This window comes from Hevea brasiliensis, chromosome 14 (assembly GCF_030052815.1).
Source record: "Hevea brasiliensis isolate MT/VB/25A 57/8 chromosome 14, ASM3005281v1, whole genome shotgun sequence".
Lineage (NCBI taxonomy): Eukaryota > Viridiplantae > Streptophyta > Magnoliopsida > Malpighiales > Euphorbiaceae > Hevea > Hevea brasiliensis.
Genome location: NC_079506.1, coordinates 26,352,105 through 26,424,193, shown reverse-complemented (window position 1 = coordinate 26,424,193; position 72,089 = coordinate 26,352,105). Strand labels below are relative to the sequence as shown.

At 33.6% G+C, this 72,089-nt stretch overlaps 3 protein-coding genes across 3 annotated transcripts in view; 2 read left to right on the top strand and 1 right to left on the bottom strand.

Annotated features, from left to right (window-relative positions):
* Nucleotides 1-2,590, bottom strand: part of LOC110642765 (uncharacterized) — a 3,682-nt gene extending 1,092 nt beyond the window's left edge. Inside the window, exon 1 of the mRNA XM_021794899.2 lies at nt 2,107-2,590. Within this exon, the coding sequence (XP_021650591.2) occupies nt 2,107-2,361 (255 nt within the window). The 5' untranslated portion in view covers nt 2,362-2,590. The remainder of the gene's footprint in view (nt 1-2,106) is intronic.
* Nucleotides 2,591-40,047: 37,457 nt separating this feature from the next.
* LOC110642751 (transcription factor MYB44) lies at nt 40,048-42,450 on the top strand. Its single transcript, XM_058135431.1, has one exon. The coding sequence runs from the start codon at nt 40,158-40,160 to the stop codon at nt 40,914-40,916; it is 759 nt and encodes a 252-aa protein (XP_057991414.1). The 5' UTR covers nt 40,048-40,157; the 3' UTR covers nt 40,917-42,450.
* A 7,785-nt stretch (nt 42,451-50,235) lies between these two features.
* Nucleotides 50,236-63,668, top strand: LOC110642749 (uncharacterized). Its single transcript, XM_058134786.1, has 10 exons — nt 50,236-50,471; nt 51,182-51,249; nt 56,841-57,046; nt 57,955-58,045; nt 60,721-60,816; nt 61,587-61,655; nt 61,905-61,963; nt 62,055-62,177; nt 63,109-63,180; nt 63,268-63,668. The coding sequence occupies exons 5-10, from the start codon at nt 60,764-60,766 to the stop codon at nt 63,330-63,332; spliced, it is 441 nt and encodes a 146-aa protein (XP_057990769.1). The 5' UTR covers nt 50,236-50,471; nt 51,182-51,249; nt 56,841-57,046; nt 57,955-58,045; nt 60,721-60,763; the 3' UTR covers nt 63,333-63,668.
* The last annotated feature ends 8,421 nt before the right edge of the window (nt 63,669-72,089 follow it).

Genomic DNA, 72,089 nt, shown 5'->3' with positions numbered 1-72,089 from the left:
TTCTTTCATACACAGTTGCGAAAACTTAGTAGCTGGTCCTCTTTTTTGGGCTTTGTAACAGCCTAGCCAGCTGCCTTTTTATTTTTCAAATGAATAAATCACTAACAATACAAAATGATAGGTGACAAATAGCTAAAATTTCAGATAACATGTCTGTCACTTGAATGTCTCTGCATTCCACAGACACATGCCCACTCAAACACCCAAATAGACCAGCTCAAAGGAGCAGAAGCACCACAAACCTCTGGCAGACAAATGGCACCCTTTTAAATGAAAAGTATTACCATTTTCCCAAGCAATTATATGAACAAGATGAATATCAGAGTCAACATCACATCAATGGGTCGATGCATTTACCATAAATAAAGTCCATTGTCCACAACTGCTCCCAATTCAAAACAAAGGATAAGGGCAGAATAAACAGAATGTGTTCAGGATAAGGTTCCCAAAGGTTTGCTCATGATACAAGCTCTGAAAATCCCAAATAGCTACATAACATAGCCATTGAGCCTCAATATTAGCTCTTTTCATACGTATAGCACATCGACCTATATGGACAAATCTAAGAATACTAAAAGGAAATTCCTAACTAACATCACTCCTTTTCATACGTATAGCACATCGACCTATATGGACAAATCTAAGAATACCAAAAGGAAATTCCTAACTAACATCACTCCCTCCCTGCCCCCCACACAACACCTCCACCACCCACCCCCGGGGGAAAATAATGTGGGCAAAATATGCCTCCAAAGATTACTATGCTAATCCTTACCTCAAAATCCTCTATGTTCCCTCTGGTTCTAAGAAGAGAGCATATCCTTGTAATGTATTCTCCCATCATATAAGGCATTATTATTCATCATGAGAACCTGGAATCTCCCCAACTATGAATGACACAACTGCAATGCTAGAACTTAGAGTATTCAACTTTATTAATAAAATTCAAAATGACATGAAATTTGCAAGTGTAATGTATTCTCCCATCATATAAGGCATTATTATTCATCATGAGAACCTGGAATCTCCCCAACTATGAATGACACAACTGCAATGCTAGAACTTAGAGTATTCAACTTTATTAATAAAATTCAAAATGACATGAAATTTGCAAGTTTTGCTTTATCCTTGGCTTAAATACACAAGATACAAGTTTACAACACAATAAGCAGGGCAAATTCTTCAACAAGGAGACTTCTACATGGGCATATCAACATGTAATTCATAAATGAAGTTGTGCATTCTCTTCCCCTAACTAACTGCTCTGAGTCTGTTAAAAGGTACAGGCCTCTCTTTCAACTTTTGTGAAACACTTATTATGTATTCATTTCCGGCTGAAATTTTCATTCAAGATAGCTGATGAAGAACCATAAATGTGACGTAATCAAAAGTACTATTCTGCAGTTGTAATACAATTGTAGCATATAATAGTCAAAATTGGGTTACACTACAAAAATTGTAGCTTCTGGTTGACAGTAAACAATAGAAATTTCCATTGAATGTTACTGACACACAGATGTCATATTCCTGTACATGACTAAAGAACTGGATGAGATTCCACGTTCAAGGTGAGTCCAGCCTTCTGATCATTCACTTAGCATGCTAAATGAGATTCCATATGGACCATATCATAGTTGGCCCTAGTTCTCTAATTGTTTCCACTGTCAAATTCATTCTCACATTCAAAAATATAGTTCTTAAACAACAACAACCAAATCCAAAGAAACAATTTCTATCCACCCAGTCTAGCTTCGTTCCAGCTTAATGCAGAGCCAATTTACAATAAATTCTACTCTTTTCCCCTGACTAAATAAATTTTAACACTAGACCAGTAAAGTTATTTCTCCAAATTCCAAAATCCTACCATTAAAAACAAACAAAGGAATACAAAAACATTAATCAATCCAGTTGCCAAACCAAGGAATGCAACGTACTCCCAATTGCATGCATGTTTGGTGAACGGAATGTATCAGTAAAACATCTATTACGTAGATCTAAAGAACTAAACCAATAATACACTTGAAGTTGCAAATTAGGCCGAAAAGAAAAATTAAAGCCTACACTTTTCAGTCTATGATTTTCGGAATATAAAAACCGATAAAATACCTGATGGAAGTCGCCGGAGCCAGAACCAGCAGAACTTCCAGAAGTGTTACTGACTCGAACAGGCACGTTTTCGATGATTCGTCGAAGCTTGACTTCCAAGTCCTCCTCCTCTTCCTTAAACACAGGCCCTGAGTACTCCACAAGCGCCGTTGATCCCGCAGCCGCAGACGGTGGACGTGGAGGGAGAGCGAGTTTCGACTTCTCCTCCGGCACCACCACCTGTAACTCATTGTCCTTGAGCCTGCCCGTGGACATATTGTACGAAAACCCTAATTTTCTGATCTGAGATTTCTATCTTTCCAGAAATTTTATTGTTGAATACTGGTTTCTGGAAGTTCCTCTTTAAAGATTGGATTTTTTTTTTTTCTCCGTATAGAGCTCACTTCGATGCTCACTTCGATCTCCCCTCTGAGCTCCCAGAAAGAAAGGAAGCGATGATTAATTGGCACAAGGATGAGTGGTTTTTAGGGGGTTGTTTGGTTCTGGTAGAGCCGATAATCATCGGGACATTTATATAGGTGGATTAGGATGTTTAGTAAATTTAAAAAAATAAAATTAATAGGCAATAAATAACTAATTTATATTAAATTTATTTTTAAAATTATATTTTATTAGTTAATAGTTTATTTAATTTTATTTTTTATTTTAATAATATTATTTTTTATTTAATTTAAAAATTAATATTATTAATATTTTTATATTTTTTATTTATAATTTTAATATTTTAATTAATACATTTTAATTTTATTAAAATATTTTTTATTAATAACATAAAATATAAAATATTTATTTATATCTAAAAACTTAAAATTAATTATAAATTTTTTTTTTATTAAAAATAATAATTCTTTTATTATTTTATTTATATTTTTAAAATTATTTAATAATTTAAAAAATAATTATTTTTTTATTTTAATAATAAAATAAATAATATAATATAATAGGTTAATAATTTTATATTTATTTTAATAATATAATAAATGATATAATATATTAATTTAATAATTTTATATTTAATTTAATAATAAAATAAATAATATAATATAATAAATTTTTAATTTTATATTTATTTTAATAATAAAATAAATTATATAATATAAACTCTTATTAATCATTTCACATATAATAATAATATTTAAATATAATTTTATTAAATATTTAATATAAATAAATTATCATCGATTATCAGCTATCAATTATCATCAATAATTATAATTATCAGCTAACGATTGTCGATTATACTAAACAGATAAATAAAGCAGGCCTTTAACCTTTTTATGTTGGTCGAATCGCAATTGATACCAAATACCATTTTCTTCCCCTGCCTGAATTCTTTTGAGCCTTGGGCTTTTAGGGCCTTTCTGTCTTTTCAGTGCGGCACCCCCTTTGTCGTTTCTTTTTTTTTTTTCCCTTCATGGTTCTTTACGTTGTTGCGTCGTACTTGTTAAAAACGACGTCGTGTTGATTTGCCTTCTTCCTATAAAAATTCATTCGATTATCAACCAAACTTTTTATTTATAGTTTTGTACTCTTTTTTAATAATTAAATAATAAATATAAAAATATAAATAAAAAGTGAATTAATTAAATTATTTTTATAATTTTTTATTTAAAAAATAATAATTAACATATGAAAATTTTAATCATATTATGAATTTTACTTTATAAAATATTTATTTAGATAAAAATCTTAAATTATAAATAATTTTATTAATAATAAATAGCAACGTGTAATTTAAAGACTTAAATTTAAAAAAAAAATCAAACTTCTACAATTACCGCTTTTTTTATATAATTTTAGTACTATTTTAAAAATTTTTTAACTTATAGTCAAAATTGATTTAAATTAATTAATGTAATATAATTTTAATTGTTAGTATCTTTTCTAATCAATTAATATATCATAATTTTAATCATTATTTATTTTAATTTTTATCATTTTATAAAAATAATAAATATCTAAATCAGGCTTTAATTTTCAAAAATTAAAGAATTAATTACAACAACTAAAAGTTTAAAAATTTTTAAATTTTATTTAAAGATTAATTTAAATTTTTAAAAATTTATGAATAATAAAAAATTTGGGAGCATAAAGTATTGTATCCAATAAGATGGACAATTCAAATCTTAGGCAAAATAAAAGATATTATTAATAATTAAGAATATCTTGTTTACTTAAATGTATATAACTATAATATAATAAAAGTGTTTTTATTTTTTTGGATGTTTGCATAGTTTTAATTTGGTCTTTACTTTAATTTTCTTAGTTTTACTATATTATCACACTTACTCTAAAAGAAAATTTCTGTAACACCCCTAATTTTTAAATTAATTATTTTATGGGTAGATATTAATATTTTATTTTATTTTATTTAAATTTTGAAAAATTATTTGAAATTTTTTGAATTTTTTAAATTGGGTTCGATTTTTCGAAAATATAAAACTTTGATGATTTTTAAAAATTTATTTAAAGACCACGTAGTAAAATTAAAAATATATTTAGACTCTAAAAATTTTTTTGAGCTTTCTGAAATTTTTTCAAAATTTTTTAGCCTCATTTTCGATCCCAAGACAGAGTAAAAATTCAATTTCGGGTACCCGAAATCGAATCAGTCAAATCGAACCAGACCGGGTCGGACCGATCGAATCGGACCGACCCTCTTTCCCTTCTTCTTTTCTCCCCCATACGCTTCGACACCCCTACTTCCCTTCCCTTTTTCTCTCTCCTCCCTCCCCCTCCTTTCGACCTGCCCCTCCCTCCCGGCTGTAGCGCACCTCCGGCACCCAAAACTCCCCCTATGCGCTAAGTGACGTTTCACCTTCTTGCCCAAAATCCGGCCAATTCGGTCACCAATCGGACCAGGTCTTATCCCAAAACACATCTACACCTCGAGAGCTTTCCATAGATACCAATAACATAAAATTCATCGAGCGGTTTGTCCAATTTTTACCCGAGAAGTTTTAGCCTATTTTGACTTTTAGGCTAAATTTCTCGAAAACCATAAACCCTACCAAAATTTCGAAAGTTCCGGAGTGCTCAACTCGTGGAGAGCTTCGCAGTAATACTCATTTCAAATTTTTCTGACACTATTTTTCGGTGGGTCCCACGAAATTTCACATTATTTTTTCGAGCATTAAATGAGTTTAGAAAATTTTGTAAAAATTATATACTAACCCCCGCATTGTGGACTTCGCGTAGGTATATTCAATTCGCAGAAATTCGACTGTTGTTCAGATTTGTAATTTCGGGCCCGGCAAACAGACTACCGGGAAAGCTTTAGAATCGGGCTGAGAGTATTGGCAACTCCACCATTTTCAGACGTTCTGGATGCATCTCTAGGGTCGGAATTGGTATAGGTAAACCCGAACCCTAATTTTTCTTAATTATCTAGTGCTTGATTTCGATTTAAAATCTATAAAATATTCGTGGTAAGTTAGAAAAATATAATTCCTTTTGCATTAGCTTAATAATATTACTAAAGACCGCGAGGCAAAATTTTAGAATTTTTAGAACTCATTTGTGTAGTTTTTGCAAAAGGGGTAATTATAGGGACTAAATTATAATTTGTTAAATTGTGGTTGTTGACTGTTTGGGTGGGCCCAGGAGGGGCTATGTGATGTGATTGAGTTGTGGATGTGTGGATATAGAAGTGCATTTTGAATCCTTTTGCAGGTTGGGTAGGTCTTAAGTATAGGGGAGACTTTGCCGGATTTTCGGCATGACTTAGGGGGCCTTTGGTATTTTCCAAGCTTGTATTGAGTCAAATATATTAAAAATTATAATGAAATTTGTCAGGTGAGCCAAGACAGCCTTCCTCCTCCGTCCAGCCGCCGCAGTGACCTCGGTTAAGTCTGTGAGTAAAATATTAATTTTAATTATAATTTCAATATTATTATATGTTCAAGCATGCCCATGCATCACTTATAAATATGTATCTATGTAGTTAAATACTAGGCACATTTTATAATGCATTCTTAATTGATGAAGTGTTATGGTTGTTGTTTATGGTAATTTAGAGCAGTGTGCGTGCGTTGGCGTGCTTTTGGTGTGTGGTATCGGATATGCATAAGACGGGTAAACGCGGCTTGAGAGACACTCACTGAGACCCGATCCTTTATGGATAAATCGGGGTAGGAACGGCTTGAGAAACACTCGCTGGCCCTCGCATTTGGTTTATTAAGCAAAAATCCGGCTTGAGAGACACTCGCTGGCAAAGGTTGGATTAAGAGAGCTGTATAAAGGATCAGCTCCCATATATGTACTGTTTGAACAGTATTGAGTGTGTGAGTGCTCCAAATTGCCTTTTTACTGTAATGATGTAATTTGTATGGAAATTTTAATGATGTTGCATTCCACTCCTTAGGATGCATTAGCTTTAGATAGCTATAGAAATTGTGATTTAAATTGGTATTTTATACTCTGAGTCGAACGTTCACTCCTATTCATCTTATTTTTCTAAGCTACAGGAAGATTACTTGTTGTGACTAACCTGCTATTTTTCTTCGCAAGTCAATTAGTAATATCTAATATATTTTGTACAATTTAGTCAAATTTTAGACTTCGCATATGTTAGAAGTGTTTTAATTAGATTAGGACTGTAATAAATTGTTACATTAAATCTGTAAACCTATTAAATGCATGCATAACTGGATTGGATGAGGGAGCTGAGCTCCCATTGGATTTTATGATATTATGAGTATGTGGAGGGTGAGCTGAGCTCCCCAAATTATTATATATTATGTTTACAGGTCGAGCAAGTAAAAAACTCCTTGTTGTATGGTCCATTTTATGGCCGGACTCTGTCCAGTTGAATTCTTGAAATTGGGCCCAAATGGGCCTTAGGATTGAGTTGAGGAATAGTTAGGCTTACTACGGGCCTTGGGAGCTTTAGGCTGACCTAGGTCCTAGTGTCAGTCTGGCTCATTGGTTGGGTCGTGACAAATATGATATCAGAGCTTAGGCTCTAGATTCATAGGGAGTATATGTCTAAAATTTTGGGGAAGAGTCTAATATGAGTCACATGCGGAGACTAAGGTTCCCATTCGTCCTTGCATTGTCATCTCTGCTTCTAGTTTCTGTTTTATATAATTGTGTTTAAATATGAGTCTATAGAGCTGTGTAATATGCCATTTTGAATTTTTGTGGGCTAATGCTGTTAAATTTCAGGAAAATGTGTAGAAGTAGAAGAGCTGCCACTACACCAGAATGGGATGTGCCAGATGAGGTGTCGGTACAGGATGAGGCGTCTGCCCCGAGGAGGCGGGGCAGGAGACCTAGAGCTGCTCAAGTAGAAGAGCAGCCGCTAGTAGTTCAGGAACAGTCTTTTGTGGCCCAGGGTCCCATGGACCCAATGGCAGCTACCCTAGCCGGATTGCAGAGAATCATCAATATGATGGCACAATATATAGTCCACCATCGACAACAGTAGTAGCCTACCGCACTAAGAGGGGAACCTTACAAACAAATAATTAATTTCAAGAAGTTGGTGCCTAATACTTATGATGTGTCAGATGATGCCTATCGGCTTTTGCACTCCTGCAAACAAGCAGGGATGGAGTTGCAGTTGACTGATGGAAGGCTTATAGAGTGTGTGCAGCATGTATTGGGGCCAATGCCAAGGTAGTGGATGACAGACTACTTACTACCTTGTATTGAGGGATTATCTTGGACCCAATTTGTGGAACTATTCATCAACAGGTTTGTGCCAGAAAGCTTTAGAGATCAAAAGCAGTGGGCCTTTGAGGCCTTAAGGCAGAATGACAGATCCATAGATGAATATGCTACAGAATTTTTGGAACTGAGTAGGTATGCCCCCATAGCAATGGCTACAGAAAATATAAAGGTAAAGAGATTCCTAAAGGGGCTGGATAAGAGGTATGTAAACCTGGCCATGATGTTTGATCAGTCTTTTGATGTGGTAGTTGATCGAGGCCAACAGATTGAAATTAGTTATGCAGGAGATGACAGTGGAAGGGCAAAGACGAATAGAGCTGAGGGTTCTTCAAGTATTCCCTACATGGATACCACGGATAGTGGAGGCCAAAGTTACTACAGAGGAAGGAGTAGAAACAACAAGAAGGGTGGTTTTAAACACAGATCTCGAGGATTCAGACCAGGGTACGGATCCAGCAGTGGTCACAGTTTGGGTTACAGCAGTTTTGGGTCTGGTTCAGGATCCTCCTTGGCACCTTGCATGCAGTGTGGAAAAGGACATTCAGGACCTTGTATGATGGGTTCAGGAGTATGTTTCTGGTGTGGCCAACATGGTCACTTTGCTAGAGAATGTCCCGTGTTTAGCGAACCACAGATGGGGTCACAGAGTTCTGTTGCAAATGTTCCTCGTCAATTATATCCTGGTGCTTCTAGCATGGCAGGCAGTCAGTTCAGTGGCCAACAAGGCCGAGGACAAGGATGATGTGGATTTGGAGACAGTTCAAGAGGTAGAAGTCAATTTCAGGGTTCTGCAATGCAAGGTAGGGGTCAAGTTCAAGTTTTCACCTTGGCCCACCAGGATGCTCAAGCTTCCAATGCAGTTGTGGCAGATATTCTTCTAGTCTGTTCCTATGAGGCTTGTGTTTTGACAGATCCGGGTGCTACGCACTCATTTGTCTCTCATGTTTTTGTCATGAGATTGGGTAGGAACCCTACAACTTTAGAATGCCCCTTGTCTGTAGCTACCCCTCTTAGTGACAATATAAATCTGGATATGGTTTTTTCAGGTAGCCCAGTAGTAGTGGATGGAAGGGTCCTCCCAACAGACTTGGTTCCTCTACCAGTAATGGATTTCGATATAATTTTGGGAATGGATTGGCTGGCAACTCATTATGCCACTTTAGACTGTAGGAACAAAAGAGTGTACTTTCATATACCTGGTGTACAAGAGTTTAGCTTTGATGGCGATAGGAGCGTGGCTCCATATAACTTGGTGTCAATAATTAGTACTAGAAAAATGTTTAGGCGTGGGTGTCAAGGGTACTTGGCATTGGTGAGAGATACATCTGTAGAAGGTGTTAACATTAAGAATGTTCCTATTGTCAGAGAATTTATGGATGTCTTCCCTAAGGAGCTTCCAGGTTTACCACTAGGAAGGGAAATAGAGTTCTGCATTGACATTGTGCCAGGTACAAACCCGATATCAATGTCGCCTTACAGGATGGCCCCAATAGAATTGAAGGAACTGAAGGAGCAACTACAAGAGCTTCTGGATAAGGGTTTTATTCGTCTAAGTACCTCCCCCTAGGGCGCCCCTATTCCATTTGTGAGAAAGAAAGATGGGTCCTTGAAGTTGTGTATTGATTATAGACAGCTAAATAAAGTGACTGTGAAGAACAAGTATCCACTTCCTTGGATCGATGGTTTGTTTGATCAGCTTCAAGGGGCTAGATTCTTTTCCAAAATAGACCTACGATCAGGCTACCATCAGTTGAGAATCAGGAATGAGGATGTGCCCAAGATAGCATTCAGGACAAGATATGGTCATTATGAGTTCTTGGTGATGTCTTTTGGATTCACTAATGCACCAGCGGCCTTCTTGGACTTGATGAATAGGGTGTTCAGGCCATTCCTGGACCGTTTTGTCATCGTATTCATAGATGACATTTTGGTATACTCTAGGACCGAGGAAGAACATGTGTGGCATTTGAGGATGGTGTTGTAGACTTTAAGGGAGCACCAGCTATATGCTAAATTTTCAAAATATGAATTTTAGCTAGAAAGCATCTCATTCTTAGGACACGTGGTTTCTAGTGAAGGCATTCAAGTGGATCCTAAGAAAATTGAGGCTATAACTGATTGGCTTAGGCCTACAACAGTCACTGAGGTATGAAGTTTTCTGAGCTTAGCTGGCTACTATAGGCGTTTTATGCAGAATTTCTCTAGGATAGCAACTCCCCTAACTAAGTTAACTTGGAAGAATGTTCCATTCATTTGGACAGATGATTGTGAGGAGAGCTTCCAGAAGCTTAAGGAATGTCTAACTACAGCCCCTGTGTTGACATTACCAATGAGTGGTGAAGGATATAATGTGTACTGTGATGCCTCAAGACAACTAAAGAGGCATGTGTTTTGATGCAGTATAGAAAAGTACTGGCTTATTCTTCAAGACAACTAAAGAGGCATGAGCAAAACTACCCTACTTATAATTTGAAAATGGCGGCTGTAGTCTTTGCACTAAAGATCTGGAGACACTACCTGTATAGTGAAGTGTGCGAGATATACACCGACAACAAGAGTTTGAAGTATATCTTCCAACAGAGGGATTTAAATTTGAGACAAAGGAGATGGATGGAGCTTCTGAAGGACTATGATTGTCCCATCTAGTATCATCCTGGGAAGGCCAATGTAGTAGCAGATGCTCTGAGTAGAAAATCTTCTGGTAGCTTAGCGCACATATCAGTGGAGAAGAGACCGTTAATTCAGGAAGTACATGAGTTGATGGATCAAGGTCTGATCTTAGATATTTCAGATAAAGGGGTATTATTAGCCCATTTTTCAGTGAGACCAGACCTGCGAGACAGAATTAGAGTTTCCCAGCACAGAGACCCACAATTGATGAAGATTATAGAAAAAGTACAGCAGGGTGAAGGTGGTGAGTTTGGATTTGCCAATGATGGCGCTCTTATGCAAGGTTCCAGGATATGTGTGCCCAACGTGGACAATCTCAGGAATGAAATCATGCGAGAGGCACACTATACACTGTACAATGTCCATCTAGGCTCCATCAAGATGTACCATGATGTGAAAGATAGCTACTGGTGGAATGGCATGAAGAGAAACATAGCAGACTTTTGTGTCCAAGTGCTTGACTTGTCAGAAAGTGAAGTTTGAACACCAGAGGTCGTCAGGGAAGCTGCAAGAGCTCCCTATCCCAGAATGGAAGTGGGAAATGATCACTATGGATTTTATAACTGGGTTGCCTCGTACCACGCGAGGATATGAGTAGATATGGGTAATTGTAAATCGTCTAACTAAATTAGCTCATTTCTTGCCTGTGAGAATCACCTATTCTGTTGCACAATACACCAAGCTCTATGTTCAAGAAATAGTCAGATTGCATGGAGTTCTTGCTTCCATAATATCTGACAGAGGGCCCCAGTTTACTTCTAGATTTTGGAGAAAACTGCAAGAGGCACTTGGCATGCAGTTAAACTTTAGCACTCCCTTCCACCCTCAGACAAGCGGAAAGTCTAAAAGGACAATTCAAACACTGGAAGACATGCTTCGTATGTGTGTTTTGGATTTTGAAGGTCAATGAGATAATTAGCTACCCTTAGTGGAGTTTGCCTACAACAACAGTTATCATTCCAGCATCGGGATGGCACCCTATGAGGCACTATATGGCAGAAAGTGTAGGTCTCCTCTATGTTGGATAGAAATGGGAGAAGCAAAGGTGCATGATATAGACCTAGTGTAGTACACTTCAGAGATGGTTCCTTTAATCAGGGAACGATTGAAAACAACTTTCAGTAGGCAGAAGAGTTATGCAGATCCTAGACGGAGGGATGTAGAGTTTGCAGTAGGCGATTATGTATTTCTGAAGGTTTCTCCGATGAAGGGAGTCATGAGATTTGAAAAGAAAGGTAAGTTGACACCTCGGTATATTGGACCTTATGAGGTTACTAATAGAGTTGGAGCAGTTGCCTATCGGTTGGAGTTACCACCCAACCTTTTTCATGTTCATTCTGTATTTCATATCTCCATGCTCAGGAAATACATACCAGATCCCTCTCATGTGCTACAACTGGATACAGTAGAGCTGAAAGAAGACTTGACGTTTAAGAAGCAGCTAGTAGCCATAGTGGATTACCAAGTGAGGCAACTAAGGTGGAAACAGATCCCTATGGTTAAGGTGTTGTGGAGGAGCCAGTCAATAGAAGAATGCACCTGGGAGTTAGAGCGAGACATGCGTAGCAAGTACCCTTATTTGTTTAATGTGTAATTCTATTCTTTTATTATGCCTTGTGTAAAAATTCGAGGATGAGTTTTCTGTAAGGGGAGAAGAATGTAACACCCCTAATTTTTAAATTAATTATTTTATGGGTAGATATTAATATTTTATTTTATTTAAATTTTGGAAAATTATTTGAAATTTTTTGAATTTTTAAAATCGGGTTCTATTTTTCAAAAATATAAAACTTTGATAATTTTTAAAATTTTATTTAAATACCACATGGCAAAACTAAAAATATATTTAGACTCTATGAATTTTTCTGAGTTTTCTGGAATTTTTTTGAAATTTTTGGGCCTCGTTTTCGGTCTCAGAGCAGAGTAAAAATTCAATTTCTGGTACCCTGAATCGAACAGGCCGAATCGAATCGGACCGGGTCAGACCGATCAAATAAAACCGGCCCTTTTTCCCTTCTTCTTTTCTCCCCCACGTGCCTCGACACCCCCACTTCCCTTCCCTTGTTCTCTCTCCTCCCTCCCCCCTTCGTCGGTTAGCCACCGCTCCTCCCTCCCCAGCTTGCCAGCGCACCTCCAGCACCCCTCCCTGCAGCCAGCCGACGCTCCAGGCAGCCGAAAAATGGCCCAAAAACTCCCCCAATGCGCCGCACGATGTTTCACCTTCTCGGCCAAAATCGGGCCGATCCAGCCATCAATTGGATCGAGTCTTGTTCCAAAACACATATACACCTCGAGAGCTTTTCATAGACACCAAGAACACAAAAATCTATCAAGCGGTTTATCGAATTTTTGCCTAGAAAATTTTAGCCCATTTTGACTTTCGGACTAGATTTCACGAAAACCATAAACCCCACCAAAAATTCGAGAGTACTGGAGTGCTCCACTTGTCGAGAGCTTCATGGCAATACCCATTTCAGATTTTTCCGACACCGTTTTCCGATGGGTCCCACGAAGCTTTATAGTATTTTTTCGAGCATTAAATAAATTTAGAAAATTTTGTAAAAATTATATACTAACCCCCGTGTTGTGGGCTTCGCGTAGGTATATTCAATTCGAAGAAATTTGACGATTGCTCGGGTTTGCAATTTCGGGCCAGACAGACAGACTACCGGGAAAGCTTTAGAACCGGGCTGAGAGTATAGGCTACCCCACCATTTTCAGATGTCCTGGACGTGTCTCTAGGGTCAGAATTGGCATAGGTAAACCCAAACCCTCATTTTTCTTAATTATCTAGTGCCTGATTTCGATTAAAAATCTATAAAATATTTGTGGTAGGTTAGAAAAATATAATTCCTTTTGCATCAACTTAATAATATTGCTAAGGATCACGGAGCAAAGTTTTAGAATTTTGAGAGTTCATTTGGGTAGTTTTGCAAAAGGGCTAATTATAGGGATTAAATTGTAATTTTTCAAATTATGGTTGTTGACTGTTTGGGTGGGCCCAGGAGGGGTCACGTGATGTGATTGAGTTGTGGATGTGTGGCTTGTGGATATAGAAGTGCATTTTGAACCCTTTTACAGGTTGAGTAGGTCCTAGGTATAGGGGAGAGTTTGCCGAATTTTCGGCATGACTTAGGGTGTCTTTGGTCTTTTCCAAGCTTGTATTGAGTCAAATATATTAAAAATTATAATGAAATTTATCAGGTGAGCTGGGACAACCTTCCTCCTCCGCCCAGCTGTCGCTGTGACCTCGGTTAAGTCTGTGAGTAAAATATTAATTTTAATTATAATTTCAATATTATTATATGTTCAAGCATGCCCATACATCACTTATAAATATGTATCTATGTAGTTAAATGTCACACCTTACCCCTCCGTAAGGCATAACATGATCCCGTAGAATACTTAATGAACTACCGAACTTCACCTACCGATAACTCATTAAGTACCCTACAAGGGATTTTAAAACAATTTTCTTACATTTTGGAAGTGGTGAGCATTTTGGTAGGAATTAAAAACCATTTATTCAAAGCTTAAGGACTAGTAAAAATTTTTGTGCATTTAAATTTTTCATAAATTTTATAAAAATTTTGTGAGTTCCCTCTGTATTTTGAGAAACCAGTTCTTCAAATACCTGTAAAAAGCACTTCCAAACATATTTCACAACCCCCAACCACCAATAATTCTCAAATCAACTCAATCAAGGCACTTCAAATAATTTCACAATACAAATCAAGATTTCTCATCTCAAAGTATTTAATATCTTCATTTACAAAACATAAAGTAGAAAATTCATGTTTACAAATATTAAATTTACAGAAACAAACCCAAAATAATATTATTACAATTTATTTACAACTGCTCAATTTACATTGATACTTATGACATTCTGATATTTACATCAAAATAACCATAAGGGTATAAAACAATACCGTACAAAAGCTTGATGTGATCTTCAACTCGATGACTCACTCTGCTGCTTTTTCCTTGCTCTTATCTGCGATAAATTAAACTATCACGAGTATAAACATACTCGATGGTGCACAATAAAACTTTAAAATGCGATACATAAAAAATTTATAGATGAAACATAATTTGAATACTTCACAATCACATTTCACAAATATCAAAGCTCATAACAACTCATTTTGTCAAATAATATATTAAACAACGATTTAGTCAAACAATTGCGTAAACACAGTGTTGCCAAAGTCGTACACAACTTAAGCCATGACACAAAATTTTCGATCAATGCCGTGTTGTACACCACGACAAAGCAATCTCAACCCCATTAATCGAAACCAATGAGGGAGGTGGCTAGCTAGCTAATGAGTACTCATCCGATCTACAACCTCAACTGGCAAGCCAGAGAGGGAGGAAAATAAACGATCTCAACCCCATAAATGGAGGAGGAAATGTGATACTGTCATGCTAAGTGTGAACATAAAATCCATTTCAAACATTTCATTCAAATATTGCATACAAAAATCAAATCAATTTCCAAAGTTATAATTTGATCACAAGGTGGCAACACAAAAGTTCATATGTTCATAATGCATGCTAAATCAATTTTTCAAGAGTAAAATGCTTAAATAGGGTTTATTGTGCACAAACCTCAAGCGAGTCGTCCCTTAGCCTCGACTCGTTTCCTCGGGTTCCTTCCCGATATTCTTTTCAACTGAAACACAAAATTTGACAATGTTTCAGTACTAGAACTTAACATAAATCCCAAAATGAATTTTAACTTCGCATTTACCTATTTCTAACGTGTTAAATTCGACGTTCTCGAAATTTTGTTTTTCGGGTTACTATTCACTGCACTATTCAAGTCAAATAATTGACTTTCTAAGGATTAATAGGTATGGGAACTTCAACTTCACCCACATACCACATTTTGTTCATTAAACTTGTTGGTTTTGGTCACTTTTTCAAAGCATAGGTCATTTTGGCAAAATTGCCAATTTTCGGTTTTGTGCTCCGAAGTTGCACTATTCCATTGGTCGATCTACTATTGGAATTTGACAAAACTTCCTTCATAGAAAATGTTCCTTATTGTCTAAAGTGTATTCTCATTTTTGGATCACCTCAATCGGAGTTTTGTAGCTCAAGTTATGGCCAAAATAAGTTTCTTGTTCACGTGCAATCGCTCATACCGCAATTTAGGTCTGGCAGATTTTTGGTCCAACTTTGGTCAGTGATTTGATCAAGTTAAGTTCATAATTTGGTCTAACTTTCTTCAGATGAAATGTTCTACTATGTCTTAGGTTTCCATCGATTCAAGAATCGCCTAAATCCGAGTTTTCTAGAGAGAGTTATAGCCATCCAAACATTGCTGCTCCACTGAAAATTCTGCAGAGTTTCAGTACAGTAATTTTAACTTTGCTCAATGATTTGAATGAGTTAATGGCCTAATTTGGGTTGGTGTTCTTCATAAAAGTTTTAGGTCTATATCATATCTAATTTCTGGTAAAATTTCAGGTCAATTTGACCTACCTAGCTCGAGTTATGACCAAATGAACAGTTACTGTTCATTTGGTCAGTTTAATCTTGAGGCAGCCTGCTATCAACTCACTTTGGTCAATTGTTTCACCAAGTTTTAGTCAGTTTTTGGTCATGGTTCCTTAATGAAAGTTGTGCTCTTTTATGTCTATTTTCATCTCCAATTGGTGGCATATCCATTAGGCTTGTAAAATTTGAGTTTTGGTCCTTCAAAGTGGGTTTGGTCATGCTGCCAGCAGCATGACCATTGACCTACGAATTTAGCTAAATTTTCCACCATTCCCACATAACTTATTTGGTCATAATTGACCATTAATTCATGTCACAATAGGTTAAACATGCCATTTATGCATTTCTTCAAATTTTAGTTCACTAACCCTAACATTCAAACCCTAATCTCACTAATTCATTGTGTTTAACTACTTTCAAAGCCTTAAACCATAATAACTCAACTACTTAAGGTTCATATACTCATACACACCTTTAAGTCCATCAAATTCATACACACACATCAAAAACCTAGCTGGATGAATTTGTCTTTAATCCTCCCACCATTAATTTCTTTTCATTTTAAGTATATTCCTAGGTTAATTAAGCTATAAACATAACTAAATCAACTAACAATTCAAGTTTAGTTTACTAACCTTGTGTGCAGAATTTCTTCTCCCTTTTCTTCAAATTTTTCTTCTTTCTTTTCTTTGAATCCTCTTTCCTAGTTGTCCAAACAACATCTAGTTATGGTAGGACAATTGGCCATGGTTGGATTTTGGTTCTTCAAGCTCAAAAATGAGCTTTCATGGTGGTTTTGGTGTGGGAGAGAGAGAGTGACGTTTTTTTGAAGAAGAAGATTTGTGTTTTAATTTTTTTTTTCTTTTCTTTTCTTTATCTTATGGAAGACCACAATTCCCAATTTAATAATTCACTAAATTAATTTGTTTATGACATCATTCATGATGTCATCAACTTTGACTTTTCCATCTTCTTCCTCTTTTTTTTTTTTTTTTTCTATTAGTTCTTTAATTTAATTCTCTATTCCGAAATTTTCTTTTCTTCGATTTTATTTGACAGTTAGATCAGGAGTCAGCTCTCGGGGTCAATTGACCAAATCGCCCCTCACCGGTTCATCCCGGTTTGCAAATAATCTAATATTTCTTCCGGCTCCCTGACCTAATTATTTGACTGGCTTAACAGTTCTTTTTCGTAATTTTCTCTTTTCCACCGTGTTCATAAGGGTCCTAAGGACCGCAGCGTCACTTTTTACGGTTCGAAATTTGAGTTTAAAATGACTTCGCAGTCGTTCCCGAGGAGGTCACTCATCGCTGTGACTCTCGGCTCGTTTAACCTCTTATGTTCTGTTTTTCTTATTTATAGTTAACTAATTAAACATTACTAATTATTTGTGTTTATGGCTTCTCAAGTTGTCTTAAGTGTGGCCCTAATCCCATTAATTGTCCGGACCGACACCGGTCACCGGAACAGTGAAATATACCAGGCTATGCAAACGGGGGTGTTACATTAAATACTAGGCACATTTTATAATACATTCTTAATTGATGAAGTGCTATGGTTGTTGTTTATGATAATTTGGAGCAGTGTGCTTGCGTTGGCATGTATGTGGTGTGTGGTATCGGATATGCATAGGATGGGTAGACGCAGCTTGAGAGACACTAGCTGGGACTCTATCCTTTATGGATAAGTCAGGGTAAGCACAGCTTGAGAGACACTCGCTGGCCCTCGCGTTTGGTTTATTAAGCGAAAGTCCAGCTTGAGAGACACTCGCTGGCAGAGGTTGGATTAAGAGAGCTCTATAGGGGATCAACTCCCATATATGTATTGTTTAAACGGTATTGGGTGTGTGAGTATTCTAAATTGCCTTTTTACTGTTATGATATGATTTGTATGAAAATTTTGAAGATGTTGCATTCTATTCCTTAGCATGCATTAGCTTTAGATAGCTATAGAATTTGTGGATAAAATTGGTATTTTACTATCTGAGTACAACGCTCACTCCTATTCATCTTATTTTTCAGGCTACAGGAGGATTACTTGTTGTGACTAACCTGCTCTTTTTCTTCGCAGGTCAATTAGTAATATATAATATATTTTGTACAATTTAGTCAAATTTTAGACTCCGTATGTGTTAGAAGTGTTTTAATTAGATTGGGACTGTAATATATTATTACATTAAATCTGTAAACCTATTAAATGCATGCATAACTGAATTAGATAAGGGAGCTGAGCTCCCATTGAATTTTATGATATTATGAGTATGTGGAGGATGAGCTGAACTCCCCAAATTATTATATATTGTGTTTACAGGTCAAGCGAGTCAAAAACTCCCCGTTGTATGGTCTATTTTATGTCCGATTGAATTCTTGAAATTTGGCTCAAATAGGCCTTAGGATTGGGTTGAAAAATAGTTATGATTACTACGGGCCTCGGGGGCTTTAGGCTGGCCCAGATTCTAGTGTTAGTCTGGTCCATAGGTTGGGTCGTGACAATTTCCATTAATTTTAAAGTTTATTAAATAATTATCATGAAATTTTTTTTAAAATTATATATAAGGAAAATTAAATTATGAGTATGTACAACAAATATAGACCACTTATTTAAAAATACTAGTAACATATAAAAGTGAAAAGGAAAAAATTAGAATAGACAAAAATACCCTTATTATTTATACTATTTTTATAAATACCATTAAAATTATCTTTACCATTGCTAGTAAGTTTTTTTTTAAGCGATAATCAATGTCACTAATACATATTAATACGTCGCTAATAACTTTAACAACAATTTTATTTAGCGACAAATAATTCATCCCTGCAGTAAATACATTGCTAATAGTTGTAACAAGAATAGGTTCATCTATGCTAATTCGTAGCTAATAACTTTTAGTTTACTAAATTCATAAATAATTTTAATTTCTAATATTACTATAATTAATGTAAACTAAAATTTTATTATTATTCTTAATATAATAACTTTATAATCATAATTATAAAGTATTATTAATTAATTAAAATTATTTAATTTATTATAATGAATATCTGATCTCACTTCTTTAATATATATATATATATATATATATATATATATATATATATATATATATATATATTGATTTTTATTTTATATATGCATATGTTATTGTTCACTATTTTTTTTCCTTTATTTTATTTTATTTTTAAATACAGTAAAAAAATTAAAGAGAAAATGATGAGAAATAATAAAATAAACAAAAATATTCTTAACATAAAGATAAAATTATTGTTAAATAACTATTTAATTAATAAAATTATTATTAAAAATTAATATTTAATTAAATAAAATTTTTTATTTTAATATATATGAAATTCTCTATTCAGTGATAGTCATTTTATTTTTTATATTCCTAGCCTTCTTTTTCAAAAAAAAAAAACTTATAAAATTAACTAAATGTTAAAATCAAGAATTTAAATTTTTAATCAATTTAAACATAAAAATCACTTTATTATCGATAAATTTATAGTTTTTTCTTCTAAAAAATATTATTGATACTAATAAAAATATAAAGTTTAGAATTTAATTTTATAGATAAATAAATTTTCATTTATTTTTTTAAATTAAAAATAAAATATTTTTATATTCTCAAATTTTCTTCAAATATAATAAATTAGAAATAATTTTTATTTAAACATTTACGAATTGTATTTGAATTTCTCAGTAATTTAGGTAAATATAATAAAATTGAAATCAAATTTGAAATCTTGATTAAATTAACCAAATGAAAATTTTAAACAACATTGAAAAAGTGTTTAGATATTTTTTTATTAATTAGTCCTTATTTCAAACAAATTTTATTTTTTAATAAAATATTATAATTTATAAATTTAGTAAAAATTAAAAAATACTATTCATAAAAATCATTAACTTTATTTGAATAATTAACCATTTAAAATAAAAAAAATAAATTTTAATTTTGTATTTGAACATAATAAATCATAATAATGTCACATTTAAATGTCCATTCATTTCAAATTTTTATCTTTTCAAATAAATTTTATATTTTTCAAATAAATATATTAACAAAACGAGCAAACCACGTGATACTAAAATGTATTTTTTCTCTAAAAGATATTATTGATAAATAAGAATACGTTTTGTTTACTTTTTTGTCTCTGAAGCAACATCTTTACTTAAAAATTCTTATAAGTAGAAGGTGATAAAGGTATTATTTTAGATGTTTACTTAAGCTTTCTCAATTTTGTTGTATTACTGTATATGCTCTAAAAGAAATTCTCTCAATTTTAAGGTTTATTAATTAATTAGTTTAAAATTTTTTCTAAATTCACATATAAAGAAAATTAAATTATGAGTAAGTACAAATATAAACAATGTACAATGCTCGTTAAAAAATTAGTACATTAAAAAGTACCTACAATTTAATTTTGTTTATTAAAAAGGACATTCTCTAGTTTCAATTGCTTCTATCATTAGTCAATGTTTTCCAAATTGAGAGAAATTTTTTTATGTCAAATTTACCCTTTTATTCATCTATATTATATATAAATGTAGGAAGAGGAACATTAGTTTTATCAAAATTGTCATTTATTTTTCAAATTAATTAGAATTATATTTTTATTGTTTAAATTAATTTATAAATTTAAAATTCTTAATTTTAGACTTCATATAAATTTAAAATTTTTAATCTTACTTATACTTCACTTCAATAAAATATAAAATTTTATAAAAAGTAATTAATTAAAATAAGAAATTAATAAGTGAAAAATAAAAAATACAATAAATCTATATATGTGTGTGAAAAAGGAACATAGGCTTTGCCAAAAATATCTTTCATTATTTATATTATTTACAATTTTATAATTTTTAATTATTTAAATTAAGTTTTAATTGGTTAGATTTGATTTCTATTTAAATCCAAATTCTATTAATATAATTATAATAATAATTTTAGAAAAAACATATTTACAACCAACGTTATTAAAATAAATGGTACAAAACCTTATCTAAATTAATTAGATAATAAATTCTTATATAAGTGGAATTCTATTTAATAATAAATTTGTAATATATATAATATTAGGATCGTCGAAGGAATAACAAACAGATATTAAATTTTCTTTTTATATATTTATGGTTCCTTTAATAATTTTATTTCTATTTATGTATGTATATAGTTTGAGTAAAAGAGAGGCCATGTTGCTTTCAACATTGAGTGCTACATTAAATAACAGGGTGTTATAGAAGAAGAAGCTCTCCAAGAATTTCATAAACAAGTTGTGAGTGCATGGAAGGATGTTAACGAAGAGTGTTTATACTTGACTTCCATACTAAGCCTATCCTAACAAGAATTCTCAATCTTGCCTGAGTAATAGATGTTATGTAACACCCCCGTTGTATAGCCTGGTATATTTCACTGTTCCGGTGACCGGTGTCGGTCCGGAAAATTAATGGGATTAGGGTCACACTTAAGACAATTTGAGAAGCCATAAACACAAATAATTAGTAATGTTTAATTAGTTAACTATAAATAAGAAAAACAGAACATAAGAGGTTAAACGAGCCGAGAGTCACAGCGATGAGTGACCTCCTCGGGAACGACTGCGAAGTCATTTTAAACTCAAATTTCGAACCGTAAAAAGTGACGCTGCGGTCCTTAGGACCCTTATGAACACAGTGGAAAAGAGGAAATCACGAAAAAGAACTGTTAAGTCAGTCAAATAATTAGGTCAGGGAGCCGGAAGAAATATTGGATTATTTGCAAACCGGGATGAACCGGCGAGGGGCAATTTGGTCAATTGACCCCGAGAGCTGACTCCTGACCTAACTGTCAAATAAAATCGGAGAAAAGAAAATTTCGGAATCGAGAATTAAATTAAAGAACTAATAGAAAAAAATAAATAGAAAAAAAAAGATGGAAAAGTCAAAGTGATGACATCATGAATGATGTCATAAAGGCTTAATTAATTAATTAATTTATTTGGAATTTTTGTGGTCTTCTTTAAGCCAAAATTAGACAAAAAAAAAAAAGAAAAAGACTTCATCAAAAACGTGAACCATTCTCTCTCTCTTCCTCTCCTCACCAAAAAACTCCCATGAAAGCTTGATACAAGCTTGATTCCACCCACTTAACCTTATTTTGTCACTAAATTAATTCATAAAAACTTGTAAACTTCACTTGGGGAAGCATTTGAAGAAGAAAAGAAAAGGAAAAAGGGAGTGAAATTGAAGAATTAGAGCTAAAAATTCTGCTCACTTAAGGTTGGTACTCTTCCTTCATTCTCTCTTTGAATTTATATTTAAGTAGCTAAGTTACATTTGTAAGCAACAAATAAGTGAATAAAATCAAGCATGGTGGACCAAATAGAAGTATGGGCAGCTAGGGTTTAGGTTTGAGGATGGATTATTTTGATACAAATTATGAATTTGTTTAGTGTGAATGAGTGTATAACTTCTAAGTATGCAATTAGAATTCAACAAGTGAGTTAAATGCATGAGATGAAGTAGTTAGGGTTTGAATGTTAGGGTTAGTGAACCAAAATTTGGAGAAATGCATAAATGGCATGTTTGACCTATTATGAAGTGAAATAATGTTCAATTCTGATCAAATGGATTTTGTGGTAATGGTAGGAAATTAAACCAAATTCTTAGGTTAATTGTCATCTTTGGCAGCATGACCAAACCTACTTTGAAGGACCAAAACTCAAATTTTACAAGCCTAATGGATATGCCACCAATTGGAGATGAAAATAGACATAAAAGAGCACAATTTTCATTAAGGAACCATTGCCAAAAACTGACCAAAACTTGGTGACACAATTGACCAAAGTGAGTTGATAGCAGGCTGCCACTGCACTAAACTGACCAAATGAATAGTAACTGTTCATTTGGTCATAACTCGAGCTAGGTAGGTCAAATTGACCTGAAATTTTACCAGCAATTAGATATGATATAGACCTAAAACTTTCATGAAGAACACCAACCCAAATTAGGCCATTAACTCATTCAAATCATTGAGCAAAGTTAAAATTTCTGTACTGAAATTCTGCAGATTTTTAGTTGAGCAGCAAAGTTTGGATAGCTATAACTCTCTCTAGAAAACTCGGATTTAGGCGATTCTTGAACCGATGGAAACCTAAGACATAGTACAACATTTCATATGAAGAAAGTGAGACCAAATTATGAACTTAACTTGATCAAATAATTGACCAAAGTTGGACCAAAAACCTGCCAGCACCTAAATTGCGGTATGAGCGATTGCACGTGAACAGTAAACTTATTTTGGCCATAACTTGAGCTACAAAACTCCGATTGAGGTGATCCAAAAATGAGAATACACTTAAGACAATAAGGAACATTTTCTATGAAGGAAGTTTTGTCAAATTCCAACAGTAGATCGACCAATGGAATAGTGCAACGGAAAACCAAAACGAAAATTGGCAATTTTGCCAAAATGACCTAAGCTTTAAACAAATGATCAAAACCAACAAGTTTGGTGACCAAAATGTGGTATGTGGGTGAAGTTGGAGTTCCCATACCTATTAAGCCTTAGAAAGTCAATAATTTGACTTGAATAGTGCAGTGAATAGTAACTCGAAACACAAAATTTCGAGAACGTCGAATTTAACACGTTAGAGTTAGGTAAATGTGAAGCTAAGTTTATTTTGAATTTATTTTAAGTTCTAGTACTGAAACATTGTAAAATTGTGTGTTTCAGTTGAAAAGAATATCGGGAAGGAACCCGAGGAACCGAGTCGAGGCTAAAGGACGACTCGCTTTGAGGTTTGTGCACAATATTACTATGCTTTAAAAAATTCATTGATTAAATGAATGAAATATGCATTTTATTGTTGCTTTGAATTGTTGAAAGTATTCGACCTTACTTATGATGTTTTGATTCAAATTGTGAAATTTATTGTGTATATTTGAAATGACAATGTTTAGCAAATTGTTAAGATAAGTTTTAAAACCACAGTATCATGACCATATGTTTGAACACCTCACTAGCACGACTTGTGGGGGTAATTAGTTTCAATTTTGATTCCTTCTCCGGAGAAGTGTTGAGGTGTGCAAAGAGAAGAGGATGTGAATGGATATCCATATATTTGAGCTAGCTAGCCTTGTGACATGATTTCTCTTTAGCCTCCGGCTATCGAGATTCATGTGATTTCTCTTAGCCTCTGGCTATTGAGATTCTATTTGTTTCGAATGGCATGATTTAACTGTGGGTTTTATGAAATGTGTTTTGATACTTTGAAATAAACTTGGTTTACATGTAAAATCTTACAATGCATGATTGTATTTAATTTTCATGTTTAGTCAAATTTTTGAATGAATGTGCTTTAAGTTTTGCATAAAGATTATTTTAGTATATTGTGCACCATCGAGTCTTAGTACTCAATGATAGCTTTATTGTCGCAGATACGTAAATTAGAGGAGTAGCAGATCGAAATTTGTTGAGGTGTGTGAAGTCATCAGCTTGAAGTCTTCGGGTATAATTTATACCCTAACTGTAAATATTTCTTTTGATGTATATATTGCACATAAATGTATGGACATGTACATGGGTCTTGAGCAGCTTGTACAAAGTTTGTATAAAAGTTGTAATAAATTTTAGTTTGGACTTCTTGAATGTAAATTTTAGTATGATGAATATATAAATTGTTTATCTTGAATGGAATATGAATAAATGATATTGATGGACATGATTTTGAAGAAATTATTGAACTTGTGAATTTGAGAAATTGTTTGAGATTGAGTTTGAAATTGAAGTAGTGGTTGAGAAAAACTTTTAGAAGTGCTTTTACAGTGTATTCAAGAACGGTTTTCTTAAAATACAGAGGAAACTCACAAAATTTTTATAAAATTTGCGGAAAACTAAAATGGCCAAAAATATTAATTAGTTTTAATTTCAACTAAATGTTTTAAATACTTATTTGAAATGCTCACCACTTGTCAAAGATAAGAAAATTGTTTTAAAATCCCTTGTAGGGTACTTAATGAGTTATCGGTAGGTGAAGTTCGGTAGTTCATTAGGTATTCTACGGGATCATGTTATGCCTTACAGAGGGGTAAGGTGTGACATGTTTTAGTGGTATCAGAGCAAGTTTTTAAATTATGTTTTCAATTGTGAATTTGTGTCTTTTCTTTGTTAAGTACAACTGCTCAATGTCCATATTTGTTACATACAGTGCATTACATCATGAATATGAACTAACGGAGGGAAATCTCCTTGTGTTACTTATTCAGGAGATACCCTAACTTCAGCCTGAAATGGAAGAAGGGGATCGCTCAGTTGAGCAAATTGCTGAAGCCGAGGCACAAGGAAGCCCACTTTACCGAATGTCGATGGTCGAAAGACAGCCCCACAAATGCCGCAAATTCCTCGCACAGCCGCATGCCAGAGATAGCGGCAATGTTTCAACAAATGGTGGGGTATGCTCGCTCAAGCTCCACCCCAACCACTGTGGCACAACCATCGCCTCCACCGGACAATATGATAAATTATTGAAGTATGGGGCCAGAATTTAAGGGTACAAAGAGACCCACTTGAGGCAGAGCAATGGCTTGAAAGAATGGACAGAGTATTTAAGAAGTCACCGCCAAGATGAATTAAAGTTTGAGTATTCTGTCTCTACCGCAAGGGGATGCGTATGATCGGTGGAAGACCATCCCCACAGCTTAGCGTGAACCAAGGTCTTGACTGGGATGACTTCATCGAGAGTTTAGATGTAAATACATCCCAGATGCATATGTTGATCAGAAATTGCAAGAATTTTTGAGCTTAAAACAAGGAAATCGATCAGTGGCGGAGTATGAGAGGGAGTTCTCCCGCCTGAGTCACTATGCGGAGAGTCTCCTTACTACCAGTAAGGCAAGGTGTAAGAGATTTGAAACGGGTTTGAAGCCCAGCATACGGATGCAAGTTGTAGGATTTTGACACAGCAACTTCTCAGAGCTTATGTCTCAAGCAGTTGAATTGGAGAGAGTTGAAGCAAACCTAGTGAAGGAAAAGTCGAGAAATTAGAAAAAGACAAGGGGGAAAAATCAGTTGAGTAGAGTTCAGTGCTACCTCGGAAAGAAAAAGAAGTTTAGTGGACCCAGCAGGGTCGAGGTGGCGATTTGGCAGAGGCAGATTTTTCCGGTCGAGACCCCTAGGTCCGGTCGCAAGCAGGGGTTCACATTCTGCCCGCCCCTGTGAGACTTGTAGCAAGATTCATGGGGGGGAATGCTATTGGGCCATTGGAGCTTGTTTTAACTGTGGAGGCAAGGGCCATATAGCTAAAGACTGTACTAGTGCTCCGAGATATGGTCCAGCTCCTACTACTGCTGAAGGATCTATTCAGAGTCCTGCTCCCAGAGGTTCACAGTCATTTGGCAGAGGAAGAGGCAGAGGTAGAGGCACTACTTCAGGCAGTCAGGGCACAGTTGGTCAATCAGCACAAGGAAGTGCTTCAACCAGAATCTACGCAATGAAACAGCGAGAAGAGGCTGAGACTTCTGATGTGGTAGCTGGTACATTCTCTATCTCTGGTCAAGATGTATTTGTATTGTTTGATCCGGGTTCAACCCATTCATATGTTAGTGCTAGCATAGTCAGTTCACTTGCTGTTCCATGTGTGCAAATGGATTTTGAAGTGCTAGTAACTAGTCCGTTAGGACAAGAAGTCCGAGTCAACAGAATCTATAGAGACTGTCCTTTGGTGATCCAAGGACATGTTTTCCTGTCAGACTTGATTGAAATGCCCTTTAGAGAGTATGATATCATCTTGGGCATGGATTGGTTAGCCAGGCATCATGCTATGATTGATCAGAGAGATCAAGATAGTCACTTTTGGTCTCCCTTTGGACGGTGATGTGGTAATTCACGTGGAGAGGCATTTACTGCCATCAAACATCATTTCGGCTGCACTAGCCAGAAGGATGATTAAAAAGGGGTGTGAAGCATACTTGGCACATGTGATAGACACCCAGGTGGGGAGTCCAGCACTAAGGGACATCCCTACGGTATGTGACTTTCCGGATGTATTTCCTGATGAATTGCCAGGATTACCTCCAGAAAGAGAGGTGCAGTTTGAAATTGATGTTATGCCTGGTGTGGACCCAATCTCCATAACGCCATATAGAATGGCACCTGCAGAATTGAAAGAGTTGAAAGTGCAGTTGCAAGAGTTGCTTGACAAGGGCTTTATCCGCCCTAGTGTGTCACCTTGGGAGCGCCGGTATTGTTTGTAAAGAAGAAGGATAGCACTCTCGGTTATGCATTGATTATCTGCAGCTTGAATAAGGTGACAATAAAGAATAGATATCCATTACCCGCATTGATGACTTGTTTGATCGGTTGAGGGTGCAAATTGTTCTCCAAAATTGACCGAGATCAGTTATTATCACCGAAAGTACAAGAGCAAAGTATTTCTAAAACTGCCTTCAGAACCCGCTATGGCCATTATGAGTTCTTGGTCATGCCATTCGGGTTAACTAATGCTCCGGCTGCTTTTATGGATCTGATGAACACTATTTTCAGACCATACCTCGACCAGTTTGTTGTGGTATTCATAGATGATATATTGGTCTATTCGAGGAATGCAGAAGAGCATGATAGGCATCTGCGGATTGTGCAGACTTTGAGAGAGAAACAACTATATGCCAAATTGTCGAAGTGTGAATTTTGGATGAAAGAAATATCTTTTTTGGGCATGTAGTATCAGAAGAGGGCATTAAGGTAGATCCAAGTAAGATTGAAGTCGCCTTAATTGGAGGCCACCAGAAATGTCACGTAAATTCGTAGTTTTCTGGTTTAGCCGATACTACCGTAGATTTGTGAAGGATTCTCCATGTTGGCATCTCCATTGACCAAGCCGCTTAGAAAAGATGTAAAATTTCGGTGGACGGATAAATGCCAAGTGAGTTTTGATGAATTGAAGAGATGTTTGATGAAGCTCAGTCTAACTTTACCTACCGGGTAAAGAATATACGATTTATAGTGATGCTTCTCACAATGGGTTAGTGTGTGTTGATGCAAGATCGAAATGTCATTGCCTATGCATCACGCCACTAAAACCGCATGAGAGGAATTATCCAACACATGATTTGGAGCTTTGACCATTGTGTTTGCACTTAAGATCTGGAGACATTAATTCTATGGGGAGACGTGCTACATCTACACAGATCATAAGAGTTTAAAGTATTTGAGCACCCAAAAAGAGCTGAATTTGAGACAGAGGAGATGGTTAGAGTTGATAAAAGACTATGATTGTCTGATAGACTATCAGCCAGGGAAAGCTAATGTTGTGGCTGATGCTTTAAGTCGCAAGACTATGGCAAGTCTACGGGTTACTCCTTTGTCTTTGGTACATGAGTTAAGATCATTGCATGCTAGTTTAGAGATTAGTGATGATAGGCAGACAGCAGTTGCATGGCATGTACAGCCAGTGTTGATTGATCAGATTAGAATGGCTGCTCAGAATGATCGTATCGGTTGATGGAAGAAGTCCGACAGGGCAAGAAACCGTAATTCTCAATCGAGATGATGGTCTCATTGCTACACCAGGCGTAATGTGTGTTCCTAATGATGTTGATTTGAGGCAGATCATTTTGAAGGAAGCACATGAGTCTCCTTTTGCCATGCACCCTGGTGGAACAAAAATGTATAGAGGGCTAAAGGAGCATTACTGGTGGATGGGTATGAAGAGAGATGTGGCAGAGTTTGTGTCCAAATGCCTAACTTGTCAGCAAGTAAAGGCAGAGCATCAAGTACCCGCTGGGTTGTTACATCCACTACCGCATGCAGTGGAAATGGGAGAGAATAACGATGGATTTTGTGATGGGACTTCCGAGGACACGTAAGAGTCATGATGCAAGATGGGTCATTGTTGATGATTGACTAAATCGCTCATTTTCCGCCAAATCCGGATGGACTACGCTTTAGAAAGATTGGCCAAGTTATACATCGATGAGATTGTGAGATTGCATGGAGTGCCGATTCATCGTATCAGACAGAGATCCTAGGTTCACTTCTAGATTCTAGGGTAGTCTTCAGAGAGCCCTAGGAACTAGATTGAACTTCAGTACGGCATTCCACCCACAGACAGATGGCCAATCTGAGAGGGTAATTCAGATCTTGGAGGATATGCTACGGGCTTGTGTGATTGAGTTTGAGGGCAGTTGGGATACACACTTGCCTTTGATTGAGTTTGCTTACAACAACAGCTACCAATCAAGCATTGGGATGCCTCCATATGAAGCTTTGTATGGCAGAAAATGTAGAACCCCGTTGTGTTGGGATGACGTGGGTGAAAGAAAGATGATTGGACCCGAAATTGTTCAACAGACTGAAGAGAAAATCCGGGTGATCAGAGATCGACTTAGAGCTGCATCAGATCGTCAGAAGTCTTACATTGATTTGAAGAGAAGGGATATTGAGTATGCAGTGGGTGAGAAAGTTTTCCTCAAAGTTTCTCCTTGGAAGATAATTATGAGATTCGGCAGAAAGGGGAAACTAAGTCCTCGTTTCATTGGGCCATATGAGGTTCTGGAGAGAGTGGGTCCTTTGGCATATCGGTTGGCACTACCTCCAGAGTTGGAGAAGATACATAATGTCTTCCATGTGTCAATGTTGAGGAGGTATCGATCAGACCCATCTCATGTACTACCAAAGAGAAGAAATAGAAGTGAATCGGACCTCACATATGAAGAAGAACCCATAAAGATTCTCGCTTATGAGGTAAAGCGACTACGGAATAGCGGATACCGTTGGTAAAAGTCTTTGTGGAACTATCATTCAGGCCAAGAAGCTACTTGGGAACGAGAGGAGGACATGAGGAGACAACATCCACAGCTGTTCAGAGATTGATACCAGGTAAAAATTTGAGACGAAATTTATTTAAGGGGGGGAGAATTGTAACACCCTCGTTGTATAGCCTGGTATATTTCATCATTCGGTGACCGTGTCGGTCAGGAAAATTAATGGGATTAGGGCCACACTTAAGACAATTTGAGAAGCCATAAACACAAATAATTAGTAATGTTTAATTAGTTAACTATAAATAAGAAAAACAGAACATAAGAGGTTAAACGAGCCGAGAGTCACAGTGATGAGTGACCTCCTCGGGAACGACTGCGAAGTCATTTTAAACTCAAATTTCGAACCGTAAAAAGTGACGCTGCGGTCCTTAGGACCCTTATGAACACAGTGGAAAAGAGAAAATCACGAAAAAGAACTGTTAAGTCAGTCAAATAATTAGGTCGGAGCGGTAGAAATATTGAATTATTTGCTAACCGGGTTGAACCGTTGAGGGACAATTTGGTCAATTGACCCCGAGAGCTGACTCCTGACCTAACTGTCAAATAAAATCGGAGAAAAGAAAATTTCGGAATCGAGAATTAAATTAAAGAACTAATAGAAAAAAATAAATAGAAAAAAAAAAGATGGAAAAGTCAAAGTGATGACATCATGAATGATGTCATAAAGGCTTAATTAATTAATTAATTTATTTGGAATTTTTGTGGTCTTCTTTAAGCCAAAATTAGACAAAAAAAAAAAGAAAAAGACTTCATCAAAAACGTGAACCATTCTCTCTTCCACCCTCACCAAAAAACTCCCATGAAAGCTTGATACAAGCTTGATTCCACCCACTTAACCTTATTTTGTCACTAAATTAATTCATAAAAACTTGTAAACTTCACTTGGGGAAGCATTTGAAGAAGAAAAGAAAAGGAAAAAGGGAGTGAAATTGAAGAATTAGAGCTAAAAATTCTGCTCACTTAAGGTTGGTACTCTTCCTTCATTCTCTCTTTGAATTTATATTTAAGTAGCTAAGTTACATTTGTAAGCAACAAATAAGTGAATAAAATCAAGCATGGTGGACCAAATAGAAGTATGGGCAGCTAGGGTTTAGGTTTGAGGATGGATTATTTTGATACAAATTATGAATTTGTTTAGTGTGAATGAGTGTATAACTTCTAAGTATGCAATTAGAATTCAACAAGTGAGTTAAATGCATGAGATGAAGTAGTTAGGGTTTGAATGTTAGGGTTAGTGAACCAAAATTTGGAGAAATGCATAAATGGCATGTTTGACCTATTATGAAGTGAAATAATGGTCAATTATGATCAAATGGATTGTGTGGGAATGGTAGGAAATTAAACCAAATTCGTAGGTTAATGGTCATGCTTGGCAAAGATGACCAAACCTACTTTGAAGGACCAACACTCAAATTTTACAAGCCTAATGGATATGCCACCACTGGGCGATGAAAATAGACATCACCGAGCACAATCTTCATGAAGGAACCAGGGCCTAAAACTGACCAAAACGTGGTGACACAATTGACCAAAGTGAGTTGATAGCAGGCTGCCATCAGACTAAACTGACCAAATGAATAGTAACTGTTCATTTGGTCATAACTCGAGCTATGTAGGTCAAATTGAACTGAAATTTTACCAGCAATTAGATATGATATAGACCTAAAACTTTCATGAAGAACACCAACCCAAATTAGGCCATTAACTCATTCAAATCATTGAGCAAAGTTAAAATTTCTGTACTGAAATTCTGCAGATTTTTAGTTGAGCAGCAAAGTTTGGATAGCTATAACTCTCTCTAGAAAACTCGGATTTAGGCGATTCTTGAACCGATGGAAACCTAAGACATAGTACAACATTTCATATGAAGAAAGTGAGACCAAATTATGAACTTAACTTGATCAAATAATTGACCAAAGTTGGACCAAAAACCTGCCAGCACCTAAATTGCGGTATGAGCGATTGCGTGAACAGTAAACTTATTTTGGCCATAACTTGAGCTACAAAACTCCGATTGAGGTGATCCAAAAATGAGAATACACTTAAGACAATAAGGAACATTTTCTATGAAGGAAGTTTTGTCAAATTCCAACAGTAGATCGACCAATGGAATAGTGCAACCGGAAAACCAAAACCGAAAATTGGCAATTTTGCCAAAATGACCTAAGCTTTAAACAAATGACCAAAACCAACAAGTTTGGTGACCAAAATGTGGTATGTGGGTGAAGTTGGAGTTCCCATACCTATTAAGCCTTAGAAAGTCAATAATTTGACTTGAATAGTGCAGTGAATAGTAACGCGAATCTCATATTTTCTAGTATTTGTAATTTAACACGTTAGAGTTAGGTAAATGTGAAGATAAGTTTATTTTGAATTTATTTTAAGTTCTAGTACTGAAACATTGTAAAATTGTGTGTTTCAGTTGAAAAGAAAATCGGTAAGGACACCGAGGAACCGAGTCGAGGCTAAAGGCGACTCGTTTGAGTTTTGTTCACAATATTACTATGATTTAAAAAAAAATTCATTTATTAAATTAATTAAATATGCATTTTATTGTTGCTTTGAATTGTTGAAAGTATTCTGACCTTACTTATGATGTTTTGATTCAAATTGTGAAATTTATTGTGTATATTTGAAATGACAATGTTTAGCAAATTGTTAAGATAAGTTTTAAAACCACAGTATCATGACCATATGTTTGAACACCTCACTAGCACGACTTGTGGGGGTAATTAGTTTCGAATTTTGATTCCTTCTCTGGAGAAGTGTTGAGGTGTGCCAGTAGAAGAGGATGTGACTGGATATCCATATATTTGAGCTAGCTAGCCTTGTGACATGATTTCTCTTTAGCCTCTGGCTATCGAGATTCATGTGATTTCTCTTAGCCTCGGCTATTGAGATTCTATTTGTTTGAATGGCATGATTTAAGCGTGGGTTTTATGAAATGTGTTTTGATACTTTGAAATAAACTTGGTTTACATGTAAAATCTTACAATGCATGATTGTATTTAATTTTCATGTTTAGTCAAATTTTTGAATGAATGTGCTTTAAGTTTTGCATAAAGATTATTTTAGTATATTGTGCACCACTGAGTCTTAGTACTCAGCGATAGCTTTTATTCTTTGTCAGAATCTGAAATTAGAGGAGCAGATCGAAATGTTGAGGTGTGTGAAGTCATCAGCTTGAAGTCTTCGGGTATAATTTATACCCTAACTGTAAATATTTCTTTTGATGTATATATTGCACATAAATGTATGGACATGTACATGGGTCTTGAGCAGCTTGTACAAAGTTTGTATAAAAGTTGTAATAAATTTTAGTTTGGACTTCCTGAATGTAAATTTTAGTATGATGAATATATAAATTGTTTATCTTGAATGGAATATGAATAAATGATATTGATGGACAGTATTTTGAAGAAATTATTGAACTTGTGAATTTGAGAAATTGTTTGAGATTGAGTTTGAAATTGAAGTAGTGGTTGAGAAAAACTTTTAGAAGTGCTTTTTACAGGTATTCGAAGAACGGTTTTCTCAAAATACAGAGGAAACTCTGTCAAAATTTTTATAAAATTTGCGGAAAACTAAAATGGCCAAAAATATTAATTAGTTTTAATTTCAACTAAATGTTTTAAATACTTATTTGAAATGCTCACCACTTGTCAAAGATAAGAAAATTGTTTTAAAATCCCTTGTAGGGTACTTAATGAGTTATCGGTAGGTGAAGTTCGGTAGTTCATTAGGTATTCTACGGGATCATGTTATGCCTTACAGAGGGGTAAGGTGTGACATGTTATGTACAAGTATGAAGATGGCTACACATGCTGCAGTTTTGTTAAAAGATTTTGTGTCTTCTTTACTATTGATCTTGTATCAACATAAACTTTGAGGTTATTAGAACCCTTTGTGTCTTCTTTTTGGTTTTTCTTAATTGTGTTTAGCTGGTATAGTAGACTAATTAAGAATAACCACCTTAATTATTAATTTCAATCTGGTTAAATGCTTGAAATTTTTAATTCAATTTTGTTATGTCAAAAAAAAAAAAGAAAATTTTGTTATCTACAAATTGTGGTCAATTATTTCAATTTGCTCATTTAAATTACAAATAAATACTATCATACTAAATATACTCAAATTCAATAGTGAAACTTTAAATTTAAAATTTTTAAAATAAATCTTAAAATGTATTACAAATGTTAAAATAATAAAATTAATAAATTATATATTTCTTAAATTTTTGGGGAACATGATATATATATATTGTTAGTGTAAATATTTAAAATTTATTAAATTTTGATTAGAAAATATGAAATTAGGAGAAATATAAGGTATTGAAATTGAGGGAGCTTTGTGTTTTAAGAAAGAAATTGAAGTTAGTGAATATTTAAAAACTACCTAAAACTAAGTAATTGTGAGTGAAAATTAGCCTAGGTTAACCTGAAAACATAGGAGCTAAGTGCTCCCCTAGCGTTGTTGATCCCATAGCTGTAGACGGTGGACGTGGAGGGAAAGCCAATTTTGACTCCTTGGACAGCACCACTACCTATAAGTCAGTGTCCTTGAACCTGCTCGTTGACATATTGTATGAAAACCCTAATTTTCTGATATGAGATTTCTATCTTTCCATAAATTTTATTTTTGAATACTGGTTTTTGGAAGTTCTTGTTTAAAGAATTAGATTTTTTTTTTCCTCCATGTAGAGCTCAATCCGATTTCTCCTCTAAGCTCCTAGCAAGAGAGGCAGCGATGATTATTTGGTATCGGAAGAAGATTGATTAGTTTATAATCTTTTATATGGGGTAAATCGCAATTGATTTTGAAATACCATTTTCATCCTCTGCCTAAATGCTTTTGAGTCTTGGCTTTTTGGGGTCTTTTTGTCTTTTAGTTGTGGGCACCTCCTTTGTCACTTCTATTTTTTTCCTTCACGGTTCTTACACATTTCCCATTGTGCTTATTAAAAACGACGTCGTGTTGCTTTGCCTTTGTCCTCCTAAGCTAGCTCTCTTCTTCCTTCGCCAGCTAGTTTACAATGTCCTTCTTATTTTGAGATGTTTTGTTTGACTTATAAATCAGTAAAATCTATTTATAAATAAAAAATTATAAATAAACTAATATTAATTAGTTTGGCTTATAAACTACTTAAATAAGTCAAAAGTTAACATACCTTTCATTTACAATTTATCTATTTATTTTAAAATTATATTTGGCCCGAATAAAAAAATTAAATTATCTTAATAATTTTTTATTGTTTGACTTATAAATAAACTAATATTAATTAGTTTGGCTTATAAACTACTTAAATAAGTCAAAAGTTAACATACCTTTCATTTATAATTTATCTATTTATTTTAAAATTATATTTGGCCCGAATAAAAAAATCATATTATCTTAATAATTTTTTAAAATATCAATATTATCATATTTTAACAATCAAACACTTAAATCACATTTTAATTAAACATTTAAATTACTTAGTACTTAATTTTAAATATTTTTATTAAATAATTATTTATTTATTTTTAAATTAACTTATAAGTTAAAAATGTATTTTAAGTAAAAACATTTGTCCCACTTTTTTCACTTTACTGCTTTAGATCTTTCAGGGATTTACATGGATTCAGTGATATTTGCCTTTAGATCTTTCAAATATTTACATGGGTTATGTGAGATTTGCGTGGATGAAGATTATGAATTGGGTCCATAGGTAGAATGGAGAATTTTCCAGGAGGTCACCAATTCTAGAATTTCTCTCAAACGAACACGCTTAACCCCGGAGTTCTTCCAACTCTCCAAGCCATTCCATCAAAAGGTGCCTCTAGTGATTAGTTTCTCCCATTTCAATGTATGATTCAATTCATTCCTGCCCTCCATTTGGTCAATGTCTCAAGCGAGGCCCCGCCTCCAGCCGTAGATTATTTCCCCTTGCAACACGGGATGTTACAAGCCCACCAGCTTTAGCCTGGTTCGTCTCCGAGCTACACATCTACTAGAGAGGTCCGGCTCTGATACCATCTGTAACGCTTCGGCTCCAACCACTAAAGGAATTGTCCACTTTGACCAAAAGCCTTACGGTTTTGTCCCATAGGTGGAATGAAAAACTTCCCAAGAGGTCACCCGTCCTAAGATTTCTCTCAAGCGAGCACGTTTAACCTCAGAGTTCTTCCAACTCTCCAGACCATTTTCACCAAAAGGCGCCTCTAGTAATTAGTTTCCTCCATTTCAATATATGATTCGGTTCATTCCTGCCCTCCATTTGGTCAAGGTCTCAAGCGAGGCCCCGCCTTCAGCCGTAGATTATTTCTCCTTGCCGCACGGGATGTTACTTTTATTAAATAATTAATTAATTATTTTTAAATTAACTTATAAGTTAAAAATGCATTTTAAGTAAAAACATTTGTCCCACTTTTTTCACTTTATTGCTTTAGATCTTTTAGAGATTTACATGGATTCAGTGATATTTGCCTTTAGATCTTTCAAATATTTACATGGATTATGTGAGATTTGTATGGATTATGAATTGGGTGAGAAGCAACTTCTTTCATGAATGCAATGAAAATGAGCAGATGAATTAGTGATTATGTGCAGCGTACAAGATTGATATTAAAAATGGAGAGAAGGGGAAAAGTGGTCAGGTTTGAAGAAGGAAGTGGCGAAAATGAAAAAATATGCGAATTTCAAGCTAATATACCTTTATCCTAATTACAAAGGTTTCCTTTCAGGTCAGCAAATGCCACCATTTTGTGGGTTTGGATTGAAATTCAAAGAAGACAGAGTGTGGTGAAATGCTTCAATTTTGTTTTTATGTATCATTTAAGTAGATTGAGTGCTTAGCGCCAGAACATTGTTTATTAAGCTTTGCAACATCTGTCTGAGTAAGGGGACCTTCAATCCAAACAAGCGCCTCAAAGAAGAGTAATCTCTCTTTCTTTTATGCTTCTATTTAGTAATCTCTCTCTTTCTCTTCGGCTTCTATTTTCTAATTCTTATGATCTTATTACTATGATTAGATTTGTAAGCAATTTCCTTGATTTATAAATTAAAAAAGAGGAAATCACAAAAAAATTCTGTACTTTTAAATTTTTTTCAATTCTACTATATATTTTAAAAATTGCCAATTAAACTCTATACTTTTAAATATTGCACAACTATACCTCACCGTTACTTTGTCTGTTAAGTGACTAACTATCATGTTACGCCATGTCAGATGCTATATCACATTAATATAAGGTAGAATTGTGTAACATTGAAAAGTATATAGTTTAATTGGTAATGTTTATAGTACAGGGTGGAAATGAAAAATTTTGAAAGTACATGATTTTTTAGTAATTTCCCCTAATTTAGTAATTATAAATATATTTTGTGTAGATAATTAAGTAAAATATATAAATTTAAATGGGTTCGGGTAGTTAAGATATTAAATAGGATAATTTTAATAGGTATTTTATACGTTACCATCTCTAGTATAAATCTAAAGATAAAAATATAATTTTTTTTAAATATTTACTATAAAAGTTATATATAATTCATTAAACTATATATATAACAACAACAACAATTAAATCTCTCAAACTATTTAAAGTTAGTAATTTCTCCTAAAATTACTCATAATAAATTTTAATTTATTCAAAATTAAAATGAATGGCGAGAAAGGATTGTAATCTTTGAATAATAATATGAAATTTATTTCGAAAATAAATGAATGATAAAAAAAGATCCACATGGTTAACTTTAACTAGTTTGAAAGACTTAATTGTAATTGTTTTTGTGTAAAATTTTATTAATTACAGATAATTTCTATAGTAAATATTTAAGAAAAATTATTTTTAAGTTTTTAGATTATGGTAGGGATGGCAACATATAAGGTATCTATTAAAATTATCATATCTGAATCTAATTAGTTTTTTAAATACTCAAATCCATCGCAAACCTGATTATATTACCTAAACAATACTCCAACATGTTTAAATTTGTATATTTTACTTAAAAATTTATATAAAATATATTTATAATTAATAATTTATATTTTAAAATTTAATAATTTTAATTAATAAATTTGGAGAAATTACTTAAAAATCCTGTACTTCCAATTTTTTTTTTCAATTCTAACTTACTTTAAAAATTACCAATCAAATACTATACTTTTGAATATTGCACAATTCTACCCTATCAATGCACCACATGGCATATGACATGGTGTGACATGGCAGTTGATATAGCGTCTCCATTAATCACTTAACAGACATACTAATAGTGGGTTAAAATTGTGTAATATTTGAAAGTGTAGGGTTTAATTGGTAATTTTTAAAGTATAAAATAAAATGGAAAAATTTTGAAAGTATAGAATTTTTTTAATAATTTCCCTAATTAAAAAATATATAATAAATAATAAAATATAATTACATAATACTTATATTCATTATAAAAGTTTTATTATAATTTTTTGAATCCGTAAAAAATTTTTATAGTTTGATATTTTATATTATTTTTATTTAAATTTAATGGATGGAAAAATCTAAAAGTTTGCTAAGTTCAGCTAATTTTCTTTAATTTTTTTTTAACCTAACCTTCATGATTTGTGCCATTTATAACCAAAGAGTTAAATTGAACAGTAAATTACAGTATAATTATATTTGATTAATAAAATAGTAAATTGATTTAAGTTTTATATTTAAAAAGAAAATATATTTTATATTTATAATATAATATATATATATTTTCGTTATTATACAAAATATTTATATTTTTTATTTATTTTTAATTGAAAATTTTTATGAAAAATCATTTTTATTGATTGAAATTAACTTAATTATTTTTTAATAAGCCAACACAAATTCATGTATTCAAAAAATATAATGTTAAAATAAATTCATACCATTTTACAAGATAAATTTGAAAAGAATATATAATTAAAAAAATATCCCACTTGAATAATAACATTCATTAAATAAATATATGTGAATTAGAGTGAATTACATATTAAATACATGATCGTTAAATCTTCAATTATAACTAAAGTTTCTTTTTTATATTGATAAGAGAATAAATTAATTGCAAAACTAAAATTTCAAGAAAATAACAACCATACAAATTAATAATAAACCATAAAATTATTAGACCTTTTATTTATTATATGTTTTATTTCTTAATAAAAATTTTAGGGTTCTACCCTGTTTCTCAAATTACCTCCCACATTTTCAATCCCATTATTTTTATTTCACCTTCCACCTCTACCTTTTCCTTTTTCATAATTGAAATTTCAGGAAACTAAATGTTATAATTTAACTGTTCAATCCAAATCAAGAAAAAAAAAAAACAAAAATCCATCCAAAAAGGGCAAGGGAATAATTTAAATAAGAATCAAGGAAATGTTATACCCTTCCCCCAACCCAAAATTAAATAAATAAAAGAAGAATAAGAACTTCGATCTAATTATATCTTTATCAACAACTAATTAAGGAACAAAAGAAAAGGAAATTTCCAATCAAATAAAGGATACTCTCTCTCCCCAATAAGCTGTATTAGAGTTGCTTTTTCTAAGTTTAGAAATGGAATTTTACATAATTTTTAAAATTAAAAGAAGAAAGGTATAAAGGTGCAATAGGTGTGTAATCAGGTTTATAACAGGTGAAGTTTATAGCGGGTTAGAGAAATTTTATATATTAGTTTCTCTCACTAAAATTTATTTATATTTAAATATAAAAAATATATTTTTATAATAATATTTATAAATTTTTATAAAATTAATTAAAATTTTAAAATATAAATTATTAATAAAAATATTATATAAATTATTAATCAAAACATAAATAATAATAATTGATTTATATTAAATTTACTTAATTTCTTTGCATTACGCAACTCTTCGTTTATCTCTCCACATCATCACTTCCATGCACTACAAGTAAATCTCAATCTCAAACCAAACGAAAAAGTTAATATTTTCAAATTCCCTCACGTAATGCTGTCCAGCCTGTCTTTGATCTTGCAGTCAACTCTTATCCACTTAACCGCCAAATATGTTTCTCATTTTCTCACGATATTTTCAATATTTCCCCATTAACTCCCCTCCCAGTTGTGTACCTTCCATAACTGTAAATAACAGTCCGTTAAGGAAACCGCTGCGAGAGAAACCTTTCAAATTCGCTAATTTGCCGAGATTTTAGTTTAGATTCTTTTCTATCCTTGCGACCTAACAACCAATTATACGATCGTCTCCAACCGGTAACTGAGAAGTACCGGTCTCCATAGCGCCCATTGCCCGTATTAGTTAACTGGCTTTATCAGTTACCCTGAGCCTCTCCTTTATAAACTCTTTCTACTCGCCCTCCCAAAGGAGGCAGTCCTCTAGTCGACCTTTTAACAGCCTCTCTGTGTCGTTTTTTTCCTTTTCTGTGGCGTCGATGGACGAAGATTCTGCTGCGGATCGGGTTAAGGGGCCCTGGAGCCCCAAGGAAGATCAGATGTTGCAGAAACTAGTGCAACAACACGGGGCGCGAAACTGGTCGTTGATATCGAAATTTATTCATGGTCGATCAGGGAAATCTTGCCGTTTGCGGTGGTGCAATCAGCTGTCACCGGAAGTAGAGCGCCGACCTTTTACTCTTGAAGAAGACAAGGTCATCGTCAATGCCCATGCGAAATACGGCAACAAGTGGGCCACAATAGCACGGCTCCTTAATGGCCGCACGGATAGCGCGATCAAGAATCACTGGAACTCAACGTTGAAGAGGAAATACTTGACGATGATGGAAGAAGACGGAAGGATCGATGCTGTTCATCCAGCGGCGAATAAGTTTGCCAAACTTGTGTCAACCTCTGAGAGTTATTCTCCTTCGGGATCTGACGTCAGCGATGCGGTTTTGCCGATTACATCATCTTCTTCAGAGCAGCAACAAAACTTGAAGGAGACGCCTTCTTATCAGGTGAAACTAGAACAGCCTGGAGAAGAAACTCGAAGCATAGAAAAAGACGAAGTTTCGACGGAGCTCACGTTGTCCCTGCCATGTGACGAATCTGGAGAGTTGGCAAGAAAATGCAGAGAGAAAACGATAATTTTTGGGGCGGAGCTGTTAGCGGTTATGAAGGAGATGATAAGAAAGGAGGTGAGGGATTACATGACAGAGATTGAGAAGAATAGAGGATTTAGTTTCAATGGATAATGTATTTAGAAGATTAATCATAGATTAGTTGCGTAATTAACAGTTTTGATTTCGAGATTAATATGAAGAGGCTCGCTTGACTTCTCTTAAGAAAAAGGAGGAAACACTTTTTTCCCTAAAGGAAAAAGTTGTACAGAAGCAGAAGCTAGAGCCGTCTCCATTAAAAAATATATACATTTTTTTTTTTTTTAATTTCAAGAGAACGAGAATTTGCTGCTAGAGATTGTTCACTGGATGTAATTAATAAGATGAGCTTAATAATTTATTTTATATAAATTTATGTATTAATTACGTATATTTAATATAAATAATTTGACTGGATCCAGTGACTAAAGACATGTCATTCGGTAGGCCCAAGTTTCAATTCTCATTCTCCCTTCCTTAATTGGGCGTAGTAAGTTGGAAGTTTTTCGGTTCATGGATGATAAAGTCTGGTGGAAACTTCAGTCTTGGAAAAGGCGGCTCTTATCTCGTGCGGGGAAGAAAATTGTCTTGAAAACTATCGCTTTTGTTTTGATCTTGAAAAGATGATGAATAGTTTCTGGCGGGGTGGAAATCCATCTCAGAATAGAGGTATCAATTGGATGGCTTGGGTTCGTCTTTGCAAACATAAATTTGTTGGTGGTGACTTTGCATCAGTTTAATCTCGCAATGCTTGGGGAGCAACGTGGAATTTGCTCCCTAATCCTCATTGAATGGTTGAGCAAGTTCTTAAAGCATGATATTTTTCTCATAATTCTTTTTTGGATGCCTCTTCGGGTTGTAATTCGAGTTTTACATGGAGGAGTATTTGGGCTTTTAAAGATTTGCTTCGACGAGGATTGTGGTGACACGCGGGTTTTGGCACTTCTATTGGAATTTAGGATGGCCCTTGGCTGGATGATGTGGAAAATCCTTTCATTTCCTCAGATGTGTCCATTTCTAATGATATTTCTCTTATTTCAGACTTAAGGGATAATGTCACTGGTTTATGGAATCAAAGACTTGATCGATTCGATGTTTAATGCCTGCAATCAGAATTTAATTCTCAATTTCCCTTTGTCTTCTCATGTTATTCAAGATAAGCTGATTTGGGTCGCGGAAGCTAGTGGCTCTTATTCTCTCGAGTGCATATAAGTTGTTGTTTGCTTCTTCAAACCGTAGAACCTGATGCTAATATGGAACTTGTTTGGAGTAAACTATATATGGTCTCTCCGAGTTCCTCCAAAGTCTCAAAATCTAGTATGGAGAGCTTGCAACTCTGTTCTTCCTATTGCAGATCTGCTTCATCGTACAAGTGTTGACAAACAAGAAGCTAAGTCATTTTTCATATCCGAGTTGTTTGCCCCTTTACTCATTGCTGTTGGGAATTGTCCCATGTGAGGTTTCTTTTAGGTTTTGCAACTTCCTTTAATGAATGGATTTCCATTGCTTTTAGTAGGCTTTCAATTTAGGACTGTTGTCATTTGATTTCTCTGTGTTGGTGCTTGTGGTTTAATAGAAACAATGTTATTTGGAATGCCAAATTTATGACTCCTGCCCAGGTTTCTAACTTTGCTGATAGTTTCTACGAGGAATGGTGCCAGGTGCAAAGTGTTTTGGACTCTAATTTAACTTCTCAGCAGTCTAATGTCTCTCAATGGTCTTATCCTCCAAAAGGATCTCTTAAGCTTAATGTTGATATTGCTACAAATGTCAATGGAAACTCTACTAGTATTGGCATGATTTTGCGGGACCATTTTAGTGGAATGATAGTGTCTAGTTCCTTCAGAGTTTCTGGTGTTTTCTTTCCCAAGACTGCCGAGGCTATGGTGTTCGGGAGGCATTGAGCTGCATTAAATTTTGTGGCTGGGATAACATTATAGTTGAATCTGATTCTCTATCTGTTATTTCTGCTTTGCAACAAGGTTCTTCTTGGTCCTCATCCTTTAGTGCTGTTATTGCAAATTATCATAGTTTAGCTTCTGAAATTCCATGTATTTCTTGTCATTTCGTTCCTCTATCTGCGAATGTGATTGCCCATTTGCTTGCAAGGGTCACTCGTTCTATGGCAGATTCTAGGAGTTGGGTTATATCCCCTCCTTTGTTTATTGTGGATGCTTTTTTTTTTTTTTTTATTTGCAGTAATATTTCCCAGTTTCTTTTAAAAAAATTATTATTATAAGATTAAATTTAAATAAAATGTAAGTTTATCTTTTTATTTAATATATATATATATATATATATATATATATATATATATATCTTTAATTCGGCTGGTGTTGTTTAATGAAAAATAACACAAACTATAAAATATACTATTTTTTTTAGTAGAGGGAATATACCCAATTTGTATACATTCTTATTTATAAAAAAAATAACCTTCTCTTAAATTATAAATAATAAAAATTTCTCAAAGAGCAAGGATGGAAACTGGTTGGCATTGTTGTAGGTATTTGACCTAATCAAATTCTAATAGAATAAATTTGAATAGTATATAATCAGATTGTGAATGAGTTTATATTTGAGAAATAAATCTACGTCGTATTTAGATTTTATATGTTGAGTATTTATTATCCGATCCCATTTACATAAATAATTGATTAAATATAAAATATATGTTTAATAATATTTTTAAATTTTATATATTTTATTTTAAATAAATAGAATTTAAATATTTTATAAAATTATTAAAGTTTTAAAATATAAATTATTAATAAAAAAAATATTATGTAAATTATTAATTAAAATATTTAAAATTAAATAGATTTAAGTATTTTTTAAATAATGATAATAAAATTTAAGACGAATTAAGTTAATTATTAATAAATTTTAATTGAACTTGAAAAATATTATTAAATAAAATATTTATAATAAATATTTTATCCATTTTCATCCCTCACACGGTATAAAGAACCCTTTTTAACTCTGGCTGTCTAGGGAGGAATTTTTTTTTTTTTCCGAGTTTTCTCAGAGAATAAAGGAATATTTATATTCTCAATTATTCTTTTGATAGGCCCATAACATAAAATAAAAAAAAACTTACTTTTTTATGATTACAGCGTCATTCAAATTTAAAATCAAATCCTAGAATAACAGTATTTCACTTTCTTTTTTTTTTTTTTCTATTTAAGCTTCGATACACTTTGAAATCGAAAAATTTCTACAGGAGTCAGTGCTATCAGAGAATAATGAATTGGTTTACTCGAGAAAAGTCTTATTCTTTGAAAGATCTATTTCTTGTACTGTATGATTTCACTCTGTAAGAACTTTTATGGGTTTACAATTAGTCAGTTTGATTCTAAATCAAATCAAACCATAAAAATCAAAGAATCCAAACTCATACTTTTATAAACTGACCCAAACCGAACTTTGTGAAATAGCAAATAAAAAAAAATGGGTTCAATTTGGTTAGGTCAATCGGTTCCAAGGCACATCTCCATCCATGATTATGGAGCCAAAAAAAAACCCCAAATCCACAACAAAACTTCCTCAAATCTTCAATTCATCATCAAGAACAAAAAATCATAAATATAGAATGAAAATTAAACGATCGACTCAGCAATAAATGATTAAAACCATATATATAGATACAATATTTGCAATATACAACAATTCTTCAAATCCAGGCAACACAAATCAACAAAACAATAGATACAAATAAGACTTACAAATCAGTAAATCAGGGATTTACAATATAAACACAAGTCACAGATGAAACAATCACAGAGGTGAAGGATCTTCAACATGCAACCAGGAGAGGCTAAGCGGGACAATCGTGTGACTATCCGAAAAGGGAATCGTCGGGTAGTTAAACTGATAAAGAAGAAGAATACAAAGGTGCACAAGAAAAGATGATAAGAAGTAGAAGAAAAGATGAAGAAGAAGAAGAAAAAAGAAGAAGTGTCGTTAGAGTCATAACTGACAGCAGTAAGAGACTAAATACGTAGGATTGGTAAAGCTAAAAACAGCGTAGCATTAAATGGGAGTAAAATCTGTTCGATTTGTTTAATTTGGTTTTATACTGAATTAATCAAACCGAATTAAATAATAAAACCTATTTATCAAATAATTGAATTAAAAATTAAACTAAATTATTTTGATTTGATTTACCGATTTAAACCATTTAGGACTCTCCATCGAAGGATATAATAAAATTTGGAAATAATTTAAAATTAATTTATATATAATTAATTTAGTTCAGGGATGCTTTTCTTGGCTAGAATGTTTTCATTCTAAAACTGATTCGTGATCCTTCGAGGGAGGCTAAGTCTTTTACATTCTCTAATCATTCTTTATTGTTATATTATCTTTAAAACATTCCTGAAAACATTCTAACTTGAACATAAAAAAACATTCTAACTTGAGTATAAGAATGGTTGTCGCTAGATTGCCGACCTCACTTTCTTTATGGTTTAAAGTAATTAGAAATAATTAAATTTCATTGGTGACCAAGAAGATTAGGCATCAAAGTATTTGATTTTGCCATTTGGCGGGAAAGCATATTTCACTGGATAATAAGTTATCGTTGTTAGACTCTATAATTTTTCTATGAGTTTGATCTATAAATCATCAAATTTTAATATCTTTATGAAGGAAAAATCTGTATTTCCTATTATTATTGCACTTCTACCTAAATAATAAAATAAAATACTTAAAATATATAAAAAAAGGAAAAAGAAAAAAGAAAAATACTAAATTCTAATAGAAAAAGAGACAACAAATTCTCTCAAAGAAAGAGACAAAACTCAAATTTACAAATAAGAATATACTCACAGCAAACACAAATTTATTCTAAAAAGACAGAAATTATCAAGAGAAAAATAAAAAAAGACAAAAAAAAAAGAAGAGGAGTAGCCACTAGTAAATGAAAAAAATATCATAAATGAATTATATTTGAAAGAGAGATTTGGACCAATAGTTAGATTTTAAGAAAATAAATAAAATATCAATGTCTGCAAAAGAAGAAGAATAAAAATTTGAAAAAAACATTACATTGCATATGCTAGTATACACATATTAATGGGAACGTAGACCTAATTCAAGTGAAAATAAGAAATATCAGAAAAAAAAAATATAAATGAAAAAGTTGTAATAAACATTAAAGAGAAAAATATGGAAGAAATTATTATAAAAAAAGGGTAAATTACAAATTTAGTATATGTGGTATGTTAAAATTTACAGATTAATTTTTGTATTTTTTATCATAAATAATTTAAGTCATTAAGTATAAAAAAAAACTTTAAATTCCTTTAATAAAACGTGTAAATTATATCGTAACACCCTTAATTTTTAAATTTATTATTTTATGGATAAATATTAATATTTTATTTTATTTAAATTTTAGGAAATTATTTGAAATTTTTCAAATTTTAGAAATCGGGTTTGATTTTTCGAAAATATAAACTTTGATGATTTTTAAAAAATTAATTTAAAGACCACGTGGCAAAACTAAAAATATATTTAGAGTCTACGAATTTTTCTGAGTTTTTTAGAATTTTTTCGAATTTTTGGACCTCGTTTTCGGTCCCAATGCAGAGTAAAAATTCAAAATTTTGTATCTTGAATCGGATCGACCGAATCGAACCGGATCAGATCGGACCGATCGAATCGGACCGGCTTCTTCTTCCTTTTTCTTTCTCCCCGCGCGCATCCCGACATCTCCTTCTCTCTCTCCTCCATCCTCCCCTCGCCGGCCAGCTGCTACTCAGCCCTCCCCACCTCACCGGCGCGCCACCCCAGCCTCCCCTCATCGCTGGTCGCCGTCTGGAACGTCGGAAAACCACGTGCGAAGCGCCGCTTCATCTTCCCGGTCGAAATCCGACCGATCCGGCTATCGATTGGGCCGGGTCTTGTGTCAAACACCATCTAGACCTCGAGCGCTTTCCATAAACACCAAGAACACCAAAATCCATCGAGCGGTTTATCCAATTTTTGTCCGGGAAGTTTTAGATCATTTTGATTTTTGGGCTAGATTTCTCGCAAACTGTGAATCTCACGAGAAAACCGAAAGTACCAGAGCGCTCCACTCGTCGAGACCTTCGCGGTAATATAAATTTCAAAATTTTTCGACACCGTTTTTCGGTGGATCCCATGAAACTTCGTAGTATTTTTTCGAGTATTAAATGAGTTTAAAAAATTCCATAAAATTTATGTACTAACCCCCGTGTTGTGGGTTTCATGTAGGTATCTTCAATTCGCGGAAATTCGATAGTTGTTCCGGTCTGTGAATTTCCGGCCAGACAGACCGGCTACCAAAAAAGTCTTAGAATTGGATCAAGATTTTGGCTACCCCACCATTGTCAGACGTCCCAAGCGCGTCCCCGGATTCGGAATCAGCATAGGTAAACCCGAACCTTGCTTTTTCATAATTTTATAGTGCTTAAATGGGATTAAAAATTCATAAAATATTCGTGAAAGCTCAGAAAATTATGATTCTTTTTGCATTAGCCTAGTAATATTGGTAAGGCCCGCGGGGCAAAGTTTTAGAATTTTTAGAGTTTATTTGGGTGGTTTTTGCAAAAAGGATCAATTATAAGGATTAAATTGTAATTTTACATATTGTGATTGATGACTGTTTGGATGGGCCCAGGAGGGGCTGTGTGATATGATTGAGTTGTAGGTGTATGGTTGGTGGATATAGAAGTGTGTTTTAAACCCATTTGCAGGTTAGGTAGGTCCTAAGTATAGGGAAGACTCTGCCGGATTTTCGATACGACTTCGGACGTATTTGGTCTTTTCTTGGGTTGTATTGAGTCAATTGTATTAAACAATTATAATAAATTTGTCAGGTGAGCCGGGACAGCCTTCTTCCTCCGTCCAGCAGCCACAGTGACTGCTGTTAAGTCTGTGAGTAAAATATTAATTTTAATTATAATTTCGATATTATTATATGTTTAATGCATACCCATGCATCACTTATATGTATATATCTATCTAGTTAAACCCTAGGCACGTTTTATGTTGCATTCACAACTGTTAAAGTGCCATGGATGTTTGTTGTGGTAATTTGGAGTAGTGTGTGTACGTTGGCGTGCGTGTGATGTGGTGTTGGCTATGGATAGGACGGGTAGACACAGCTTGAGATCTTCGCTGGAACCCGGTCCTTCGGGGTAGACACGGTTTGAGTTCTTCGCTGGGACCCCGATTTGGTTTATTAAGCGAAAGTCCGACTTGAGTTCTTCGCTGGCACAGGTTGGATTTAAGAGAGCTGTATAGGGGATCAGCTCCCATATATTTATGATTTGACATTACTGGGTGTGTAAGTGCTTCAAATGACCTTTTTGCTGTTATGATGTGAAAATATTACTGATGTTGCATTTTCACTGTACAGGGTACATTAGCTTTAGATAGTTATAGAGATTATGGTTAAAATTGATATTTTACTCTCTGAGTCGAACGCTCACTCCTGTTCAATATTTTTCCAGGCCACAGGAGGATATTTTTTAGGTTAATCTGCTTTTCTTCATCGCAGGTCGTTTATTAATATTTGTATAAACCTGTTAACTCTTAGAATTTCCGTATTTGTTAGAAATATTTATTTGAATTGGGTCTATAATATAAATTGTCATTTTGGACCTGTAAACTTATTATTTTATGCATGTGTGTTGGGCTGGATGAGGGAGCTGTGCTCCCATTTATTTTTATGTTGTATGAGTATGTGGAGGGTGAGCTGAGCTCCCCAATTGATTATATATTGTGTTTACAGGTCGGGTGAGTCAAAAACTCCCCGTTGAAAGATCCATTTTATGGCCGAATTCTGTCTAGTTGAATTCTTGAAATTAGGCCTAGATGGACCTTAGAGTTTGGTTAAAGAATAGTTAGGCTTACTACGGGCCTCGGGGGTTTTAGGCTGGTCTAGGTCCTAGTGTCGGTCCGGCCCATAGGTTGGGTCGTGACATATATAGTATTTAAGTGTAATTTTTCTTTAATTTTTTTTAAGATTAGAGTGGAGAAGCAAGTAGGAGAGAGAGAATTGAGAGAGAAAAAAAAAAAAGAGGGAGAGGTGAGACAAATTGTGGAGTGATATAGAGAAAATATTAATGTGAATTTTGATTAAAATTTTTTAAAATATTAGTTAGGTGCCACATCAATTTGTTATTGGAAATTGGCTAAATCAGTTTAAAAAGTGTTTTATATGTGCTAAATGGAAGTTTGAAGGTTTTATGTAATAAATTCAAGATAAGAGATCATAATATTATAGTTGTGTTTAGTTTACTCACTATTAGGGATGGGCATTCGATTAATCGAATTGAATTAAATTATTAATTAACTGAATTATTAATTAACTCTAAAAATATCAACTGAATTAAATTAAAAATATTCGATTGATCATCGGTTATAATCTAATTAATTGAAAAAAATAAAAAAAATATTTTATATTATTAATTAATTAATTAAATATCAATAAAACATATTTACTGTCTTTTTTATTTACAAAAAATAATAAATATGATTTAATATTAATAAGAGAATAATTATAAGTTAAATATTATTAATAAAATTATAATTAATATATTAATTAATAGAAATTGGGTTATTTTAGTTATCAAATCAAAGGTTATCGAACAGATAATAAAAAATTTTTATAATTATTAATTAAAAATTAAACTAAATTGAATTTACTCTTGTTGAAATAATTGAATTTTATCAGTTCGATTTAATTTTTTTATTATAACTGAATATTGCACATCCCTACAAACCATTAATAAAATTAAGAGAAATTATTGAATGTTTGAGCATTTTCATTCATGATAATATAAATTTTATTATTTTTATAGATAAATATTTTTTTTAGTATGAGAAACACTAATTTTTTTAGTTATATGTATCAATGAGCTTTAGTCTAGTGGCTTTGAATGCCAATTATAACTAATTATATAAATAAAATTTTTAGTCATTTATGAATATTTTATAATTTTTAAATATAAAATATTATTTAATCTTTTTATTTTAATAAAATTAATTAATTATTTTTTTATTTTAAAAAATATATTAATTAGTTTACGTATACTCTTTAGTCCATCGCTCTAGTTTACATAAATTTTTTTATTAATCAATGTATTTAAAAAAAAGAAAAATTATCTTTATGAAAATTTAAAAATTTATTAGTTAGAAAATAAAGAGATTATATAATTATATTTTTTTTAAATTAAATAAATTGAATGAAATTTAAATTAATACCTAAAATAATTAAAGAGTTTAAAAAGTAAACGAAACAAAACTTGCAGGATTAATTAATATAATTTTTTAAAATAAATAATAAAAAATTAGTTTTATTAAAATAAAAAAACTAAGTAGTAGGCAGTTAGCACTGAAGGCTGGGCCCAAAAGCAAGCCCAATATTTTTGCCGAATGAGAGCAGAGACAATGGAGTCTGGCCAGAGAGTCGTCGTTTCATATTTCCTTCTCTCCATCTCAAGTGAAACGAATGCTTTCTCCACAGATACCCGATCCCTTCAAGTCCAAATAGAAGAAGAAACTAGTATGACGAACAAAAGATTAGAGATGCTACCAACTTCTTCCAAGCTCCGTACATCTTCCTCCACATCTCGACCTGGTTCCATGCTCCCTCAGTACCTCCGGCGAATTGTCAAGGTCTCGCTCTCTCTCTCTCAAGATCTGATTTTCATTCTACTTTGGTTTCTCATTTCAATTGCGTTCAATGTTTATCGTTAGTGGAAAATTTTTCTCTATTATGGCTCGTAAAATCTTGCATTTCGCCTTTGTAATGTTAAATCAGTAGCTCGTGGAAGTTGGGTGGTGCCCAAAATTTGCAGTAACTTGCATGTGCTTTTATTAGATCGAATGATATTTTATTAAGGTCTATTGCAATCTGTAATCATTATTGATCAATATGCTTCTGCATGTGCAATGACTAATGTTTTTTTTTTAATAAATTCTTTTATGCGCATATACCACCTGCATTGTATGATCAACTGATGTGTATTTGGAACCAAATGAATCTATAATTCATTCCATTTGCAAACAAATTTCATTGAGAATTCATTTACTAATGAATTTCATATTCTTATTTGTTATCTAACTTAGTAAACATAGATTTAAATTATGTAGCTTGTATATGTAGTTTATACTTAATATGCAAATCAAGTGCAGCCAGTTAAAAACAGAATTTCAAGTGGAATTTTTGAAGTTCTGAGTATGTCAAATGTAGATTTGCAAATGAATTACAATAAATTTTAATGGAATTCGTTTGTTCCAAGCAGCATACTAGAGTTGCTTTTCTCATTTTCTTAATTGGGCAATTTTTGTTTTTTTTTTTTTTTCAATCTTATTGTTGATTGTAGTGGCAACAAATGGATATTGAATATACTTTCTGGCAAATGCTGCATCTTTGCACCTCACCAAAAGTTGTGTAAGTTTCCTCCTCATTTCTATCATTGCTAATTTTTACCAGGATTGTTTCAACATTGTAGTTCGTTAGCGTTATGTTTCTTTTTTTTTTTTTTTTTTTCCTTTTTCTTTCTTTCTTTCTTTTTTCTTTTTAATTTTTTAAATTTTATAACTTTTAGTTGTTATCATTTTTGTTTGGTGCATTTAGAGATATACATTGTGGCAGAAAGAACAATTAAAGATATGCTACCTTGTATTTTCTTTCACAGCATTCTGTTGGTCTTTCTTTGCTTACATCTAATTTCCAGTACAATTGGAAACCAAAAATGCTCTCAACTAATTATGTTTTTCCCCATGAGATAATTGTACTTTTTTTTTTTGGAATTTGTTGCAAAATGGGCATTTTAGAGTGTCAGCTATTATTCTTATTTGCTTCATACAATTTTGTGTGCAAGTGAATACTTTTCTTTTTTTATCCGTGAGATTCAAAAATCAGATTCTACTCTAAAGTGCATTCAGTAATTCACCCCTCTACTATGTGTTCCTCGTTGTTATGGAAAGTCAATCATTATATTATTTCTGTGTATATTCTGTATTATGTATTCCTATTTAGGATTTCTTATTTAGGATTTCTTCCTAATTAGTATAACACAATTATAGGAATCAATTGTATATAAATACCCATGTACAGATTAATTGAAATATATGAGAATCATCTCTTTCTACATGGTATCGAGCGAGTCATCTATCTAGGGTGATTATTTGTTCTCACCACCCACCAGAGAGACCTTGGCACGACCTACTGCTTCGACCGATCAACATTGACGTCGCCTCAATCCCCTCATTCCAACAACGTGTCGTTGTTGCACGATCCAAAGACACCATTAAAGGACTTCGAGGTTTGGCTCTCGATCCTATTTCGGTATTTGCTTGATTTGTGATTTTGGATTATTTTGTTGTCACAAGACTTTGGATTAGCGTTTGGTTAGTTTTCTTTGTCTCAACAAATGGCAGACAATAAGAATGTTATTTCTGATGTGATTCCGATGATGACTAAGATCACGGAACACAAACTTAATGGTTCGAATTATCTGGAGTGGAGTAAGACTGTTAGGGTCTATTTGCGTAGCATTGATAAGGATGATCACCTTACTAAAGATCCACCTACGATGATACACAACAAACTTGGCTAAGGGAGGATGCTCGGTTGTTTTTGCAAATTGCTTCGATTCACAAAGTGAGGTAATTAGTTTAATTAATCACCGTGGAATTTGTTAAGGAATTGATGGATTACTTAGATTTTCTCAGATTCAGTAAAGGGAATATCTCCGTATTTATGATGTTTGTAAGGCATTCTACTGCGGTCGAGAAAGAGAATAAGTCTCTCACGGCTTATTTTATGGATTTTAAACGGTATATGAGGAACTTAATGTATTGTTGCCTTTTAGTTACGATGTGAAAGTTCAAAGAGCCCAACGGAGCAACTGGTCATATGAGTTTTCTTGCAGCCTTCCTTGAGTATGAGATCGCTAAATCTCGATTCTTTCGATTCCGAGATTTCCTCTTTGCATGAAACATTCACACGGGTCCTTCAGATGCAGAGTACCCAATCTTCACAACTCGCCAAGAGTGCTCTTATTAGCCGTAATCCAAATGGAAAACAGGGTAATAGAAGAGGAAGTAGTGTAGGAATTAAAGGCAACAGAATTAATCAGCGTAATGGAGAGGCTAGTTCTAATAAGGACTCAAGTGGAGTAATTTGTTATTATTGTCATGAGCCCGCCATACAAAATATAATTGTCCGCAACTTCAGAGGAAAATCGGCGATCACAGATGGCAAATATGGCAAAGAATGATTCTACAAGATCTTCCTCCGAGAAAACTGCTTTTGGTATCCGCAGAGATTTTGCACGCTTTTCCCAAAGATCGTGCATCTCTAAAGCCTACCAGCTTTCCTATCATCGCGATCACGAGTCGTAAATCCACTACATGCCTTGTGTCTTCCTCATCCAAATGGGTTATTGATTACGTGCAACAGATCACATGACAGGTAATTCTAGTCTTCTATCTACTTTTCAGTCTAATCCCACTTCCTCTACTGTTACTTTAGCTGATGGTTCTACTTCTTGTGTCATGGGTTCTGGAACTGCGAATCCGACTTCGTTAATTTCTTTGTCATCTGTTTTTGTGTCTACCAAATTTCTCTTTTAATCTACTTTCTGTTAGTAAACTTACTCGTACCTTAAATTGTTCTATTTCCTTTTTTCGATCGTGTTTGTTTCGTGATCTTACGACGGCGATTATTGGTAGAGGACGTGAGTCGTGGTCTCTACATTCGAAAATCATGTACGCGATCGCTTGTTTGCTCCAAAGACCTTAACACTTCTTGAATCTCATTGTAGATTGGGTCATCCTTCTTTGTCTACCATGAAGAAGTTGTGTCCTCGATTTGATCTTTATCAGTACTAGAATGTGAGTCGTGTCAGTTTGCAAAATATCATCGTTTGCCTTCTGTGTTTAGAGTCAATAAACGGGCTTCATCCCCTTTTGAGTTAGTTCATTCTGATGTTTGGGGTCCTTATCTGTTACTTCTAAAACTGGATTTCGTTATTTTGTTACTTTTGTTGATGATTACTCTCGTGTTACCTGGTTATATTTAATGAAGAATCGTTCTGAGTTATTTTCTATCTTTTGTGCCTTTTGTAATGAAATCAAAACTCAATTTAATATTTACATGCGCATATTAAGAAGTGGCAATGCCAAAGAATATTTTTCAAAGACAATTTCAGTCTTATATGACACAAAATGACATTCTTCATCGATCTTCTGTGGATACCCCATCCCAAAATGGCGCGCCGAAAGAAAAATCGGCATCTTCTTGATGTATCTCGTTCTATTCTTTTTCAGATTAAAGTTCCTAAACACTATTGTGAGGATGCAGTTTATACGGAATGTTTTTTGATCAATCGTATGCCTTCTTCTATCCTTATTGGGGATATTCCTTATACTGCTTTGTTCCCTACAAAATCTTTGTTTCGTTGAACCCGTATTTTTGGTTGTACTTGTTTTGTACGTGATGTTCGTCCGCAGGTTACTAAATTGGATCCAAAGTCTCTCAAATGTGTCTTCCTTGGGTACTCCCGGATCCAAAAAGGGTACCGTTGTTTCTCTCTTACTCTTAATCGTTATCTTGTTTCTGCAGATGTCACATTTTTGAGTCCACTCCATTTTTTCTCAATCATCCGTGTATGAGAGTCGGGGGAGGAAGATGATATCTTAATATATCTTGTCCAACCAATGTCTAGTCCTCTCTCACACCTATTTCTTCCGTCTCTAGACCTACTCGGCCTCCGTTGTTCATGTTTATTCCAGAGATTGAGATTCCCGACTCGATCCTCCACCGGCTACTTCGTTGGGAGATCCTGCACTCATCTTGATCATGATTACGATCTAGACTTACCCATTGCTCTTCGTAAAGTTAAACGTTCATGTACTTACCCTATCTCTTCTTTTGTTTATTATAATCAATTTTCTTCTTGTTCTTGGTTTTTTGTTACTTCTTTAGACTCTATTCCCAGCCCTAATATCATTGGTGAGGCAATGTCTCATCTGGCCGGTGTCTTTGCTATGAAAGAGGAAATTGAGGCTTTAGATGCTAATGGTACATGGGAACTGTTGCCTTTGCCCACTGGTAAGAAAGCTATTGGTTGCAAATGGGTATTTACAGTAAAGGTAAATCCTGATGGTTCTGTGGCTAGATTAAAAGCACGCCTTGTAGCAAAAGGATATGCTCAGACATATGGGGTTGATTACTCTGACACTTTTTCTCCTGTAGCTAAACTTACTTCTGTTCGCTTGTTTATCTCTTTAGCAGCTACATATGATTGGCCCCTGCACCAATTGGATATCAAGAATGCCTTCCTTCATGGTGATCTTCAGGAGGAGGTGTATATGGAGCAACCACCTGGGTTTGTTGCTCAGGGGGAGTTGGGTAAAGTTTGTAGGCTTCGGAAGTCTCTTTATGGCTTGAACAAAGTCCTAGGGCCTGGTTTGGGAGATTCAGTGAAGCAGTACAGGAATTTGGTATGCAAAAGAGTAAGTGTGATCACTCAGTATTTTATAAGCAATCTGAGGCTGGTCTAATTCTCCTGGTAGTATATGTGGATGACATTATCATCACTGGGAGTGACTCTGCAGGTATTTCATCTCTTAAAACCTTCCTCCAAACCCAGTTTCAGACCAAAGACTTGGGATTATTAAAGTATTTTTTGGGTATTGAAGTTATGAGAAGTAAGAAGGGTATTTTCTTGTCTCAAAGAAAATATGTCCTTGATCTATTGACAGAGACAGGAAAATTAGGTGCTAAGCCTTGTAGTGCACCAATGACTCCAAATTTACAACTGTTAGCAGGGGATAGTGAGTTGTTTGAAGATCCAGAGAGATACAGGAGATTGGTAGGAAAATTGAACTACCTTACTGTCACTCGTCCTGACATTGCTTATGCCGTTAGTGTGGTAAGTCAGTTTATGTCTTCCCCAACTGTTGCTCATTGGGAAGCCTTGGGACAAATCTTGTGCTATCTGAAGGGAGCTCCAGGAAGAGGTTTGTTATATGGTAATCATGGGCATTTAAATGTTGAATGTTTTTCAGATGCCTACTGTGCTGGATCTAAGGTTGATAGGAGGTCAACTACTTGATATTGCGTTTTTGTTGGAGGAAATTTGGTGTCTTGGAAAAGCAAGAAGCAGAGTGTAGTTTCTCGATCTAGTGCTGAATCCGAATACAGAGCCATGGCACAATCAGTATGTGAGGTAATGTGGATATTTCAATTACTAGATGAGACAGGTTTTAAGACCCCCCTGCCTGCGAAATTGTGGTGTGATAATCAAGCTGCTCTCCATATTGCTTCTAATCCGGTATTTCATGAGCGGACCAAACATATTGAGATTGATTGTCACTTTGTTCGTGAAAAGATTCAACAACAGATCATCTCAACAGGACATATCAAAACTGGAGAGCAGTTAGGAGATATTTTCACAAAAGCTCTGAATGGAGCTAGGATTGACTACATTTGTAACAAGTTGGGCATGATTAACATCTATGCTCCAACTTGAGGGGGAGTGTTATGGAAAGTCAATCATTATATTATTTCTGTGTATATTCTGTATTCTGTATTCCTATTTAGGATTTCTTATTTAGGATTTCTTCCTAATTAGTATAACACAATTATAGGAATCAATTGTATATAAATACCCATGTACAGATTAATTGAAATATATGAGAATCATCTCTTTCTACACTCGTGTCTCAAAATTGCTTGAAGGTCTCAGTGAGCTTGAGTAAAAATCATCCTGTGACACAAGGCACCCTGTCATGTCTGAACCTTTTCTGTTTAAGAGATTGAATAACAAGTAGCATGATTTTTTGTCTAGGTTTTTTTCAGTGATGAATTGTAGTTTAATTTGTCTGTCCCATGTGGAGTAGGGGAAAATTTCTTTTTCTAAAGTTGGAGTCACAGTTTTCTGTGCATAAGCATTCTATTGGTTCCATAGTTGGCACTTTTCTTATCAAGTAGCTTCGCATTTTGCATGTGGGGGCATATGATGGACGCAGCTATCAGCACACTAAGCATCACAAATGTAAGTCCATTACCCTACTGATGAGCCTTTTCTTTTGAATTTCAATTTTATTGGCTACATTACGTATTGTTTGGATATTATTTTTCAGAAAAGCTTGATAGTCTTTTTGTAGGGCTTTGCCATCATGATTCAATTTACTAAGTTACCGATCATAAGAGTATACTGTTGATGTTGTGTTAGGTAAGGAAAGTGGATATTTTTACCCTGGAGCTTTCTGATGCAGTAACCTCAAATATTTTAGCTATTGATTATTATTTTAATTATGTAAACAGTTGTTATATATAAAGGTTCCCCCTCCCTCTGTTTTTTATATATGTGTATACACAGTTTAGCTGTTGCAGCAAATGTTATGTCCATTTATGGTATTGAAATATATTGTTTTTGCCTCAAGCATAAATAATATGCTTCATTTTGATGTGACTTTTCTAGACATTTATTATATGAGTTGCTTTGTTGTGTGAAGGCATGGTACATAGCATGCAACATGCTGATGTTTCCAGTGAAATCTTTTCTTGCTGATAACTGAGATACTTAAATTATAGTCGCTGGAAAAGAGCATTTATTGTCAATTGTGTGATATGTTCAGTTACTTGTTAGCTCTATTTATATTTATATTTTCCCCGATAAGTTGCATGTGTCATAAGGCAAAGTAGGATCAATAAAAGTAACCAGTCCTTGGTTTTTTCTCCTAAACTATATGTGGTTTTCCAATATAGTTATGATTCGTTGAGTTCTAACTTTTCCTGCACTGAAGTAGTGTGGATCTTCAGATTACAAGTCACATAAGCCAGTTTATTATGTTTTAGGAAAAAATTTTAGGGAAGAGTTAGTGAGATATCTATAAGCGTCCTTATGGTGATTTTAAATCTCATTTGTGTTAATATGTTTGACAAATCACAAGCATGTTGCAATAGTGTTAATGCCAGTAGGAACTGCTTATATAATAAATGCATATGGAGGAAGATAACATTCATTTACCATGTGAGTTTATGCTGTTGTTGACTGGGTTTTCTTGTGGGTTTTGGGAAACCTTGCTGTTAAGAAGGATGATGAAATTTGAAAGGTTGTCTTTTTTCTTTTGGTGTCAGAAACTAAGAATCAATGGGCACGTGATGACCCAGCTTTTGTTGTAATCTGCAGTCTCCTTTTGGCGGTTTCCACCTTGGCTTATTGTGCTGCATAAGTTCCTTGTAAACTTCCTGCCTATGGCTTCTTCTAATTTGTTATTGTGATGCTGGTAATTAATAAATACTACTTAAAGTTTCACCTAGTTTTCCACAACAATCCTTCCAGGAAGTCTTTTCATGGGGCTCTATTAAATGTTGAATTTGCAATTGTGAAATTGTATATGCATGATTACCCACTGCTACATGTTGGAGTTTGGACATCTAGGTTCCTCCAAGTTAAGCAATATTGCACATGCATCATTAGGCAATGACGCAATTTATGTTATTATATTTATTATGATGATGGAGAACCTTCGCACATAGCATACTCACGAGACATGCATTGTTACCTGTGGATATTGGATGCCTTTTCTTTTCACCAGTTGTTGGTAATTGGTGGGGCCATGTTTAGGATTTGAAAACTTTATTGACAGTTGATACACTATGAAATGAGATGGGACCTTTGATGAGGGACACTTGTGCCTTGAATAATTAATATATATGTTACCCATTGGATCACCTGCGTAGAGTACTCGTATCTATACGGGAAGATGTCTACCCATATGTCAACAATTGGGGCAGTATCATCTAAGGATAAACCGTGGAAAGGAGTCGTCAGCCTGAACACACGCCAATAATGGCCTCCAAGTCAGCATATGAAATATTGAGGGAAATCATTTATGAAATAACAACGCCCTCAGCCTTCCACACTTCAAGAACTGCCTGGGTTAAGTAGTCGTAATAACCACAGACCCAGTCACTATAAAGAGAAATACCCTTGTAAGACTAGGGAACATGTCATATAACTCGCGGGAGTATGATTTCAAGAGCTAGAGTATCGTACAAGTCAAGTCGCATCCTTACTGACCAGTCTAAGTCAAGGTACCTCCTTTCAAAGGTTGGCGTACCTATCTATCGAAAGCCCGTTGGGTGGGACCCTTATCCGGTAGCCTAATTGTCGTACCTAGGTAGTATAAGTTCATGCACCTTAGGGCTGTTATCGCTTTAGATACAACATGATTTGACTTTGACATGAATGATAGTGATAGAGACAACTCACCAATGGAGAGCTTTGTACGTGTCAAGCACACATTGGTTTTCTACCTCTATAAATACGGGTTATCCTCCAACAGGTGATCAGATTCTCGCCTAGCTCTTATCATGTCCTAGTAGTGTCCTCCCCTAAGAGAGCTACCCCCAAACCAGGAAGTAGCGAAGTAGTCGTACTTAAACAAAGTTTGCCCATTCATCCCCGTTAACCCAAGTCTCAAGAGACACATGTCATCATTTCATATACCTACCCTTTCTTGAGTTATCAACAGTGGTTCAGATCAAAACTACAATGTCCTAGGGGCTTGTGAAATGGTACCCGCAAAATAAAGAGAGGGGGTTATGGCGAGAGATGGGTTCCTCTTTGGAGACGATCCAATGGTTAATTCAGTGACTTGTCAAAAGTGCTAGTCCAATGACTAGAATAATTTGGAGGAAAACTTCTTCCAGAGAAAAGAAAAGAGTAAAGCCTTTTTTACCATCTTAGGGGTTTTTCCTCCCCCCTTGTGAACCTTGGCTTTTTCTATTTATACTTTTAAGGATGTATGAGACTTGAAACAATCGGCTTTCTTTGGTAGGAGTCATGTCTTTCACTGGTGGCCTTTATCTTAGCTATCTAAGGAGTTGTCAAAATCTACATGTGTCTATGCAGTACCTAGGATGACTAATGCTGGCAGTGTAATGATGATACCTACTTCTAGACATTTTGCTACAAGAGGGGTTACTAGGGGAAAGCATTTGGGCCTTTTATGTCACATTAAATATTGATTTCCTGTTGAGTTCTTATTTTAGTAAGAGTTGGACTCAGATTTATTCATCAACACTCTCTAACTTGAGCCTCGAGCCTTAAAACCTTCTCCTGGTTAGGGCTAACCTGGACAATGCTTTGAAGGGCTATCAAATTGAACATTTGGGTCAGTGAATGATGACACATCACATGTCAGCATTTCAAGGGTCATTTTATTGTGGACCTTATCAGATAGCTTGTGGAGTGCACCTTCTAATGAGGCTAGCACTGCAGGCCGTGTTAAATTGTTAATGCTTCATTTTCTGGTGTAACTTCCAAATTAAGCAGTGCTATAGTGGTGTAGAATAACAAAGAACAAAAGGGGAAAAAGGAATGAACTCTCAAATTCTATTAATTCTCAATTGTCAATATCAATAGTAATAAGCTCTTCTAGAAACACCTAAATTGCATAGGTATTTATAGACTAATAACTAGTCCTACTACTTTTAGGACTAAGAATCCCAAAATAGGAAAATACTTGATGAATCTAACTAGGAATATCAAACTGATACTAAGTAGGAAATTCTAAACAATAAAATTCCTAAATAATCAAAATATTTCTTAATTAAATTTTCTAAATAATAATAATAGAGAATTAAACTTCCTAAATTCTACTAGAAAATGTGAATTAAAGACATTGATTTTACATTGAAAAATTAAATCAAAATAATTTCTAAATTGGGTTTCCTTAGGCTTGACTGCATCACATAGCCTAGTTTTTTATTTTTTTTTATAGGATTCTCTATGTTCTATTTCACTGTTAGATTACTCTTTTATCCGCTGTATCAGTCCATGAGTTTAAGTGTTTCCTACTGATTAAATCTTTCCCTCGTCTCTTCTTTTTATTTCAGGTACGACCACAGTGCTGCACATGCTGTTTTTGTAGTTATTTCCATGTTGCTTTTCCATTTTTTAATAACTGGAGTAGTTCTTGCTACATGTTCTTGGTAAGAGCTACCGCCCTACTCATAATTATAATTTGATGGTCAGGTTATTGATTATGGCCATCTTAATTCTATGTGTGCTGGTTATAGAGTTAGATCTTTTAATGAATAGAACCTATCCTACTTTTAGAATTTTGGCAACTTCAATCTTGCTGTCAATGTCAAGTGATATGCACAGGATATTGAATTGAATCATTACACTTCTGCAAATGAAAGCTCATATTGAGGGATTTCATTTATAAATATAAAATGAAACTATGGGCTAGAAATTGAAACATCTTTTTACAATTGCAAACTGTGAGGTCAAAATTGAAATATTAAGCAAGGGATGAAATTGAAACTTTAATGAAACATCAATAGCCAAATCTTGGTATTACAATTGTCAAAGAATCTGTATCTCTAGCAGTATTTGTTAACTGGTTGGTATTTATTTAAATAGGTGAATTTCTTTTTTAATATCATAAGTTCTTAATTTCTAACTACTATCTTTGTTGCTTGTTATGCCTTCACTTCTCCAAAATATTGTTTCTCGTTCTGGATATTACATCAGTTGCCTTAGTGGTATGTAGCTTTTTTGTGGAATTTCAGTGTTAAAGATAGAATGTAAATGTGGAATTTTTCCTTGTATATATATACGTACATAGTTACATACACACTGGTTCAAAGTTAAACGTTTCAACAGTTGAATTCCTGTCTCTTTTGGTTAGAGTTTGAATATTGTATGTTTTATCTGATCGGCATGATTGTGATTCAAATTGGTCGATTCCATACAGGTTCCTAACTAATGCATACCTTAGGGAGGAGGCACCAAATAGTCATGTGGTTGAGCAACGGGTTGAATGGCAAGTTTAGATTCCCACTTCCTTTGAAATATCATTTTAGACTTTTAGTAGTTGTGTGCATGGATAGTCTTGTCTGTATATTGTATTGTTGTAGATTCTTGTGTATTTGTATGCCATGTTTATTTTCGAATGTGGGTAAAAGTTTTTTTTTTTTTTTTTTTTTTTGTATATCTAATTCACCACGAATGTTTTATTATTTACTGCAGATTGCTGACTTCCCCTTTATGTTTTCCTCTTATTTGGTTGAAGGCTTTATGCATTTGATGTGCACTGCAATTCTTTCTTCCCAATGTTTATTATGCTTTACGGTAATTTCTAATTAATACATGTTTTGGCTCTTTATTTATCAACCTTAGTTTCACCTATCATGATGTTAATTATGTCTTGGTTTTGTTGCAGTTATACATTATTTTCTATCTCCTCTTTTAGTAGCCCATGGTTTTATACCTGTATTGCTGTCAAATATGCTTTTCATGGTGGCGGCCTCCTACTATTATTATCTCAACTTTTTAGGTTATGATGGTAAGTTAATAGTATTTTTGAAGTAGACTAGAAATATCTTAGCCAAAATGGTGAGATGGTAAAAAAAAAACTTGGGGATAGCTTTATTTAACACCCTAAACTTTATAGGTCATTACAAATTGAACTCTATACTTTAAAACATTACAATATCAACCTTGAATTTTATAAACTAGTATAACTGTAGCCCTAGCCCCCATTGTATTTTCTATTTTCAACTTTATTCATTTCTCCATAAAATCATGAAAGGTTTCAAAAGAAAATTCTTATCAAGTGAAAAAGAGTTTTTTTCCAACTTTTCAACTTTTATAAGCAGAAATAATTTGTGTTAAAAAAGATCTAATCCTATATCCATTATTTTTTTCACATAATAATTTTGTGTGAATCATGTATTCCCATCAAAATTTATTGTACTAAACCTCTAAAGCAATTTGTGAAGAAAAAATGGATTGAAAGAAATTTCAAAAGAAGAGAGGACGAGTTGATGATACATCACCTACACGTTTTTTTTTTTCAATCCTCTTCTATGAACTTAATATATCTGAATTGCTATGTATTTTCGAAAAGATAAATGTATATATCTGTGTTTTCTATCATATGGAAAAAAAGGGAAAAATTTTAAAGTATTTTAATCCTGGCTGAATCTCCGATTGTTGATTCTCTGTTCTTTTTGTTTGGATTTCCGGGTCAGTTTTGAAATATACTTCTTTTGTGGAACAAAATATGTTTTCTCCTCCAATTTCTAGAGTACTGTTTTCTCCCTTCAGTTGGGAAAGAAAACTAGTATTGGAAGTGTCATTAATAAACCTGTTTAATAAAGTTTTGCTTGGGTATAGTTCCAAACTTAAGGTGGCTGGTGAAGCTTTTGCTGTAAAAATAAGGTCACTTTATCTCCTTTATTGATTAATTTACTGATAGCATGCTTGTACTGCAGTGTTGCCCTTTTTGGAGAGGACGCCTTTTTTCCTCTATCCAATAGGCATTGTCATTGTCCTTTCTCCTGTTTGTAAGTGTTGAATGAAACAATTTCTAATTTGGCCTTTGCTTTAGGTTCTAGTGTTGCTGAAATGTTATTTCTTTTAACTTTTTGCAGTGATTTTAAGTGGCTTCAATCCATCGAGATATTTTATGAATGTGTACTTTAGTCAAAGGCTGTGATTTTACTAAGCTAACACTTCGGATGGTACATATAATGAGCTGGGAGATAGTCCTGAGGGCGAGGCTGCATCAATTGTGAGAAGACATAATCCATTCAGACCTGTAAAAGTGTAGGCAAGGTGGGTTGCAAAATGAAAAATCTTTAGTCGTGTTCTGTTGCAAATGGAAATCAAAACCTACTGAATTAGGGTGTAGAAGTTTTTGGTATAGTATAATTGATCCAGTGGATATGTAACATGTCCATTCTGTATTTGCATTTTTTCGTTCTTTTAAATCTGGAAAATTGAATCTCATAATCCATTTTGAATATGGAAATCATATGCATTTTCTGGATGACGAGACTTTGTGCACTTATGTGTATGATGGATAATCTCCTCCACGATAAACTTTTTAATTTATGGTTCTTCAGAAGTCTAGTGTTGGAAACAGCATATGCATATTCTGGAGTAAGTGGGCATCACTTTGTATTGGATGCTTTGTTGTAGAAGCTGGCCTCTGGGCTACTGGCTAGAGGTAGATATTACCGTGCAAAGATATCATACGAGCTGAGCTTGTTAATGACTTTGATAGGGAAAGGGTTTTGAAGAAACAAAGAGTCTTGGAGTTGAGAGGAAGAAAGAATTGAAGCATGGATTGAATGAATATTTAGCTTGAATGCTTATTCCTTTCGAATCTTTATGGCTTCCAGCTTTCGTGACAATCTTTGTTGGTGGTGTCTCTTTGTTTCTGAAAATTGCTTTGTTTCTAGATTTCCAGATGTGCCACGAGTAATACACCTAGAGATAATCATGAGCCTTCATCTCTCAGGAGCTTAAAATAATTCATCAGTATGAGCCAACAGTCTTGAGCCTCCGTCCTGGACAATGTCTAATCTCAAATTCAGTGCGGATAGAAACACCTCTGTTGTGATGATGCGATCTTACATGAAAATAAAAGATGTTTGGGCCTCTCATTGTAAAACTTGAATTTGTCTAGTGTCAGTGGGAATCTATGGTGAATTATTGAATTGCCTCGAAAAAAATGAAGAAAAAAAAGGGGGTGAACTATGGAATTGGATGGTAGCCCAATCATCTTCCACGGGAAAACGTGAAGTTTACTGGAGACTTTCAAATACCACATCCTTTTCCATGAAAAGACTTTGTACATCTGCTGCTGAAGAGCTCCTGTGCGACAGAAATTCCCTTGCAATAGTGTATCCAGACTTGACAGTACTTTCCATATCTTGTGAAATGCTAGATGAGTTTTTCATGTGCTTCTGTTAGAAAGGAGAACGTGATAGTATAATTTTCTCGTTTGCTTCCGCAAAAGTTCTCTGAACTGGTTTATACATGGATTAACCCAGGCCAACACTTCTGGCGGCTCCTGTCGAACTGTGAACCTGAAGGGAGGGACAGAAGCTAACCAAGGTTCCTCTCTCCAGAGAATTGATCTGCCATCTCAAGCCATATTGTTACAATTTCCTTCCTTCCCTGATGCTGTGCCGAGCCCATGAAGGTTATGTCCAAGTTCTGCATCCATGAACGAATAAAAGGTAAAATTTTTCCTTTAAAAAATCGTGTTAGGAGTTGCAAAGTTCCATCCCTGCTTTGCTAACAAAGTGAAATCGAAGTGTTCGATGCGTCAAAAACCCGGTCCCCCTATACTCCTCTGATCACACAAAATGTCGTAGGAAGCCCAATGCATCCTTCTTTCATTATTTAATTTTCCCCAACAGAAATTAGCTACCGTGCTACTGATTTCCTTGCACAAACTCTTGGTATATGGTGATAGCTATGGGTATAGCGTTGATAAAAATCTCCTTTCCCCCTTGCGGTAATTAAGTTCTCTAGCTATTTTCTCCTTAATCTCCTGGAACGTCTGTTTCTTTAAACTATTCAGGCCAAAATACCCATCCTGACCCCTATATGGAATGTGCTTGAGCCAACCGAGTTCTGGTACAATGTGGTATGCTTTACTAAAGAACAAGTTACCAATTAGCTTTACCTCAGTGCCGATTAGCTTTACCTTAGAGCTACTAGAGTCGTCTCTGAGGTTGTGAAATTTCGAGTTCGAATCCCAATTAGAGCCAATTATATTATAAAAAAAACATTTTCACCAATAAATTTTAGCTTAGTGATATTGAAGTTATCTTTAGGATTATGAAGTGTCAAATTCTAGACTTAATCGAAGCCTAATTAATAGAAAAAAAGAATCTCCTTGTTATTTTCCCGGCCAAAAGCTCTCTCATACAACCCCATGATTTCGGTGACTTTATTTACACTCTCCATATTTGTAGTACAGAATAAAAGCACATCATTTGAGAAGAACAAATGAGAAATGGAGGGGCTAATAGATTAAGCTCTCATTTGATCACTACCTGGGTTAATAGATTAGATATTACCTTTGCGCACATCAAGAAAATATAGGGAGACAGGGGTCCCCTTGTCAGATACTGCAAGATTATTTGATCAACCCACGATCTTTTTTCTTAATGCTGGACATGATCCAAAACATCCATTAAGGAGAAAAACCTAATTTCAACATCATATGCTCAATAAACGACTACTCCACCTGCTCATAGTCCTTGCTCATATCGAGCTTGATAGCCAGCCATATATCTCTCCTACCTCCTCTCCTTATGTTCTTCAAGGTGCATTAATTCATTCATGAGCCATGAATACATTATCTGAAATAAACCACCGTCTTAAAAAGGCACTCTATTAATAGGATAATCTGTTGTAGCTTCTTTGCAAGGATTTTGGATATTATCTTGTAAAAGACATAACACAAGCCCATGGACTAGAGGTGTTTCATCAATATTGGTTGTTGAATGTTGGGCTCCAAATTAAGTAAAGACGGTGTCATTTAAACATCGGAGCATATATCCCTTTCTAGGAAATTTTTACTTAGACTCAGTCCATTATTATAGATTTAAAATATAAATATATGAGATTTATATAAAGCTCATATAGATCCATTATATATCTTGTGTCTTGAGTCCATGGTGAACTGTGTTTAGGCAAGAAAAATCACGCATTCATAAAGAAATGCTAGATAGCCTTAACAATGACTTTCATTCTCATGAACACACACACACACACACACATATATACATATATAATTGCTAATGAATATTCAAATCATTTTTAAAACTGTGAGATTTCAAGTTCGAATTATAGTCAAGTTAATTATATATAAAAAGATATTATTAATGAGATTTTATCACTTAATTTATAGTGCAACACTTTCATGTGTTGGTGAGTAGGGCCTTTCATTGAGTGGACAACCAAAAAAAAATGATACACATGAAATTTCAAGTAGATGGGGAAATTATATTTTTATTACATGTCTTGACAATTTTAGGTTCTACTTTGATTTTGAAAGATACACTTAATACCAAAGTTTTCTATGCAGTTGCTGAGATGGAAATTTTGTGGTTGTTGAATCTGTTCAACAACCAATCCTATATTAAATATTTCAACAAGCAATGAAGACTTGGTCCATCCAAGGCTTATAGAGTTTCTTTATTGTAGAAATTAAAGGCAAGAAAGTCATGGACATGATCATATGTATATAAAAGATATAAAGGAGCCGAAAGAGTTGAATTTCAAGTGAAGCAAACATCAGAAATATTTGTTTTCCACTTATGACTTTTCTTTTAAAGAACATTCTTAAAACTCAAAGCTCAAATTAGAGTAAATTACATAGGTGGTATCTCAACTTAAGGATATGTAACAGTAAGATAGCTAAACTTAAATTTGCAACACAAAATCTCAAATCTTTAATTTAAATAATAAAAACCTTATTTGACTCAATTTCTAGATTATTTTTGCTAATATAGCACTTGTCAGATTAAAAATTATATTTTCTCCATTCCATTAGTTTGGTACTAATCAAGAAAAAAAAAATTATTTTGTTCTTCATCTTTCCAAAGTCTAGACAATTCAAATTGCGCAGATCAATACTTTAGTAACTCAGAACCCATTTACCCGAAACTCTTAATTCATAAAAATATAATTTTTTAATTTGATAAATACCACGTTAACATAAATAACCTATAAATCAGCTATTGAATATTATAAAGAGAGAGTTTTATGTCACTTAAATTAAAAATAAGAGTTTTGTACTATAAATTAAAATTTAGATACTTACTATTATATACCTTTAAATTAAGATATTATTTGTATAATTTATCCTAAACTAGTTCCAATAGCTTAACCATTTTGTTGGTATTGGAAGTATGAGGATTTTGACTTCAAAATAATGAAACTAACATATACACTTTCTGATTGGGAATAATTTTATATATAAAAAGATATATAAAAAAAAATAGTAAAGCTACCTTAAGAGTTAAAAAATGAATTTGGTAGACAACAGTGTTTGAAAGTGAGGAGGTTGTCAGCTGCTTCTCCAAACAGGGATGTATATGGTTGATTAATGGTTGCTTCTATTCTTTCGCTTTTACGTCTTCTTCAACATCGCTTCTTTAAAATTCATCCTAAATTATTCAATTTCAATTTTTGTTTTTTAGATAATATTCCAACCCAATCTTTATTATATAAATAATACTTAAATTGGTTTAATTTATATATTTTAATTAATATTTTATATAAACATATATTTTATCAATAATTTATATTTTAAATATTTTATAATTAAATAAAATATTTGTATTCTATTTATTTAAAATATATTATATAAAAATTTTATCAATATATATACATATTTTATATTTATTTAACTATTTATACAAATGAATCTATTGTTTCACGTTGATTTAGATAAGGAATTTGTGCTAAATATAAGACTTCTACGATTAGCTTTTGGGTTGAATTACACTTGATTCATTTTTTTTTTTACATGATATCATAGTATATTCTGTTTCAATGTTGGACCTGTAAATGTATATGCTTGTAAAATTCACGTTCTAAATGTTTATACCTAATCATAAGGGGTGTGATGTCTCACATTGATTTGAGATCAGAAATAAGATTTGGGTGGCTAGTTTTTTGATTAAGTTAAACCGGATCCATTTTCTCTATATGGTACCAGAGCCCACTCTACTTCAACGTTAGGCCACCCCTAAAGGCATTTTCCTATAAATTTTATATTTCAAACGTTCATTTCCGGTTTTAAGGGGTGTGTTGCCCTATATTAATTTGGATAAGGAATAAAACTTGAATAAACCTCTCATTTTTAACTAATTTTTGAGATAGGGTTAACCAGATTTATTATTATTTTTTTTTTTATAATGAATGTCCAACGCATAAAACTTCAAAATATCAGAAAGATTTGTTCTCAACTTATGACTTTTCTTTTAAAAAATATTCTTAAACCCCAAATTTTATAGAGCTCATACTAGGTCCAAGAATTTATTTTATTTTATTTATTTTTATAATGATCAAATAACTGAACATACAAAATCATTTTGTTGGCATTGGAAGTGTGAGGATTTTGATTTCAAAACGATGAAACTAACATATACACGTTCTATAATTGGGAATAATTTTTTTTTTATATATATATAAAAAGATATAAAAATAAAATAGAAAATTTTGGATTAATAAATATTTTTTCTTTTTTGTTTTAGCAACAATAGAATTTTTAGTTCCATAATCTCTACATAATTAAATATGAATTTAAATTTTCTTAAAAAAATTTCAAGTATCATAATTATATTTTAATGTCAACTTTCCAAATATTGCTTAAATTTACAATGAAAAATCTTAACTTCTAATAAAAATGAGGTTTTCTTTTTTTAATATAAACCCAATTTGACCTCTAAATTATTTTCCAATGTTCAATTAACCTTAAAATATTCAATTTGACCTCTAAAGTTTAAATTTTGTTAGTAAGATTTTTTTTAATTAATATTAAAAAATAAAACATAAATGTGTTTTTCATTTATTTACAATTAGATTTTCTCGCCATTGAAAGTTGTTTTAGCTAAAAAAAACTCAATTAACAGGTTGAGAATTTGAGTTTTTTCTTAGCGCAGGCGATTTACAAACTCTTCTGAATTGGAGGATAGTCTTCTCTTATCTAAGCTTTTGTATATATATATATAAAAAAAAAAGAAAAATTGGCCACTTTCTACCTAAAAAAATGGTAGAATATAAAATCAATGGAGAGAGACAAGGCTACCTTAAATTTAAATTGAATTTGGTAGACAAGACAATAGTGTTTGAAAGTGACCAGGTTATCATCTGCTCCTCCAAACAGGGATGTAAATGGTGAATTAATGGTTGCACCTGCTTTGGCCTTGACGTCTCCTTCAAAATGGCTTCTTTTACAACTCAGATTCCTGCCGTTACAATGTCCTCATCCAATCCACCATCCTTCTGCCAAAGAGTGAAACTATTATACAAACCTAATGCAGATTTTTTTAGGATAAATTATTATTAGGTCCATATATTTTGTAATATCAAACGTTTTAGTCCTTCAATTATCAGTTTTCATTATCAGTTTGTTGATAAGGGAATTTGATAAATGTTTATTTGAAAATAGAAACTACAAAAGAAAAAATAGAGTTGTATTAAAATTATAAGGTTTGAAATTTGAATATCAATCTAAGTTAAATTAATAAAAAAATATAAAAATACAAAATTTTTATAAAACCTTATAGTTTATACATTAGTGTTGAATTTAAAAGCCTGTTTGGATATGTTGAAGATGGAGGAAAATGCAAATAACTTAAGGAAAATAAGGGAGGATTGGCGTTTTCCTCTGTTTAGAAAGAGACTGAAAAATAAAGGAAGATGATTTTTTTTTTTTTTAATTTAAAGAGGAAATAAGAAATCTATGGAGAAAGATTACTTTTTCATCAAAAAGAAAAAATATAAAATTACCTTTTCTATGTAAATTCTTTTTAAAAATATGTAGGATAAAATTATAAATTCATCACAATTTGCTTTCCTATCTTTATTTTCTACCATTTCCAAAAAAAAGGAAAAGAATTTATTTTCATAACTTGCTTATCCAATCAAGAGTATAGAAAATAATAAATAGAAAATATTCTTTATTTTCCATCTTTTATTTTCCTTTCACTCTGAAAAAATTCCTGAACATAGTGATTATCTCAACCTTAAATTACTTGTAAATGCATCTCACTTATAACTTGGCTTTGATGCCTTATGAAAAAAAATGAAAATATGGGTGACCTATTATTGCTTTGATTTATAAGGAACTTTAAATTATGGATAACCAAAAGATTTTTGTTGTGATTTGAAGAGCTCAAAATGCTTAGAAAAAAATTTTATTCATATGTCTTGTGAAAAAACTACATTTATAATGTAATGGCTGTATCATAATGGTAACGGCTCGATGCTACGCAATAATTTTTTTTTAAATTTATAAAATTCATGAAATGAGTGGATATTAGTAGATACAAGTAAAACTAAAATACACAACTATATAAGAAGTAAAAATACATCAAATTAGATATTATTTTATAATTAAAATAAAACATATAAACCTATAGATCATGCAAATCATTTTCTTCATATTACAAATTTAACAACAAATCTAACATCCAATCCAATTTTCTTTAACAAATATGCCCAAAAAAAAGCAAAAAACAACAAATAATACTCATTTTTTACCAGTTGTGGAGAATAGAAATATTTAAGATGACGTTAGCTTGACTAGACGAAGGGAGAGATTTGTTGCAGAAAGGAGGAGAAATTTTGAGAAAAGATGTGATAGGAACATTGGTTGCGAAGCTGGCATACATGGAGAATGAAAACAAATGAAGAAAATCTGTATGTTGTCCTTTTTAAGCTGTTGCGTTATTAGAGATAATGGCTGTTACTGTTATGTAACAATGCTAATGGCCGTTACTCATGCAAACTGGCATATGCCTTTAAATAATGGCCTAACGGATAATAATGCTTCTAAAAATCTATAAATAATAGTCATTATTTAAAACCACATTCCCAATAATATCACCTCAAGTGTGTCTTCTTCATCTTTTTCAAATGTGAGAATTTTTTCCCCACAGAACTCTACTCACACTTGCATATTCCTATACAATCTTCTCTTAAGTGTGAGTCTCCTCCACAAAGGCTGCATTGGATCTACTCCCCCTTATGCATGGGTTTATTCCTTATTAGGCTACGCTATGCTTGCCCCTTGAATGGAATCCTTTCACTCAACTTGAGTTTTACTGTGTGAGTTCCTCCATCTCTTTCCTATGCATGAATTTTATTCCCACATAACTCGTATTTGCATATTCTCAATAATCTTCCCTCGAGTGTCTCTTCTATATTGGGCGATATTAGGCTAGCTCCTTTCAAGAGTGAGTCCTTTCCACCTCGGGCTACATAAGGCTTGCTCCCCTTGAATGGAAACATTTTACTCAACTCAAATATTTACGACGTTACCAAAAGCCTAATTACTCAACCATCATGCTCACTTCCACCCAAAGCATATGCCTATAAGAGCCATCACATGTATTGAAAAGCTACTCTACTGATCTGTCAGGAATCATCAACCATCATCTTGATAAGTCCATCACAAGCCTACCATCATGCTCACTTTCACCCACAACATTTGCCTCTAAGAGACATTAGGTTACTAAGGAATACTCTATTAGTTTGCTAAGATTCTTCTTACTCTTCCATCCATGTATATAGGTGGAACATAGGCCATCATGATGCTTGTTTATGCCTCCTTGCTCTTCCATTCACATGTGAGAGGAGGACGAGAATTATCGACCACCTTGTGGTACTCATTCTTATCCAACCTTCGCCTTTGATATTAATTCGTTGTGATCCAAGG

What these genes read in the sequence shown, in the direction of transcription:
- LOC110642751 (XM_058135431.1), top strand. Translation starts at nt 40,158, where the DNA reads ATGGACGAAGATTCTGCTGCGGATCGGGTTAAGGGGCCCTGGAGCCCC.
- LOC110642749 (XM_058134786.1), top strand. Translation starts at nt 60,764, where the DNA reads ATGTTGCTTTTCCATTTTTTAATAACTGGAGTAGTTCTTGCTACATGT. An exon ending in GTTCTTGCTACATGTTCTTG is followed by an intron (nt 60,817 to 61,586) that starts GTAAGAGCTACC and finishes GATTCCATACAG; the next exon opens with GTTCCTAACTAATGCATACC. An exon ending in AATGTTTATTATGCTTTACG is followed by an intron (nt 61,964 to 62,054) that starts GTAATTTCTAAT and finishes GTTTTGTTGCAG; the next exon opens with TTATACATTATTTTCTATCT.